Genomic DNA, 72089 nt, shown 5'->3' with positions numbered 1-72089 from the left:
CAGGTTCAGGTTGGGTCAGAATTCTCAGCTAGGCCTTTGAGTTAGGGTAGGGTGTGGGTGGGAAGGCAAGCCCTGAGACAGTTAAACTGCTCCCTAAAGCAAGTGATTATTTACTGAGAAAGGGTTGTCTTGGTCTAGTCAGTCATGAGTTCCACAAGCCTAGCATGGAATAAAGAGGGAGAAGGAAAGAATGAAAGTCATTGCCAAGGCACTGTTGGCCAGGAAGAAAGCCAGAGAGGATTCACTTGTGGCTCTGACGCCCACCTTACCCCTCAGGATCCAGCCAAGCCCATCTTGGCAAGGGCAGCTTGGACAGCAACCACCAAACATGTCTTTGGCCTTCCTTCAACTCTTTTAGCATCTACAATTGTGTTAGAGGTGACCACTTAGTCCCCATTGCTCATGTGCCCACAGAGGGAAAAGAATTTCCATTCTACTATCCAGAAGAAAAGAACACAATCAACTTCCTTCTGCCCCTTCGCTACCTCTTCCTCAGGGAATGAGGAGGACTTATCAAACCCATGAACTTGGTAATGGAACTGAGCACACGTGATTTGCGCGCTCTCTCTCTCTTCTTCTGAGCTGTAAGCCTCCGAAGGCTATGTCTGTCAGCTCCACTCTACGTCATAAGTTACAGGGCCTGTTCCTATTGTCCGAGCCAGTCCCTTGGTGGATAAACTTTTAGAAGAGGGAGAATTGGGGCAAATTCTACGAACTAAAGCCACAAATCTAAAGCCATTTTTGTGTCGTCTGTATCTTATTTCTTAATTCATTTGAACTTTGGCAGGACCTAATACAGTGACAGATGTGAGGAAGAGAGGAACAATAATAATTATACCACCCTCAGCAATGGCTCAACTTGGCCGACTCCATATCTCTTAACCCATGCTGTTCAAACTGACTAATAAGAGACCAGGTGGCATATGGTGGCTTGCCAGCATTTGTGAAAAATGGGGGTATCTGATTACTTCCTCACAGATGAGAAAGGAGATGAGTGTTAACCTTTGAGTGGCCAGAATCTCTTACTCCAGTCAGTCACAGAACATGGCTTCCTGCACATCATCAACTCTAAGGCAGTAGGACAAAACACCAGTCAACCATACCGAGAAGATCTAGAAACCATGGAAGGCTATTTAGGGCCATATTTGTCATCAGTTGGAATATAAACCTAGATTTTAGTGATGCATCAGTTCACAGAGTTTGGGAAAGATGTCCACGGTGCACATGTTGGAAAACCAGGATGCCAGGTCTTTTCTGGCCCTATAAAAAGATTCAATAGGAAGAAGAAGGGCATTAAGTCTAATGCTTCTCCAGTTAAGCCTGGGAAGATTAAAAGAGGAATTCCCAGCTATGAATTAAACTTTGAAAGATCACTGTCATTAGAATTTCATATTTGCTAGTCAGAAACATGAAGAGGATGAAGCGGGAGGCAGATTTGCTGCCTTTTCAGGGAAAGAAGAGCCAACTGCCAAAAATGGAAGAAAGCCATAAATCTGGGCACTGGCCTAATTGGAAAAGTAGAAAACAAAATAACCTATTGCAATTTAGTCTCTGGATGGAAGGCTCTGAAGATATAGTGTGCATTACCAACACTCTGTAAGAGAGTCACATGAGAGTGACCCAGCTTGACCTCCAGTGAAACCCTGGACTTGGTAGAGAGGGACCCAATATGGGGTGGGGCGGGAGGTGGGGGGCACGCGCAGAGAAGATGCTGAGTCAGCAATTCTCTTCACACATCACCCCACCCCGCACCCCCAGCCCACCTTCAGGCATTCTGTGGTTCCACCTATGCAGGCTGGGACATGGTTCCCTAATAACTAGCAAACACCATGGAAAGGGACTTTATGGTTCTTAGTCAAAGAAGCAGCTTCTTTCCTCAGTTATATTTTTTCCTAGGCTGAAGGGCATGGACACAGTTTTCATCTCAAATGAGATTTGAATAAAGTGTGTATAAAACGGCAGCAATCCTGATAGCACCGACTAGGTATTTGACAAGAGGTATTTCTTACTTTTGTTTTATATATTGAATACTCAAAATTACTAATCCCCACAAGAAAGCTCACCTGAACACCCACTTTGTTTAAATTTCATGTGGAAAGACCTTTGACCCTTAACTATTTGAACATTTGGCCATAGCAAAACAAACAAACAAAAAACCCCTATAATTTCTATAAGAGGACCTTTCTTTTTAACCAATGACCTGATTCAACTCTGTAAACCCCATAGTTACCACTAATTCATAGAAATTTGACAAAGAAAGTTTCAGCTTTTCATGTTGGTGGAGAACATGGTGATCTGTAAGGGGAAAAAATAACATTATTCTTTACTTTCAGGGAGCTAGAACTTCTGGGAATATGTGAGATTGTAAAGTTAGGGAAATATGTGCCCTTTTGGTTCCTTCACTGTTAGAATACAATGAGTTCTTTTTCTCTTGGTCTTTAACTTGGGTTAAGAACTATAGGTTCAGGGGCGCCTGGGTGGCTCAGTCATTAAGCGTCTGCCTTCGTTGGGCTCAGGTCATGATCCCAGGGTCCCGGGAATCAAGAGTCCCACACTGGGCTCCCTGCTCATCAGGAAGCCTGCTTCTCCCTCTCCCACACCCCCTGCTTGTGTTCCTTCTCTCACTCTCTCTGTCAAATAAATAAATAGAATCTTTTTTTTTTTAAAAAAAAAAAGGAACTATAGGTTCAAAGAGATGTTTGTTTTGAGGAGGGAGCGTATGCTGGTTTAGAAAGCGCTGTGGTAGTGGCAATGTTTTCAGCTGCAGCAGCAAAATTTCTTTATCTTTGTTGTTCACCGGATTTGCGTTAGAATGATACTTTGAAAATTCATTAGACCGGTGATAACACAATGGCATTTAACCTGATACTCAGAGGGCCCAATGCCTTCATGGCCCTGCTCTGTTCACACAGTTACACACCAATAAAGGGCCTTTTCATTCTATTCTTTGCCTGTTCTCTGAAAGCCACTGTTAAGGATTTTTTTTAGTCTCATGTCTCCTAACAACACATTTTTTTAGCCCATAATAACTGATGTTTCTGGCCAAAATCCTGGTTTAATCCTGATTTAATGGTTTTCGAAGTTCATACGCATAGACTGGTCAGGTTGGATTAGGAGACAGCACAACACGGATTGCTCGCTCCTGCTTGTGCCTGAGTTCCTAGTACAGGGCCTGGCACATAGATACTCACAGTTCTCTACTACAGGCATGAAGGCATAAATCGGTAAAGCCACCAGCACGGCGGGATCACCAAACCTACAGCAGGAGGAGATGACTCAGAACTAAAAGCACAAAATTTACTTTTACTAGCTTCTGTTGGGTTTTTCAAAAAAAAGGCCTTCCTTGACACTTGTACCTCCCCCTAAAAATTCAAAGTATGCCAATCGGTGAATGCTATATGCTTACATGTCTCCTGGTCTGCAGTTACTTGCTCCCACTGGTTCTGTTGGAAGAGGTTTTATGTCTTTGTGGAATCTAATGAGGCATAAATCTTTGTACCTGTAGGTCCACACTGAAGGGTCTTTCATTCCTTTGGGGGCTGAGTTAAAGGCGGACATTCAATATGACCATCATTCTGGATGTTCTGAAACCTGGCCAAGGCTGTCTTAAAGCTAATTATGAGAATCTGTGACGGTTAAATCACTCAGCTATGTCTGTTTCCCATTCACGCCTCATTAGAATGGAAGCAAAAACAATTGAAACGTTTATGGACGTATTCTCCATCATTTCCTCCCCTACCCCTTTCATCAGCTACTCTTTCTCTATCTTCTCAGAGAAGGACTATGATAGGAGGAAACAAAGAAGAGAGTACTTTTTCCAGTATGTGAGTTGTAAAAGTGCACAGAAAAATATGGGAGGGACTATAGTTGAGGAAGAGCAAGGATTCCCCAGGTTGCAAGAGAAAGCAGTGTTGAAAATGATAGCTCCCTGGGAAGTTGTCTTGGTAGGTCTTGGAGAAAGACCCTGCACCAGCTCCTGGGCTTGGCCTGGACTGGGGAGTCGTGGAGAAGGATGAAGCTGGACAAAACCCCAACTACGATTGTGAGGTGCAGAAGATATTAGTCTTTGCTCTCCCAGAGAGAACCTCAGAAAGTAGGGAAATCCCAGCGAAGAAATGGCCTTGGAGAAGCTTGGATGGCCCACTGGGGTGGGCGCAGCAGTATGCATTCCAAGGACCTAAAACGGACCTAGAGGTAGGTTAGTGACCCACCCAACCTGAAGACAGGAGAAAGAGAGCGAACGCAAAGATGAGTGGGTCAAATGGGATGATGGATGTCTCAGCAGATGGTAAGTGCGAACAGAAGACTTGAGGATCAGATAGACCGTCCGCCACCCAAACCCCCAACTCTAACACTTGGATTTCTAGACATCTCTGCAATTTAGATGCAACTACAGGGAAAAGTTTGAGAGTATCTTAGAACTGACAGGTTTTTCTATTATCTTGCTAGAAAGCCATGTTAAAAGAGACATTAAAGAGGGCACGTGATGTAATGAGTACTGGGTATTATATAAGACTGATGAATCACTGAGCTCTACTTCTGAAACCGGTAATACACTATATGTTAATTAATTGAATTTAAATTTTTAAAAAAGTATTTTAAAAAGAGACATTATGTTTAGCTGTAGAAAAACAAAGCTGGGGGCACCTGAGTGACTCAGCTGTTAAGCGTCTGCCTTCAGCTCACATCATGATCCCAGCATCCTGGGATCCAGCCCCACTTAGGGCTCCTTGCTCAGTGGGAAGCCTGCTTTCCCTCTCCCTTGGCCATGTTCCTGTTCTCACTATCTCTCTCTGACAAATAGATTTAAAAAAAAAAAAAAAAGCCTTATAAAAAAAGGCTGTTTCTTATACATTTGTATTTGTAGGCCAAGATTTAGACCCACAATATTTAAGAAAATTCGAATTGGCTAACAATTATTGAACACTCATCAAGTGATGTACCTGGCATCGTTTTAAGTGCTTTATGTGTGTTCATTCATTTAGAAGGGAGCTCCTTTGTTTATGAAATTTGATTTGATTTTTACAATGTCCTTATATAAGATCACTTTAAAAAATACTGTAGTGTTGGGGCACCTGGATGCCATAGTCGGTTAAACATCCAACTCTTGAGCCCAGCTCAAGTCTTGATCTAAGGGTTGTGATTTCAAGCTCCATGCTGGGCATGAAGCCCACTTTAAAAAAATATACCGTAGCGTACTTCCTTTTTAAAAAATTTTATTATTTATTTGCTTATATATTTAAGTAGCCTCCACACCCAAAGTGGGGCTCAAGCTCGAACTTGCAGGAGCCAATCTGGCACCGCACAATAGTGTACTTCTAACAAGAATCATTTCCATTTTACTATTTAGGACTGGATCATCTAAAAAGAGGTTTTTATTCTGGATAAATTCTAACAAATACAAAAGTAGAGAGGATAATATTACAGAACTCCATGTACCCACCTCCCAAGTTTTAGAATTATTAACCATGAATAACCAATCACATTTCCTATCTTGAACCAAATCTTAGAAATCATATCATTTTCTCTCTATATATTCAGTATATGTCTCTAAAACACGAGGCTTCATTTCATGAAATATCCAGTGTTCGAATATCCCCAATTGTGTCAAGACTTTCTTTCAACATCATTAATGTCAAGATCTAAACAAAGTCCGCCCATGACACTTGGTTGATAGGTCTCCTGTCTCTTTTATTCTTTAAGCTTCCCTCTCCTATTTCTAACCTTGTATCTTGTTTTTTGGAAAATCCGTGTCACCTGTCTTGTAGATTTTTCCACATTGTGGGTTTTGCTGATCTTGGCCTCATCATTTAGGATATTCCCACGGCTGTTGATTCCTGCAGTGCTTGCTAATCTTGCTAATTTTTCTGACTACTCCATCCTTGTATCCTACAATGTAGCAGAGCCCTGACTAAAAACAAAACCAATTTACAACGGAGGTTTGATAGTGGGAGGATGTCATCTTTACTTTTAAGGATGCTGAAGCTTTCACCTGTGAAGTCTAAATCTCTCATGTTTTGCTGAATGAGAAATCCCCACTTCCACCCAACTCCGTAGTCTATCTGGACAGTGATTTGCAGATGACTCACCCCTTGTCTCTGAAATCTGCATTTAAACAAAGATAAACATTAACACACGTAAAGCATTAATTTGTCTTGGCTTTTGTGTCATACTCCTGTGTTTCTAATTTCATTTTGTTTACCAGACAATGTCTGGTGCCCTGGGATCTGTGATATGCTAATCTGCTCCCCATTCACTGTGGGATTGAGGTCATCCCTCCGGGAACAGGCTTTCATCTGATTAGACATATTGAATGGCTGATTTATTTCCATTCTGGCCTCTGTAGAGCAGACAGACAGCGGGCTCTCCTTTGGGAGAAGGTGGGCCTGGTTCTAGACAGCATTTGATATACTTGCAGCTGAAAACTCCGGAAAACAAAGCGGGGGGCAGGGGGTGGGAGGAGGGAGGGTGTGTTGTCTTCAGGCAAGGTAGTTGGCAATTTGCTGATGGGAGAAGCCATCTTCAGGTTGACATACTATAGTTGACATGTGTGAACGCTGAAAAGGTACTTTTATTATTTTAGCTTTGACCTTGTGGGTGATAATAGCGTTGACTTTCAGTCACTCAGCTGGCCTCAGAGCTCTGCTATCGCTAATGCTCTTTAAAGGCTAACGGCCCTGTTAGGTAAGGCATACAGGTTCTAGGCGGCTAACCACCTCCTTAACTTGACTTTGTTATAAATAATTCCCGCTTACATATAGCTTCCAGTCTATTTTATCTCTGGGGTGAGTACAGTTATTTTTAATGCATCTGAGTTCTAGTTTACAACAAATGAATTTGCAAGCAGAAAAAAAGCTTAGAGAAATGAAAACCCAGAACCATATTACTGGAGAAAGCACCTCTTGTGTTTGAATGTTCTCTTTTGAAGAAAGATATTGGTGCACTCAGGAGTAGAAACTGGTGAACACTGCTGGACCCACTAGGCCGGGAGGGATATCAGAAGCTTGTGAGTCCTCCTAAAACCATGGTAAAAATGCCTTTAAAGATTGGAGGGAATGAAAAGGAGGCTGCTTGCGAGGTAGGGAATAATGCTTAACTTTACAGGCTTGGCAGTTTACAAAAGGCTCTGTCTTGCATTTTCTCATTTGAACTTCATGACAACCTCGAGGAGTGGGATACTATGACCATTTTTCAGAAAATAAGAGAGGTAAAGGGAGAGTAAATGGATCACAGAGTCAATAAGTAGCAGCATATGAAAGGAGGTCTTTGGAGCCCCTCTGCACACCCCCACACTACACGGCCTCTGCACTTCATGGGCTCAGCCCTGCCATATTGCTTATGGCTGCTCTCCCCAAATCCAGACACCCCCATCAGTCCCTCTCCTGAAGCATCACAGTAGCTTCTTCTTCTTCTTTTTTTTTTTAATATTTTATTTTTATTTTATTTTTTATTTTTTTTATAAACATATATTTTTATCCCCAGGGGTACAGGTCCGTGAATCGCTAGGTTTACACACTTCACAGCACTCACCATAGTGCAGTAGCTTCTTAACTGGTCTTTCTTCCTTTCCCATCCCTCTGAGCCAACCGAAGCTCAAACTCTCAACCACTTTTTTCCTCCAGACTCTCTGGTAGTCAGAATAATGCCCCTTACCCTGGAAATGCCTATATTCTAATTCCTGGAATCCATGAAATTGTTACCTTACATGGCAAAAGGGACTTTGTGGGGTTGATTAAATTAAGGAACTTGAGGTGGGGAATGGCCTTTTGGCTGATCATCCTGGATTATCTGAGTGGGTGAAACGTAGTCACAATGGTCCTTATAAGGAAAAGAAGGTCACGTGGTGAGGGTGGGGTGGGAGACAGGGAGAAGTCATGGAGGGATATGAAGATGCCAGGCTGCTGGCTTTGGAGGTGGAGGAAGGAGCCACAGCCAAGAAATGCTGGCAGTCTCTAGAAGCTAGAAGAGGCAAGGAAATAGTCTCAATAAGTTTATGGAGGACGTATGGCCCTGTTGGCACCCTGCTTCTAGCTCCCTGCACCCATGTTGGATTTCTGCCTTCCATAATTATAAGATAATAAGTGTTTATTGTTGAAAGTCACTAAGATTCTAGTAATTTGTTACAGCAGCGATAGGAAACTAATACATACTCTACATACTAATACATAAGAACACGCCAAGCTTGTTCTGACTTTAGGGCCTTTGCATTTGTTTCCTCTGCCTGGAGTACTCTGTCCTAAGATTTTACAAGGACCATTCCACCTGAAGTATCCTGCCTGCCTGTCACTTTCTGTCACATACTTTATTTTATTTTTGTCATATTATTAATACCATCTGAAGCTACCTTCTTGACTAATTTGTTTTCTTTTTGTTTCAGCCAACAGCAAGTATAAGGTCCCTGAGAGAAGTGTCTTATCTGGCACACTTTTGTTGCTATGTCCTCGATATTGGGGACAGTGTCACACAGTGTTCCTCTGTCTCACTGTAGGCAGACAGTAAGCAATTTCAGAGGAAGGTTAGGAAAAGAAGTAGCAGAACAGGTACACAGACTCGGGTCAGTTAATTTCTAAATATTTATAAGATGGATCTCTTTCTAAGCCACCTCCTCTCACTCTAGAAGGTTTTTTCTGGAAACTTACTGGATTTGGAAATGAGTGAGAAGTGAAAATATCTCACCATGCCTTTCTCTTCATGGTTATCATTTTGTTAGTTTCCAAGTGAGGAAAAGAATGGATCCATTTTAGAGGTCCTTGTTGACTATGACACTCTAAGACCTTTACAATACCTGGGACATTTTTACTGTATACAGAGTAAATTCAATGTATATATTCTATTTTTGTAATTAGAAAACTCAAATGTCCATTTAGCTCCTTTCCAAGGGGCCAAATCTAAAGAATAATGAAATTTGAGTGATTCCTTACAAACAGAGATTTCTCTCCTCCCCCTACTTGTATGTGTATTAACAAAAACCATAATGCCATGCATTTGCATGGGGTAACATGGATCTTCTAGAACATGTCGTTTGGCATTTGACAGGGAACTATGGGTATCAGTGTTTCATAGATGTCAATGAATTGTCCTAGGGTATCTCAAAGAGCTAGGAAATGTTAATAAGTGGAAGGGTTGCTGAGCTCTGAGGGCCTAGGCAGAAGTCTGCAAAGGCATTCCCCAATCTCAGCATTACAGTGGTTGATGTAAGTGAGAGGTAGGGAGATGCAGAAGAGAAGGGGAAATGACCCCAGGCATACCAGGCATATAGCACTCCCCATGGACAGCTTCCCAGGGGCAGGAGTACTGTCTCTTTCTGAGTCTCTCCATCCAGAATCCCATGAATGGATCTCACTGGGTTCTATGCCTGTCCCTTACCCAACTGCCATGGCCAGAGGGCACAGTACTCTGTACTTGAGAGTACTGTGGAAGGCGGGAGCAAGGCTTTCTGAAGGGAAACAGGATGTTGTTACCAGAAAAAGAAATAGATGCTGGGCAGGCAAAAGCAACATATGTCCTCTACCTTCCCCAAATGCTGAAGGTGGAGTTTCAGGCACCAGGACTTGGATAAGGGAGATATTTCTGAAGTGCTTTTTTTGGGTCCTCAGATAACACCATGTTACCACCAACCTACTTAAAAAGCATTAAAGAGCCATCTGGCCTGGGCTTGACTATTCTATCCATATTGCTTGCAGTTCTAGCTTAAATCCCTTGGCTTGTAAATCAGGTAGCAGCATTGAAATATTCTGAATTCTGAAAATGTTGAGATTATAAATAGTTTATCCTATTTTATAAATGCAAACAGCAATTCCGAGAACTCTAGCATCTCCAAACCTCCAGCAGGGTTTCTGGGTGTCCCTGTCTTACTGTGTTTGTATTATATAGTTTTAAAAAGAGGACATTTTATTATCAAAAATTATTCTTACACTAAACAAACCCTATAGCAAAACTTTCTGGACAAGTAAAAACTCCAAATGCTTATTTTGGTTTCTTTCTGGTTTTTTACAGTAATCTCTACATCAAAGATGGGGCCCCAACCCACGACCCCAACCAGCCAAGCACCCCTGCTTATTTTTGTTTTTTTCTTTTCTTTTCTTTTAAAGATGTTATTTGTATATTTGACAGAGATCACAAGTAGGCAGAGAGGAAGGCAGAGAGAAAGAGAAGGAAGCAGGCTCCCTGCTGAGCAGAAAGCCAAACTCGGGACTTGATCCCAGGACCCTGAGATCATGACCTGAGCTGAAGGCAGAGGCTTTAACCCACTGAGCCACCCAGGAGCCCTTATTTTTGTTTCTTAAGCCTATGTTCACTTGAATATTTCAGAACCGTACTCATGTTTGTTTGTTTGTTTTTACTTTCTCTACTAGTTTTGTGGAAAGTGTGTTAAATTTAAAGTGAGTTAAATTTAAAGCGTTTTTTCTTAAGCAAATGAAAAGTGAAGGGTATTAATTGTATTGCTCTGGTAGTGTCTCGTGTGTTGCTGATTTGCAACATATAGATTAGATTCCTCTTACCTTTTTCTAAATTTTACCTTACAGAGCCCTTGCTTAATATTATTTTATAATATTTTATTTCTCATTACTTATATTTTATACTTCATAGATGATTAGACGAGGTATTGAAATTTATTTTACGGACTCTGGTGACAGAATAAATTTGTAATTTAAATATATTACAATCATGTCTTCTATGATTTGTCTGCCACCCACTTTTCCCAGTTTCTATTCCACCTAAGAACTATATTACAGGTATCTATTATTTTCATTTATCCTGCATCTCTTTTTCTTTGGTAAGAGCACCAGCCAATTTCACTGCTCCTCCTTTGTTCCACATGGTTCTGGGAGGACTGCTAATTGTGGTAACATTGACTCTGGTGGAGGATTTTAGTAGTGGTCCAGGCTGGTGTGGTTGACCATGGTCCTTAGGACATAGTGATTGGTCCAAGGCGGGCACATCACCTAAGCTGAAACAAACAAAAACTCTTCCCAGAATTTTCTGAAATAGATACCATTCTCACCTCTTTTTGGTGGCAAGCAATAATGAAGTGCCCAAGAGCTACCATTATCCATGTTCCCTACCTCGTGGAGAAATCTCGTCTACAGTAGAATAGAATGTGGTCAACTGTGCCGAGGGAGGAAGACGTGAGAGAAGGAGACAGAGAATGCAGGCAAATATTTTTTCAGGACAATATAATGGAGGCAATAAAAGGCCAGGAGAGGTGAGAATATAGTTATTTTTAAAAAGATTTTATTTATTTATTTGAGAGAGTGAGAGAGCAGGGGAGGAACAGAGGGAGAGGGACAAGCAGACTGTGCATTGAGCATGGAGCCTGAAGCAGGGCTCGATCCCATGACCCTGAGATCGTGACCTGAGCCAAAACCAAGAGTGGATTGACTCAGCCACCCAGGCAGCCAGAGAATATACATAAAGAAGTGCTTATAATGCAAGACCATGGACTCTAAGCTAGGTCAGGAGGGAATGAGAATCTGAGGAATAGAGACAAACAGATTGAGAGGACAGTAGGGTCAAATGAACAAAGTGCCTAGAGGAGTAGAAGGATGGTTTGAGCTGAGGTATAAGAAGGCAAGTGCAGGAAATACAGAAGTAATACACTTGAAACTGAGATAACTGAGGGGTATATTTGTAAGTGACAGGGTCTAAGGATAACTGGGTTGGTGGCTGAAGTGGAGCGACAGAGGAAATGACCACTGCAAATAAAGAGGCTGAGGAATGGAGAGGCCATGAGATTGGATGGACCATTCAGGTAGGAAAATGGAAGAGAGAAAGGGAGCATACCTGGTGTGGAAAGGTCGAAGAACTGTGGGAGTGTCCTGGAAGATGGGAGAGGGCCACCGCAAGAGGGTCTAAAGGGACGTGCAGTCTGATGGCATCAGCTTCAAGGCAGCTCACGGGGGAGATCAAGGAAGAAACCATAGTTTGGAAGTGGCAGGGAGAAGAAAGAAGAGGACCTGTACCACCTTCTGGCCCGGTTCGTACGTGGTGTGCGAGAGGAAATGGCTGCCACTCATGAGGGCTGCAGGGAATTCAGCATCCTTGGGGAAAAGCCAGGTTTCCTTCTGAGCCAGAAGGTGAAGGGCCTGGTCAGAGAAGACAGTGGGTATAGGGAACTTTTCTGATGACAGAGCCACGTAGGGATTATGATTTGAGCGGTGAATTTGACTTGGGAAACTTGGGCTTCTTCAGTTCACCAAGATAAACATCTAGAGAAGACGGGGTACCCTGGTGGCAGCTTAAAGTGAGGGGATAATTAATTCTAATTATCCTCAGAACTTGACTCAGGCAACTCTTCGATGAGGAGAAAACAAGAATTAAATTTATTGGAATCCAGTTGATCCAATAATAATAATAATTCCAATTGGAATTTAGTTGTCCATCCTTCTTCCTTAACAGCTGGAATTGGGCCCCTTCTTATCCCCACTGATTCTGTCCTGACTTAGGTCCTCATTACTTCTTCCCTGCATTATTATGGTTGCCTCCTAATGGGTTTCTCTTGCTGACCTTGCCTCTCTCTAATGCATTCTCTACCATTTCTGCCAGAGTGTTCTTTCTAAATCACTCATTTAATCAGGCACTTTCTCTGTTGTGACCCCACTGAGGGCTGCTCTAAATGCTTCAAGATAAGATCCGAACGTCTTGAGGGGAATGGCCCTCAATGAGCTGACCCTTGTTCTGTCCTGCAGCCTCATGGAGCCCAACTCTCCCACAGGCTCAAGCTGTTCTCTTTGTCTGCAATGTTCAGCCCCCCTTTTTCAGTTGATTACCTTTATATTCATTCTTTTAAAATAGAATTCAAATCTTTGAAAGAGTATACAAGAAAATGGCCAGCCTGGTTATGCTGAGGAGGGAAACTGGGCATCCTGGTGGGGTGGGGGTAGGAAGTACAAGGGGAACCTTTCATAACATGCCCCTTTGCACATTTTGGATTTTATGCCATATGAATGCATTGCCTCATCTTTAAAAGTAATGAAATGTAAGAAAAAACTTAAAGCATCAAATGGACCAAAAAAAGATATATGTAACTGTTTCCTCCTCTCTCAAATCTTCCCCAACTGGACACTTCCCTCCATTGAGTTATCACTGTGCTTTCCATGTTCCTCTAGCATTATCATTCTATATTGTAATAATTGCAAACAGGTAAGCAGACTTCATACTATCATAGCCTAAAAACTCCTGGAGGAAAGAGACTCAGTCTTAAACATTTTTGACTCTCTGGCACCTTACCTCTAAGCTTTGGTACATAACAGGTGCTTGGTAAAAGTTTGTCAAATTAATGAATGAATAGAATTTCTGTGCAAAAGGGAAACAAAAGATGTGGAAATAATCCTGGTTATTTTTACAAATGATGAAATCAGGCCTAGAGATGTTATTTATTAAGGATTGGTAGCAGAATAAAACTAAGAATCGAAATTCTCTGGAGTCTAATTTTAGCCCTAGAATAAATTATAAGACTTTCACTCTAGATAGCCAATATGGTGTGAATGGTTTCTACATATTTGACCCGAGGCCCTGGATTTTTAGGGAATTTCTGATTTTCAGTAGACTGCTGGTTTAACCTCCAAAGGACACTTTTATGTATCAGGTCATGGGTCCTAATTTGGCTTCAGAATCATATAACCTAGGTATCTCATAAATTTGACTTTAGAAATCATGAAACCTGAGGTGCCTGGGTGACTCTGTTGTTTGGGTGTCTGACCCTTGGACTTGGCTCAGGTCGGGATCTTAAGGTTGTGGGTTGGAGCGCTGGGTTGGGCTCTGGGCTTGGCAAGGGGTCTTGTTTGTTCCTCTACCTCTGCTCCAGCCCCACTCATGCTCTCTTTCACTCAAGTAAATAAATAAAATCTTAAAAAAAAAAAAAAGAAATCATATAATCTAAGTAGCTCATAGAACAAGCTTATATTCACAGAACTCACAGGAAAATCTTGTAGTACAACTCTTTATCTTAAATGTAGTTTTAAAAGCTGTGTTTTATGTTACGTTTTCCTCAAACACACAGTGTGGTAGGCATAGCTATACACAGTGTTGGTAGGGATGAAAGAACAGAATAGGGAAAAGTGCCCACGTCCACTCAAAGTGGTATATTCAGTTCTCATTTGTCCGCATTTACTTGCGGACTCTCCAGGGCATGAAAGCAGTGACTAATTTTATTTTATTTTACACAGAAGTCATGTTTTTATGGTTAAATGGTAGTGTTAGTGATTACCTGGCCTAGATTTTAATTGGCCAAGGAAGATCTTCTGGGACTTCATGATCACTGGTCTTCAAACTTTGTGCTTACACACCTCCCTAAAAGAATTTTGAAAAGAACTTGTATCCCTCCTGTGTTTTTATGTTGCCACTTGTGATTTTCATCATAACTTCGCAATGGGTGTGATTTCTAGTGTATTGCAACTCTTGAGGTTTTAAAATAAAGTTGTTAGGTCTTTTTCTATGTATCCCAAAGAATTTAAATCCCACAGAAGTTGTTACCCAACATTACTCACTTAGATATATATAAACTAGCCTTTCTCTAAAACAGTCAGAAAATTTATATTTTTCCTTCTTCTTGAACTCATTTCTAATTTCCCCACAGAATGGCATTTCGTTATATATTTTCATGCTTGAAACATTTTTATCGATCATTACCTCATTCTGTGTAGAGGGGACATTTTAACTACATATTTGCATAATTTTATTCCATGTGATTCCAGGTTCTAGGTGTTAAAAATGTCTCTGGATGGAGTTATCACTAAGATTATTTGTCGTACACAATTGATCGAATGGTGGCTATATTAAAAATTGATAACTACCTTGAAATATTAAATATAAGAACTTATTGGAATTGTATGTGTGACTGAAATGGAAGGGGCCTTTTCTTTTCCAGGGGATTTGTATATGAATATTATTTATATTCTGAGTGTATTACTGAGATCTGCTCCGATTCTTTTCATGCATTTGACACTTTGTATGGATAGAAATGTTGAGGTGCTTTGTTCACAGAAATAAGTAGATGGGAATGGGAGGAATTTGCTGTAGCGGTGTTACTCAATTCTTTGAATTCTCCATTATGTGCCAGAAGTCATGTGATGATCTATCATTTGAATTATTTTTAAAGCTCTGTCAGGAGACAGTTCACCACTTATCATAGTCATCTCTTTCTCAGGACTAACACAGGCTTCTAATTTTCCGTGTTTTTTACACCTGGGTCAAATCACCAAAGGAAGGAGTGGGATCTGTGAGAACGACTTTCTTTTGCTAAGTAGAAAAATGGCAGTTGTGGAAAGGGGGTGGAAAAGAGACTGCAAACCTCTTCTCAGGCAGATACATTTTAGGAAATTGTAGAAATTGAGGCTGTGGAATTCTCTTCAAAATATACCCATGCTCTGTACCACTTGGAGAACCCCATGTAGGTGGGTGGAGGGTAGTGAGTACATTTCAAAAATTACTCTTCACCAATCAGCAGGCATTTGAACAAAAATGATTGGACAGCACCAGAGATAAAGGCGGTCCTAAGAGGTTGGTAATGACAGGTGGTTAAATAAATGAAAAAGAAAGTGGATAAGTTGAAAGGGCCCTGTGAGCTCCAGTTCTGAAAGGTACCTTCTGTGTGATTTTGCACAAATTATTTAACCTCTCCCTGCTTAAATCCTGACTTAGAAATAAAGGCAATAATGATACCTGCCTTGTAAGGTTGTCGTGAGGATTAAATCAATTCATATGCAAGGCACTTAGAATGCTTGACCAGTAGTAACCACTCAGTACATCATCAGCCTTAATACTAGTTAATGATTAAATATGACACGAAAGTGAGGGTGATAACTCCTGAGAAAGTTAAAATTTACTACTACTTCGCTATTACTGACGCAAACAGGTGTAGTTGGTACATTAGTGAAAAGGGAGGTTTCCACTGCAAATACATGGCAGAGTGAATATTCTCGCCCGCGGTTTGCACTCTTAACCATCAGGCTACGCTGCCTTTCCAAACGCAAGGGCAACAAGAATAAATGAAAAAGAAAGTGGATGAGTTGTAAAGTTGTTCTTCTGCGGTCAAAGAGCAGCCTTACGTTAGGCAAAACGTATAGTATGTTTATTTGCATCATGGATTGAAAAGCGTTCGATATCTTCTCTCCTTCTCTTCTGTAAGCACAGAAAAGTCCCATTATTTTCATCTAGGACACCGCCCTCCCCCCCCTGCACATATACTTATTACTAAATATATCATCCAACTTTTGGTGCTTAGAGGTTTGGGGGTTTTGCCTTGCTACTGTCACTGGGGCCTCAGATAGATCCTGTTCATCTGTTTTATCTTTGTTAGATAAAAATTAGAGGTTTTTTTCTGATATTATTTTATTTCCTTGGTATTTCTAATTGTCCCCTCCCCCTCCCCATTCTAAATTTGAGTTTTATGTTTGATAGCATATACCATAAGTTGAAAAACACAACAAAGAGCTTGAAACCCCTCATTTGAATAACATCGACTTCAGGAACAGCTGCTAAGATAAAATAAATCCAAGAGAGCTCAGCAACCAAAATGCAATTGCTTTTCTTTTTAAAGGGACAGGCAGATTCACATGTGATTCTCTGTCTTAAGCTGTTACTTTAAATCAATACCATATTTTAATTGATATCGGAGTTTTTCAAATCTGAAATTTGATGTGGGCCGTTTACCCAGCAGATAGTGGATTCTATTCCACAATATTTCAGCTTGAGCAATTATTTGATGACATCACTGATAGTGGTTTCTAAAGCAGGAAATAAAATCCATCAGAAACCAAGTCTCCAGATTTCTTCTTCACTGACACTTCAGGAGAAGAAACTTTGTCTAGCAAGATATAAATAATGAAATCAAAAAGAAGTTTAAAAGTAATATAAAATAGAATAAAATAAATAAAAATTTATGAATAAATAAATAAAAAGAATAAAAAGATATGAAGTACTTTGTTGATTGCAACACTCAGCCTTTGGTATTATGATTCTTATTAGAAAAAACTCTTCATTAAAAGTTATATAAAAGTCTGGGTTATTATTTTTATTTTTTAAAGGTTTTATTTATTAGGGAGAGAGAGAACATGAGTAGAAGGAAGGGCAGAGGGAGAGGAAGAAGCAGACTCCCTGCTGATCAGGGACCACCCCACCCCCGCCCTGCAACATGGGGGACATCTTGACCTGAGCCGAAGGCAGACACTTAAGTAAGTGACTGAGCCACCCAGGGTCCCCAAGACTGGGTTTTAATAGATAAGTAAAAGCCTTCTAAGACTATCCAGCATATTAAAATATCATCTTATAGAATGTATAATAATAAAGAGATCATTTATTCTATAAAGATGTCATTTGCCTACAAAAAGATTTATCATAATTTTCTTTGAAACACCTGGTTTCACTAGAACCTTTAGAATATGATTTGATTTCTGAATGAATAATTTACACATGACTTTTTCTGAAGAATATCTATAACCTATAGAGCAACTACTAGGAAGAAAACAGTGGTATGGTCTAAAAATTTCAAATAGCAAATCATTTTGTGAAAAGCTGTATTGAAATATGCTTTAATTTTTCTGTGGTTTCTGGCCTAGTTAAATTAGTAAAAAAAGAAAATATAATTTAGAAAAACAATGATATCTTAGCTACATACATATAACTCAAATTATAGAAACCATTCCACATTTCACCCACTTCTTTAATTATTCTACTCAATCACTCCTTTGCTAATAATCCCTATTCTTCATTTTTCATTTTTTGGCTAACTTGACTATTTCCACTTGTGAGACTTGACTATCATACCCTCTGGTCACTTTATTCAAGTACTATCAGATAGGATGTTTTTGGCTGCAAGTAACAACCTAACAAGCAGTGACCACAAAGCATTTATTGTTTACTAAACTGAATGTCCATGGGAAAGGAAGCCTCAGGATGGTTTGGGAGCTCAGTAAGGTCAACATGGACCCAGGCAGCTGGGCTAGTCTTTCAGCCCAAGAAGTCTGACTCAAGAACCTTGGCTACACTCTACTTCTTCCCTAAAATACTTAGACTGTGACTGTTCTGTCTTCCTGGGAGATTCTGAGTTCCTGTTGTGAGCAGGGACCTTATATCCCCCAATGCTTGGCACATGGTAATCATTCAATAAATATTCATTGAGCCATTGAGGAAAATTTCAAGTGGAGAGAGACTAGGACTATGTGACATAAAAGGGTGCGTTGGGGCAGAATTAAATCAGTTACAACCATTCAATTTAATGCTGGATTTTTGTGCTCTGTGGTTTTTAAATAGGTTTCAGTATAACTAAAAAGGATTTGGGGTCATTTATAGCCCCCCCCCCCCACGTCCTTGGAGGGTCTTTTGTTGACTGATCAGTGCTCTGGGTTTAAATTTGCAAGTTTAGAAGAGTAGAATGAGTCAAGTTGCTCAGAGAAAGGTTTAGAAGTCACTGTAGTTAGCAAGGTTAGTTTTCTGCTTGTGTTTGTGTATGTACTGGGGGGGGGTCAAGGGTGGGGGATGGTGGTGGTAAGCAAAAACAAGGGGGCTGAAGGTGACACCCAACAGCAGATATGTATGATTGGTAACATTTAATTTCTGTATTTTATTATTTTTAAAATTCCAATATAGTTAACATACAGTGGTACATTAGTTTCAGGTGTACAATACAGTGATTCAACAATTCTATACATTACTCAGTGCTCATCACAACAGACACACTCATTAATTCCCTTCACCATTTCACCCATCCCTCCAGCCACCTCCTGGTAACCATCAGTTTGTCTCCTATAGTTGAGTGTCTGTTTTTTGGTTTGTCTCTTTTTTACTTTGTTTTGTTTCTTAAATTCCATACGGGTGTGAAATCATAAGACGTTTGTCTTTCTCTGACTTATTTCAGTTAATATCTTACTCTCTAGATTCATCTTTGTTGTTGCAAATGGCAAGATTTTTTATGGCTAAGTAATAATCCAGTATATCTGTGTCTATCTAATTATATATTTATATCTATATCTATCTATCTATATGTCACATCTTCTTTATTGATTGGCGAGTTTTTAAAAAAGTGAAGTGTTATACACTATGTGATGAGACCCCATAAGTTTTCAGTAAAAATATAAAAATCATATACATAGTAACACTGGATACTAAGGGAGATGAGTTTGTGTCAACGACTTGTGTTAACATACTCTATGTGTTTTATATCAGAATTCAGGACAGTCTCTCTTCATGTTCAAAATGCTCAAAATGATGGCCCAGTGTGTGTGTGTGTGTGTGCCCGTGTGTGTGTGCTACGTGTGTTTGCTGCATTTACAAAAGGAAGTATGCTTCTCTCCTGGAAAGGCAGGGCTTGAGAACTACTCTGGTTGATACCTTACCACCTTTCTATGATAGTCTCTTATGATCGCTTGAGTGATTTATGCATAGTTGAGTTTTGCACCTCATATTTTAAAATTAACAAGTCAATCTGGGGACAAGTGGAGAGTTGGAAACCAAAGTGTGAGAACTTAATAAAATTCATCTGGCCTTTTTGCTCAGAAAGAAACCTTACGAAAAAGAGAAATAGGAGAGCAAAAACCCTCAGCAGACCAGACAACAATCTAAAGCACTAAGAATGGGATGCCTGGAAGGTGATCAGGCCATTGTCTACTGTTCTGCCTGTTCGAGTTCCTGGGTGGCCTGTTGGGGTGGGACAGGTCATGTGGAGGGATAGTTTTGTTTTGAAATCTTCACCTCAGTGGAGATGAAAAGAAAAGGGAACGGCAGTGGTGGGTTTTTCTGCAAACCCAGTAACACTTTGTATGTGGCTCAGGACTGTCATTTCAAACTGGATGACTGCTGGCCCAAATCCAGAGGGACTGGCCAGAAGTGAATCATCTTTGGAAATGCGGCACGATGCAGAGAGTCAGTCAGCTAGTGAGGGGAGCCCTGTCTAGCCAAGTGGAATGCCAACTTTTAGAAGTCAGAAAGCAGAGCTGGTGGTCTGGTCTCTGCCTTTTGCCAGGCTAGCAGAGGGAAGATGGCCCCAAGGCCTTACTCCAGCTCCTTGTCCCTGTGGAGTACTCCCTCACCACCCCAGCCCACAGGGAGGACTCTGAAGTCTCTTGGGTCTTGAAATCCATCCTAAACCTATTATGCAGTTAATTACAAACAGGCTTAAATTGATCTTGTAAATAAAGTGAGGCCATGAATAAGAGAGTTATTAGTACAATATCCAGTAAGACCTTGTTTATCCATCGTGCCACCCCTGGAAAGGTGGTCCTGGCCAGAACACAGAATAAATAAAAGTGTTGCCATTAAGGAGAAGTGACTCAGCCCATCTTCTCATCTGTTACAGCATACAGGCTCTGACAAGAAACATTCTCATCTCCGTCCAGAAATTGTTGCGGTTATTGAAGTCATCCAGATGGTATGAATTGCCACAGAAAGCCTTTATAAATTTGTTCATTACTCTCCAAATTTAAATATACACATCAGGAGAAGCTGTGGGACCTAAACTTTTCCTGTGCTATGTGAAACACTGGTTTCTAAGGCACACATATGAGTAAATAGGGAGTGGGTTATTAATACATGTACTAAAGTCAGAGGTTATTTCAGCAGAATGAAAATATTTTAAAATTACAGGAAGTCACGCCTGTAAAGATTCGTGTGTAACAGAAGCTAATGAAATGTGAAGCAGATGTTCCTTCCCTCCTAATCTCACAATCACTAGTTTGGTCTGCAACCCTTCCGTGCGGGCACGGAGGGGCTGTGGCTGTGGAGACAAGCACACCCAAAGTTCCTGTCTTCATGGGGCTTCCATTCTTGTGGGAGGAGACAGACCACAAATAAGGAAACAAGTCGACAAATAGAATCAAGCCTGGAAAGCTTACCTTATGTATGGAAGTGGGGTCTGAATGATGAAAAAGGATCAGAGTTTAAACCTTTGTGGGAAGAGCCTCCCAGGTGGACTGAATGGTAGGTTCAAAGGGGCCAGAGGACCGAGAAGGGGACCGCTGCATCTCTGGAACTCTGTGTGCCAGAGTGAGATTTCCAAGAGGGGGATGGGGGCCAGATCATGTGTGTAGGATTGGGTAGGGAGTTTAATTTCATGCTAAGTACAATGAGAGGTCATTGAAGGTTTTTATTGGGGGTGGAGGGGAATAAACAATCTGATTGTCATTTTTGAAAGCCTCTGATGTAGAAGGCGCAAGAAGTTTGAAGACAGTTTGGAAGAGATTCGTTCATACACATACATACACACACAAACATATATATATGTATATGTTTTATAAATACTTTAAAAATATATTTATGTATATATACACATATATACACACATACTTTTTCTGCAACGTTACTGGTATACATTTTTAGAACTCTTCCTCTTTGAAATTATGTTCAGAGTCAGTTTATTGTCTTAGAAAATCAAACACATCTTGTTTTTTGACCTTTATCTATCTTCGTTGGAAAAACACACGTTTGGCACTTTAACATGGCTCCAGAATGTGTTCATTAGATTTGGCTCAGGATAACTTTTGGATTGTCCCAAAACTCAGATTGATTCTTAAAGAAAGAATTTGTTTCAACAAATTCAGTACCAACTGATGTGATACCTTTTGAGCAGCATCTATGGACTAGGTCATATATATAGCCCATCAGGGTGATTACTTTGAAATGAAAAACCATTCATTTGAAGTTATGTTTCTTCATTTACCAGATAAGTACTGAGCACCAACCACCAAGTACCAGGTACTGTTTTAGGCACTGGGGATACATCAGTAACAAGCATGTGAGCAGTCTGGAGGAGATAGGCAGAGACAGGATAGGTTAACTCAGCCGCTCAGTGGTGTTTGGGTTCTGGGCTGCTTTTCCTGTATTTTTCTTTCTTTTCCCTCACTATTTTGGGATGAACCACAACAGCTCCAAACATGTCTTGCTCACTAGAGGACGGCCAAAGCAAGAGATGAAGAAAAGACTTTTCAGTTCTCAGGGATAAAACTCTTCCTCCAAAGTCCAATACCCTCCCACTTCATATTATATACTCCCCAGAATTAAGTCATATGCTCAGCTTCTAAACTGGTGGTCAGGGGGCACCTGGGTGACTCAGTGGGTTAAGCCTCTGCCTTGAGCTCTGCCTTCTGCTGTCATGATCTCAGGGTTCTGGGATTGAGCCCCACATCAGGCTCTCTGCTCAGCACGGAGCCTGTTTCCCCCTCTCACTCTCTGCCTCCCTCTCTGCCTACTTGTGATTTCTGTGTGTGTGTGTGTCTAACAAAATCTTTTTTTAAAAAAAAGAATAAACAAACTGGTGGTCAGAAAACAGGGACAGAGCATCAAGACAGGTTTAGACCAGTGGTTCTCAAAGTATAATCTTAGGAACCCTGAGGCAGGGGACATTGCCAACTCCCTTTCAGGGAGAACGCAGTCAAATCAATTTTAATTATAAGGCTAAAATGTTATTTGTCCTTTTTACTGCCATTCCTTTATGAGTGTAGAGGCCTGAAATAGTACAACAGACTGAATTCAGTGGATATAAAAATCAAACTACCTTCCATTAGACCAGACATTAAAGAAATCTACAAATTTTTAAAATCATGATGCTCTTCGTTGTATTGGAGGAAACTAGTTATTTTCCATAAAAATGTGCCATTTATATCAAGATGTAATTTTTATTTTTTTAAGTAAACATCTTAAATTAAAAAAATTTCTAATAGTATAAATATCAATTGATGTAACCCATATAAACAAAAGCTCCTTGAGGCCCTCAATCATTTTTAGGAAAGGAAAGGGTTTCCTGAAACCAAAAAATTGAAAACTGCTATTCGGAAAGATCAGATACATCCTTGGGGGTGGGGGCGGGTTGGAACTTTCCAGAGCTCACTTCAGCCTTACCCAAACGTTCTTAGAATCCAGCTCTGTTAGTGGTTAGATCACAAAAGTGTGTGCCAGGCTCTACTTACTGAATTGATTGACCTCAACTCTTTTAGCTACGTAAGAGTGAGCACTCCCTTTTTCATTGTGGCGGGGCGGGGGCGGGGGTGGGATTGGGGGGAAGATGGTCAAAATGAAGCCTTGTTATGTCAAGAGAAAACTGTGACGTGACATTAAGCTGTTTCCTAGGGTGGGAAGAGGTGTGGAATTTTGCAGGCGGACAGTGGACATTTCAAAACCCCTTTTGGGAGGAGTAACTCCCTTCCGCCCCCATCAGTATCCTAGGTTAGTGGGTTAGGTAATCACTGGTAGATTGGTTTCCTCTATCCCCATTAGCCCTGGGCTCATAGCGTTCTTAGGAAGATGGACCCTAACAGGCTCTTTGGGCGTCCTTCACCTATGCTTACCAGCATCCAGCCAGTCTCCTGATGGCTTAGGCCAAAAGCAAAGACGATTTCGTTGTGCTCGGGAAGTTGTCACCACAGCGCGCTCATTTTCTTGTCTCAGTCTTTCATCCAGGATTGGGGGTCAGTGCGTGGCCACTGGGGGCGGGGGAGGTGGGAGCACTACTCCGGCCCTTGTTCCTCAGTGTTCGTATTTCTCGTTTTTGTCTCATACTATTTAGGTTTCAAAGTGCTCTCAGAAGCCTCCTTAAAATACCAAACCTGTTTCTCCTCTCTTGAGTAAATTCACTGGCTTCATGAAAAACAAAATGCATCAAAGCACATCTTTGTATTTATAACTCAACTCGTATTCCTGCGATTTCACCATCTGATCCCCTTTTTTTCTCTGGCCCCCTTTCCTCCCTGGAGAATTTTAGGCTGACATGGAATAGGGGAGGAGCGGATCTGACCCTGGCTACCGGTGCCGCACAGGCATTCATTCTCTCTGCACATAGTTTGCCGAGTGGGTGTGGGACATTTCTGCATCAACTTGTAGTTCACGAGGGCCATCTGTTAGTACTCTCGCTCTCTTCTGCCCAGGTCCGTTTCTTTGCCCTAATTTTACATCTAATTTAACCTGGGCTGGGTTGTTTGCAACCACAATCCCCGACGCCTGACGCTCCCTTCCCCTGGGCCTGACCTAATTCTGGGTGCCGGCTGTTGTTTGGTTTATTTCTCCACTTTTGCCAGCGCACGTGGGTCTTCTGGGAGCCTCACTTTTGCTTCTCGGGTGGGTGCTGGGGTTCACTGAGGCTCGGAACACGCGCCTTAAAGCAACCACGACTCGCTTCCCCCACGGAGCCCAGGGGCCCCAGCTCTGCCGGCGTAAGGAGGGGGCGGGGAGCAGGACCCGGCCGGGTGAATCACAGGGCGTAACAGGTGCCGCAGCCGCAGCTGCGCCCGCATCCCGCTCCGGCTCTGGGGATAAGGTTTTCTTTTTCTCTAGGTTTTTTTGGAAGGGGGGTGGGTAGGAGGCTCCGGGGGCCAATGCAGGCCGCGGTTGTTCATCGCCTAGCAACTGGCGGAGCCAATGGGAGGCGGCGGGGCCTGCGGCGCTGGCGGCGCGGGGGCGGGGTGGGAACCTTGCGAACCTGCCGAAACAGGGGGTGGCCGTGAGGGGCGGAGCGAAGCCGGGCCGGGGGCGGGGAAGGCGGGAGCCTGAGGCAGAGGCGGGGCCGCAGGCGCTGGGCGCTGCGTGCCGCCGCGCCTGTGCGGGCCCTCGGGGCTGCGCGAGCCGGTCTAGGTCGGCGAGCGGTGCGTCCCCGCCGCTCTCGGGGGCCCTGACGGTGAGCGATCCCCCCGCGACGGGGATTGTGACGCGCCCGCCCGAAGAGGGGCGGGGGCGCCGGCAGAGTCTGGGTCGGGCGCCGGCGGGGAGCCGGAGGGCGGGCGCGGAGGTGAGCGCCGGCACCTGGCTCGGCGCCCCGCTTCTCGGCGAGAGGCTCGGCGCGGCCGTTGGGGCCGTTGGAGGAGGCGGGCGAGCCTTGACCCCGGCAGTGCCTGGAGGAGGAGGTGGGAGGTAGGTGCCAGCCCGGGTCCGCTCCCGCAGGCGGTTGCCACACTGAGCCCGCGGGAGGGCTCTGGCCCGGGGAGCCCAAAACCTTCTCTGGGATGGAGAGAGGGTGGCGCCTGGTGTGGGATGACGAGCGACGCGGGGACGTGGGGGAGGAGGGGGTGGCCAGTTTGGGGCTGCGGTGTGTCGCTCGCGGAGGCTGCGGAGTTTGCCGGCTTCGGGATTTGTTGGGGCGAGCCGCAAGAGGCAGTCCTTAGAATGAGTTACTGAGTGGCCCGTGGCCGCTGCAGGGGAAGAGATCTAGTTAAAAGTCAAGGGGAAGAGCTTACATCATCTGAACGGCAGGCAAGTGTGAAAATATTTTGGTATAGAATTTTATAGTCAAGAACGGTAAACCGAATGGTGAGCTCCCTGCCCGCTTTTGAGCCAATGCTGGTCGCCGTTTTGCAAGTCACTTGGGCCCAGGAAATGCAATCAGCTAAATAATCTGTGTTTAGCACATGTAATTGGGGGGGGGGGGGGATCTTTAGATTGTTACCTCATTCCAAGGTCCAGAGTTGTGATTGCCAGAATGTCATCTTGCAACGCCAATGCGTTCTTGTTGAATCGTTGAGAATTGAGATCTCGCTCTGGGGGTGGGGAGCGCCATGGGGAGAGGATTAGAAGAGGCAGTCCTCCAAGAGTGGATCAGAAGTGTAAGTGGAAGCGACCTGCAGTTTGAGATTGTTGGGCTTCCCTGACAACACAGATTAGAGTCTGTCTCTGGAGTTGGTTGTGAATGATGGATGCCTTGGAACATTGCGTGGCTTGGGAGAAAATTCTGGTAGTCTTGATCCAGAACTGAAAGGTAGGTGTGACTTGACACATTTCCGAGACTGAATAAAATTTGAAGGGGAGGAGCGATCTGGAGAGAAACAAAAATGCCGTTAGAGTTAAACTTTAAGTCAAGCTGTCTTGAAATTTAGAAGAAGTTAGAGGTAGATTTAGGAACTTGGATTCAGTCAGCAAAAGTTAATCCATCAGAACTCCTCTCCCAGAGCTATCATAACACAGAGGCCTGGGGAGCTTAGGTTATTCATTCACACTAAACAAGTAAAAGCTAATGACAAATCTGACCCTCTGTTGTGCTTGCTGTCAGTGAAAGTTCCTCAAACAAAATGGTTCTTTGAAAAGAGGATTAGCAGCGGGTGGTTAAAAATGACGGTTCTTTGGGGGACTTGTGGGGCCTCTTCAGCTAAGTCATTTTATCCCTTCCTTCCCTTCTCTTTCCCCATCTGTGCCTTGAAGATAAAAAAGCCCCAGGATTAAGTAACATGGGTGCAGCAGCTTGAAGATAACTGCAGAGACTGTTATTGTAAGATGAAATGTGAAGATCTCCTCATAACACATCGTGCCTTGTGACAAGACTTGTTAAAGCACATTCCCTTCCAGACATGCTGAGACGCTATATGAGAAACTACAGTGTTCCCTGTTCAGATGATTTGTCAAAAGCCTGAAGGCCACCACAAAGATGATATTCTTGGGTTCTCAAAAAACCTGACCTAGCTGCTCTTTGGCAAAGCTGGATATGACATGGGTTTCATTAAAGTAGACATTTGAGTCTTCTGGGTAGTATGCACCTACAGATTAAAAGGTTGAAAGATACTGACCCAGAGTTCTCTGATTTTAATTGATTTCCCGTCCTTAAATTGGAGACATTCCAAAGTGTTTTAAGTGATTGGGGGGGGGGGTGTATCTTTTACAGTAGTTGTGAATATGTCTTACTGGTTTGACTCTTTGCTCAGGACACCAAGGATTTTGATTCTCTGAGGGCCTTTTTGTGTCTTTTTTCATGTGATGGTGATTATGATTAGCTGGTAATGAATTCACAAGTTAATGAGATGAACTGGAATAGAGTAGTGCACTATTCATTATTGCTAATGGAAAACAACCTGAAATCTTTACTTTTGATAGTGGGTCAACAGTATACATGGTACCAGCAGAAATACTGAATCCTGCTTTAATAAACGCTTTCAGAGCTGCTTCTTGCCAGGCCTGAAGAGAGAGAGAAAAGATGAGTGTTGCCTTGAGGAGTTTGTTTTTAGGAAATTAACAGTGCAGTAAGGGAGAGAGAGCAAAAATAGAAAATGAAAATTGCAAATATGATAAGGCTTTAGGAAGGGAAATTTCAGCTGTGTCTTGACAGAAGAGGAGTTCACCTGGTGAGTGCATGGTGTCAGGTCCTGCCGAATACACAGTTGAGGAAGTACTGGTGGATTGGTCCTTGGAGGCAGGTGTGGGGTGTGAGTGATGAGGTTAGAGAACAGGGCTGTGACCTTTGACCAGTAGGTGCTAGGGAACCTTTAAATGATAAATGATCCAGGGAAGGTACATTTGATTTTTAGAAGGGTATTTCCATCAAAATCGGTGATTTGAATGATCTGAAAATGTTCTGAACACAGTCTAAGTAGCATCTAGGAGACATCGGTCCTACTCAGCAATTAAATACTTGAAAGATTGAAGCCCACAGAAACTTGAGGAAGGCAGAAATGATTATTCATACAACCAAGTTTTATTGAGTATGTTTTACTTTTAAGATTGGGGGAATAAGGATACAAAAATAAAAAAGATACACAGCTCTATTTTCAAGCAACTTGCAATGTGATAAGAGCTAATCAAATTATAATGCAGTACAGAATCTTAGTGTCCTAAGGGCCATGGGGAAAAGAAAGATTCCAGCAGTGTAGGATTCTGAGATGAGAGAAGCCACAAACTCTCTTTCAAATTAAAAATAAGTTCTTAAGTAGAAATGAAACTACAACCAGTTAGCCAGTAATATTTACAGTTCTCATCTGTTAACTCTTGCTTCCCACAGTGCCCTCCCTCCCTCTAACTCTGCTGAGTCAGACTTTGGTTTTGACTATCATACTATTAGCTACACAGTCTTAGGTTACTCTTAGAGTTTATTTTCTCTGTGCTTTAGTCTCATTTGTAAATTAGGAATAATAATATCTACTTCTTAGGGTTGTGATTAAATAAGAAAATATGTTAATATCCAGAATGGTGCCTGGAAAAATAAATTTATCGGGTATTTAATATTATTTATATTTGATATAAAAATGCTAAAATTGAATAGGAATTAACTCAAGGAGTTTTTTTTTTTTAGTTGCTAGTGAATACGTGAGCATCTAATAAAACCTTTCTACATTTAAAGAAGTCTGTTTTCACATTCTGTGAAATGAAGCTTCGTGAGCAAATGATTTATTGTCTCCTTATTTGCTGATCACTTTTCTAAAATCCGATTTTCATTTCTACTGCTTAGCTTTGTCATAAAGTCACTAATTGCCAAATCCACCGTATTTTTCTATTCAGATCTTGCTCTTTCATGGCATTTGCTGCTGTTCATCACCCCATCCTCTTTTTTTTTTTTTTTTTTAAAGATTTTATTTATTTATCAGAGAGAGAGAGCGAGCACAGGCAGACAGAGGCAGAGGGAGAAGCAAGCTCCCTGCCGAGCAAGGAGCCCGATGCAGGACTCGATCCCAGGATGCCGGGATCATGACCTGAGCTGAAGGCAGCTGCTTAACCAACTGAGCCACCCAGGTGTCCCCACCCCATCCTCTTTAAAAAAAATTTTTTCCCTTGGCTTTCCTAAAACCCACCCCTGTTTTTATCTCCTATATCTAGGTCCCTTTGGCTCACCTGCTACATGTTGATGTTCTTTGGGGTTCTTTCTGCTGCCTCTTTTTTTTTTTTTTTTTTTTTTTTTGCCACTTTTTTCTGTATGGATTCAACTACCCACATATATGTTGATGACTCCCTAATTCTGCCCTGACGTCTTTTGATTTCCAAGCCCTAGAGTCTTATCTCCATTTAAATATCTTATGAGGGCTTCTTAAGCCCAGTAAGTTCTACACTGAGCTCATTATCATCACATACTTAAACCCAATTTTATTAAACTTACTCCTCTGTTCTCTTTATCTAAGTGACTTTGTTCTCTGTCTACTACCAAAGACTGACTTTTACATGAGAGAATAAATGCCTCCCTTTTGTATACGTGCTGCTGAAGCGAGCACAAACCTCCCTTTTGTATACTTGTCATCATGTTTGTCAGTCCAACTTCTGAAGTATTTACCTGACCTTCACAATTCTCATTATCATGGCTAAGACTATCAGCCAGGCCCTGACCATTAATTGCCTAGTTAGGTATAATACTTTTGTGTCAGGGCTGCTGAAAATGGAACCTTAATGTTTTGGAAACATCAAGTTGGGAGAATATTGCTGGAAGTGTATTACTCTAAAGAAATCATAGCACTATAGATGAATTTAAAATCAGGTATAGAATTTAACAAGTGGCCAGTAGCTACCTACAATCCAAGATGGGCACCAGGCATTGCATCTGCTCTTTATCTGAGAGTTAGTCTATGTTATGAGGATCCCAGTCTTGAGTTTGTTGGTCCTTTGCCAATAGATTATTTGCTTGTCTGTACTTTCCTATCTACAGGTTGTCATCTTCAACATTAATCTTTTATTCTGTATTCAAGTTCTAGAAATATCCTTGCACGTAAGATCTAAAATATAAACTCAAGAAGACATCCTAGAAATCTTCAATAAATGCAACTCATCATCAGCTGTGTTATTTTGTAATGAAGAGTTGGGCCCAGAGAATTTATATCATTTACTTGGGATACTTGGTGAGAGTCAAGAGGAGGACAGGATCTGTGAGGCTTCGGAATCATAAATAGCTAGTTTTTATTATTAGCTTCCATATTATTAAAAGCTAGGTTTTTATTTCCGCCCCCAGGTTTATAAGTAGACAAGTTACTTAATCTCTCTGAGTCTGATTCTTCCATCAGTAAAATGGTGTTCTATGACCTCCTTTCTGGGGCCATTGTAAGGATGGCATAGCTGATGACCCACATCAACTGAAAGTTGAGTGCCCCCCCCAGTTTCTTGTAATTAACTAGTACGGGAGTTTCAAGTCTTCCCTCCTTGTCCATGGATCCCATGTAGATCTGAATGGCTCCATAGGTGCTCTGAAACTATAGCCGAAACTGCTTGTTCTTATACTTTTAAGATGGGAGAGTCACTGGCTTTGGATTCTGTGACCCCAAACAGGTTAGCCCCTGCCTTGGCAGTTGTCAGGCTGAGGACCCAGAGCTCATAGTGTGTCATAGCCAGGACTAGGTAAAATTTAGAAGCGTTTGACATATTTGAGGAACAGTGTATATATATATATATATATATATATATATGTTTTTTAATTTATTTTTTATTTTTTAAAATATTATGAGACAGAGTGCACACACACGTGCATTCGTGCATGCACACGTGAATGGGGGTTTAGTGGTAGAGGAAGAGGGAGAAGCAAGATTCCCTGCCAAGCAGGGAGCCCAATGTGGGGCTCAGTCCTGGGACTCTGAGATCATGACCTGAGCCAAAGGCAGCTTAACTGACTGAGCCACCCAGGTGGTCCTTTATTTTTTATTTTATTTTTTTAATGTAGGCTCCATTTGGAGCCCAGTGCAGGGCTTGAACTCATGACCCTGAGATCAGACCTGAGTTGAGATCAAGAATCAGATGCTTAACCAACTGAGGCACCCAGGCACTCCTATATTTAAAAAAAAAAAAAAAAAAAAAAAGAAAGAAAGAAAAAGGAAGGAAGGACTTTCAGGTACAAAGAATTAGTTATATGGATTGGCTTAGGACATATTTTTGTAACTGATCTGTTTACTTAGTTTTAATACTCAGTACTAGCTACCATAAGTAGGACCTTGACAATAATCTCTATATGACCATTAGGGCCCATCCAACCCTTTGCTCTACTTGTCTCACCTGAGGCAACTGTTTACTGAATCTTTTTTTTTTTTTTTTTTTTTAAAGATTTATTTATTTGAGAGAGAGAGAGAGAGGCAGAGTGTGAGTTGGGGAAGGAGCAGAAGGAGAGGGACAAGCCGACTTTGCTGAGCCCAGAGCTGGATGCAAGGCATGTTTGTATGTTGCTGAGATCAAAACCTGAGCCAAAATCAAGAGTCAGTCACTCAACTTCCTGAGCCACCCAGGCACCCCCTGTATACTGAATCTTGGTATCTTTTAAAACATAGCTTTACTGCATCTCTGAGTTTTCCAGACACATTCACGATTAACACCTATGTCACATGCCCTGTCTTCTGCGGTGTTTTTTCACTTACTATAATGCTGAAATTCATCCACTTAGTATTTGCTGACAGTCTTCTAGATTGTATGTCACTGCAGCTTCTGATTGTGGCATGAGATTCCATTTTGCATATGTGCCACAGTTTACTCATCCTCCTGTGGAGGGGTGTTCACGTTGCTTCCAGGGTCATGCTCTTGTGCTCCTTGGCTCCTGTGAGGATGCCACTGTTGATGTTCCTGCCTCTTGGCACATAGATGCAAGAGTCTCTCTGAGATTGTAGCTGGACGTGGACTTGCTGGGTTGTAGAGTGTGTGAATAGGATATATCAATCTCACCTGTCGAATTTGTTTTTCAGAGGTTCTCCCTCCCACTGAGGTTTAGTAAGCCTTAGCCAGACACTCTCTAGGACTATTATGTTCAACCTCCACCGAGTACTCTGGAACACTTTTGCATTATTCCTGAAATCCATTCCGCAGCACACTTAAGTCAGAATCCTTTCGGCATTCCATATTCTAAACTGCTTAACTAGAATTCTAACTTCTTCTGAAGCACATTCTGCAGAGTAGAACCATGATCTCATGTTTGATGCATCAGAATCCCATGGAGGTTCTGTTAGAACACTGATTTGTAGGTTCCACTCCCAGAGGTTCTGAATCTTTAGACCTAGAGTGGGACTTGAGAATTTGCAATTTTTTCTTGAAGATGTTGTTTGAGAGAGACATTTTATTTGAGATGATGACCCGAGTTGAAGTCAGAAGCTTGACGGACTGAGTCACCCAGGTGCTTGGAGAATTTGTATTTTTAACAATTTCTAGGTGCTATATTGATGCCACTAGTCCTGGGACCACAATTTGAGAACTGTAACCTATGACTGAATTTGAGCTGAGTCATTGAAAAAGCTACTACAGATACATGATTACAGAATTACAAATTCATGAATTATGGTAGGTTTTGTTGTTGTCATTATTGTTATTCCCATTGTTTTTAATACATTTAGGAATAAAATATCAATGAATGGTAACTTTTTTTACTTGATTTTTTAAAAAGATTTTATTTATTTATTGACAGAAACCACAAGTAGGCAGAGAGGCAGGTAAAAAGAGAGGGTGAAGCAGGCTCCCTGCTGAGCAGAGAGCCCAATATGGGGCTCGATCCGAGGACCCTGAGATCATGACCTGAGCGGAAGGCAGAGGCTTAACCCACTGAGCCACCCAGGCACCCTTTTTACTTGATCTTATTGCCTACTTTCAACCTTACAAAGTAAAACAGATGTTAAAACACTGCTTCTTTTTTGTTCTTAATCCTCTTGTAAGAATATGATGCTTTCTTACCTATACATTGGAAGAATTTGAAAGTGGTGGACCATCTGTAAACTATCATGCTCTTGATTGATATACAGGGCCACCTTGCTGCTTCCCTGGCACCAATCAAGACTGAACTGAACACCAGTCCAAGGTGCAGCGTGGCTTAAGTGTGGATTGTTGTCTATCACAGTATTAAAGGAGTATACTTCACACTAATACGTCATTGAACTTAGTTGACATTTGTTCAGCGAATGTTTTACTGGATCCTACCATGGGTCATTTATGATAGTTCATGGCAAAGCAGAGTACAAACAGTATGATACCAGGCCTGTTGACCAGGAGCTCTGTTTAGGTGGTGGAAGAGAAGTTTCAGTACAGGGAGATCTACCTGGAAGCACAAATTGAAGGGAATGGCAGTTCGGGGAAAGCCTGGCAATTTGACGTCTCTACTCACTAGATTTTTTCAAAAATAATTTTTTTGAATTGCTATAACATCTAATGTTTTGTCTGCTCTTACGTAGTTCACATCCCTGTCACTCATTTGGAATAAGGATGATCTGATTGTAATTTTATCTCAAGGTGACTTGGTAGAAAAGTGAGTACCCGTGTGTGTTCAGTTTGAAAAGCAGCTCACGTACTATATATTCCCTCATCATCTACAATAAAGACAGTAGGGTGTAATAGTTAAATGTGTTGGAATCTTGGCTTTGTCACATTCTAGCTGTGTGACCTCAGGCAAGAAAGTTCTCTGGTTCTCAGTTTTGTCCTCTGTAATGGGGTGGATAACTATTTGTGCTATTGTGAGAGTAAATGAGTTAATACACCTAAAATGCTTTAAATTGTTTCTTGTAAATGGTTTATGCTTAATAAATTGTTATTAGGATTTGGTAGCATCTTGTTTGTTGAACAAATGGTTGTGAAGACCAGGTGTGCACATTGTTATAACAATGTAAAGAAGACATTTTGATATGAATAGCTCTACTCAATTCCATATGAAGTCCCATGAAAATGTAAAAAACATAGATAATAGGCAGAAATTCTCTAACAATCATCTAGTTCAACCTCCTTATTTTACAGATGTGGAAACTGAAAACGAGAGAAATGGTGAGCAGCTCAGGGTTGCTCAGGAAATGCTAGAAGTGGCCCTGAGAACCCTAGGCCCTGCCACCTGGACTCATGTTCTTTCTCCATCCTGTGCGTCTTCCCTGATGTGACAGTGCCATGAAAGACAAAAAACGACAACTAACAAATCATTTGGGGAGCCACGACCAAAACAGATGAAAAGATTAGCAGTAGACGTCAGTGTACAAAGAAATATCAGATGGTGTGGCATAACTCTAAGTACACACCTCTGTGACTTCATCAGCTGCTCTCTTGAAGGAGAGAAATACACCTATCAGTTGCTTGAGTCATGGAAGGTTGGCAGAATAAGAACATTATTTTTTGAAAAGAATCTCAATAGTTATAAATCAAAGTCAGTCTCTCCCCTCTTTTCTCCTACCTAGTTTAGATTAAAATAAACCAGAGGAACAGTTCCCCTTTGCCAGGTCTGCCAGTACTCTTTGTCTTTCCACTTCACAGCCTTTGGGGTTCGGGGTGGGGAGATGGGGCAAGTCTTCCCTGATGGGCTAGATCCCCACAGATTACGCTCCGACAAAGCAGGGCCTCAGTGTGAAGACTTGTATGCATGAATATGTAGGAATGGTGCTGGAAGTGTTAATTCATTGGTGGAAAGAATTTCTCATTTGTCTACGTTATTTCCACTAAAGGGTAAGGGTGCTACCATCTGGGATTGAGGTGGGAGTATTTCCACACACAGTATCTCATTAATTCTGCATGAATCCACTGCCTCTAAGAATTTTACAAACCAATCCATGCCCCTAAAACACTCCAGCTCTATCAAAAGGTACTATTGAAGAAGTGATTAGTTAGGTCCACTCCTCCCTATACCCAGCCATCTCATGCCACAGGATTGTCATATGAATAACAGTTTGTAACTTTTCTAGACCTTTCTCCTAAATTTAGGTAGTATTTAGATAGTATAATTTTAAAGGAAAATGGTGATCATACAATTCTTATTATCCATAACTTGTTTTTTTTTCTTTATACATGCAGATCTGCCTTAATAATCCCAAAGTAGCCCATCTTTTAGCTCTACTATCCATATTGGCTTTTGACTATTTGTGGGTGACATTTAGATTGTCTCTAGTTCCTTGCCATTATGATTTGCTTGCTTATTTGTATGATGGGATATGTAGTAATAGACTCCCAAAAGTATAATTGATTAGTGCAAAGGTTTATAGATTGCAAATTTTTGTAGACTACTAGATTGCCATCTAAAGCTACCAATTACTGACCGTTGCTAAACATTACTGACCACTGTTCTGTTGCCCTTTAATAATTGGGTATCTTAGTAGCTGTAGGACATTCGTATATTTTCTAACCAATTTTTGCCCAGCAGAACTGCAGATTGATTGGTTAATCTGGAAATAAATATTTCATACTTTTTGTTACTTATGCCATTCTGTTAATTTTGGTGGTTGAGAGTGATGCTATTCACACCCATTTCATCTGCTTATCACTGTAATTGCTTTTTAAAAACATGGGCTTTCCCCCCCCTCATTTTAAGATAAGCACATTCACTTACAGAAAATGTGGGAGACACAAAAAAGTAAGGATTACCCATGGTTATCTGTGTGTGGGGGTTAGTATATAAAGAGATAGAGTTCTTTTTTTCTATCAAAATGGTTTTCTATCAAAAACCAATCTGTTTGATTGGTTTTGTTTTCTGTTTTTTTCCTGTTCTTATATAAAGTTCTATGTGTATAGAGCAGAATTTATACCTATATGTATATACTCCTATAATTTGGGGTTTTTTTTAATGACCAAATAAGGTCATGTTAGATAATCATTCTGTGACTTTTTTTAATTAACAAATACCAGGAAATGTTCCCAAGTTACTAAACTATCTAATAATAGCTAACATTTATTGAGCACTTGCCATGTACCCAAGACCCTGTGTTAAGCCCTGTGGATGCATAAACCTATTTAATAAGGTTATCAATTAAATTTTAAAACTCAGTGTGTTACTTAGCCATATGATAATCCTTTGAGACTAAAGACTGTTTTTACTCTCCTTTTGCAAATGAGGAAAATGAAGGCCAGAAATTGTTCAGGGCCACTTCATTTGTGGGTGGTGGAACTGAGGTTTGAAACCAGGTGGTCTGACTTTTAACCATGTACTTTTAACCATGATAGCATACTGGTTCTCATACTGCAGCAACGGTGGATTCCAGTGTGTATGTTGGAAGCTTAAAGTAGAGCTCCCAAAGCTACGAAGAGGGTGGCTTTCTAATGGCAGATTCTGGCCTGGAGATTCAGCAGGATTGTATGCCCCAACCCAAAGAGATGCACACGCAGTTTTTCCCATAATTTGTATCTTCATGCCATCTCGTGTAGTCCTGGCCCAGCTGGAGGTACCAGTTAGGGAGTGGTGGCCTTAAGGATCCAGGGGAGGAGTACTGCTTCCCGGGCCTCTCATCCCCAGAAGCAGCAACAGCAGCAGCATGTGCTGGTGAAGAGGATGGGCCCTCGAGTCTGGGGAGGAGGCAGCTAGCCTCTCTGTGCCTTGATTTTCTTAACTGGAAAAAGGAGATAATGTAGGATTGTTGTGAGGATTGGCTTTATAATACACGTAGAACATTGAGAACAGCGTCTGGCACGTGTTTGTTCCATCAGTTCCCTCTCCCCAGGTCTGCGGTGCTTAGTTTTCACCTGTGACCTCGTTATATCCCCACAGCCACCCTCCAGAGAAGATGGTGTCATCCCATTTTCCAGGTGAGGACACCTGGTCATGCTGTGAGCCCAGCTCTGTGCACGCTGTACTCCTGGGTGTCAGTCCCTGGAGCCACAGACCCAGCCAAGAGGGGCAGGTGGTGAAGGGAACACCGAGGTTTGAGTTTCAGCCATTCAGATATTTATTCAATTTTAAGTTAGGAGGAATTTGTTTCTGTGGGAAAGTACACTATTAAATTCTGCCACTCCAATGAATTCGTTTGGATTTTAAATTTGTAAAAGATGTGTTTTCTCAGAAGTTGAATTAGTGTGTTTCTACACTGATGTGCACACCTGAATGGTTTTGTGTAAGGCAACAGCAGTATATTTAATGGAATTAAAATCTGTATTCTCCTTTGAACAGACATATAGATGGTGGTATTAATTTTTAAATCCTATATTTGCTTTTTGAGAGTAATAACATCTATTTAAAATATGGTGATAACAATTTTTAATTTTTATGACATTTGTAAGATAGGAACACTATTTAAAGGTTTTGTTTTAATGATTTTATTTTTAGCCTAACAATTTGGTAACTCTGACTTTGTGAGATTTTGCCCAAACGTTTAATAGGTCACAAGACCTATACAATATTTAGAAACCTAGATGGCATACTGTTACTGCTTTCCTGTATAATGAAAATCTTTTATTTCCTGACACTTGATTGAAGTTTTAGACTTCTGATTAGGTAGGCAGTTGCGCCTTCTCAAGTTTGAATATCAAATGAACTTGAAAAGAATACTTAAAATATTGTACTGTGTGAAGGAAATCTTATAATCAAGACACTGCTTATGTTTCTGTTGAGCTCTCTCTCAGCTGGTAGATGTGTTAGAGACTTAGAAGATGAAGAGAGTAATACTTTCCTTTTAAGGACTCACATCTTCTGCCTCTTTTCCATTGCTGTTTTCCTTTATCTGCCGGTGCTTGCTGGAGTGAACATTTTGATTTACCTGAGTTACTGAGTCTTGCTCGGTTAAGATAAGTGAAGGGAATACAGGAGTGTGAAATGTGCAGTACGTGAGAGTCTAGGAACGATGAAACAAATTAGTAGAGAATCAAGAGAACCTGTGTGGAAGGAATAATGGTGGTTGTTCTGGGCTTGGAAAAAGTGTTAGATTTGGGTTAGGAGAAAGGAAAGCGCAGGCTGGAAGTGGGTGGGCCATATGTGGGACGCAGTTCATTTTATAAACATTTACTGAGCACCTGCTTTGTTTCAAGCACTGTTTGTTTCAACAAAGATCCCTACCCTGTAGGAAAGCCCATAACTTCCTGTAGAATTTCATAAACCATTGAGGGAGGCAACAGCAGTATATTTAATGGAATTAAAATCTGTATTCTCCTTTGAACAGACATATAGATGGTGGTATTAATTTTTAAATCATATATTTGCTTTAATATTTAATATATTTGATTAATTGTACTACTGAGTGATATTGTCATAAAGCTGATTGTTACACTTGTAGTATATGATGTCACTTTAGTTATGTTTCAGCTAAAGACAGATGAATTATGGAAGGGACTCAGAAATGTATATATATTTTAAAAATCTTATCTTGGTTATCTATTGTTGCATAATAAATTACTCTAAAACTTTGCAGCTTGAAACACCAATATTTATTTTCCAGTTTCTGTCAATCAGTAATCTGGGTGTGGCTTGTCTGGGTGCCTGTAGCTGAGGAGCTCTCACTAGGTGGTGGTTGAGGTGTTGGTCAAGGTTGCAGCCATTAAGGTCTAACTCCAGGAGAAAGAATACTTCTAAACTCACTCTGTGACTCTGGGCAGGCTCCAGGTCCTCACAGGCTGTTGTCTGGAGACATCCGTTAACCTTGCCCCACCAACCTGTCACGGGGCTGCTCTTTCAGGACAGAAAGAGGGATCCGAGAGACAATGGATGAGAAGTGATCCCAAAAGGAAGCCATGCCTTTTAATCACCTAAATTTGGAAAAGAAATCCTGTGACCTCTTGCTGTATTCTATTTGTTAGAAGCTAGCCACTAAATCCAGCCCACAGCCAGGGAGCAGAGGCACCCTAACGTGTGTACACCAGTTAACAGGAATAGTTGGGAGCCATCTCAGAGGCTGCCTACACTTTTACAAGTGATTATTGTATATTGAGACCTTGAGACCCTCCTCCCCTCCATCCCCCGCCCCCCCCCTCTTCTGGATAAAAGGAAGAGGAAAAACTAGCCAAGGAACTTTTCTGATGGGGGGGACAAAAAAGGTGTGATTAACCTGAACCACAAATATTTTTACTGAACATCTATAAACTTTTGAGTTTTGATGTTGTTTTAAAACGGGAAGATGAGTTATTTCACCCTCATTAAACTTTCTATAGAACTGATCTCCTTTCTGAGAATTGTTTTTAAACTTTTTCAAAGCATAGTGTTTCTAAGTGAGAAAAAAGCTGTTGTTTGTGGTGTAGCAGAGAAGTTTTATAAGTATGCCTCAATTTAAGTAGTAGGGAAGTCCCTTTAAGGATTGTATGCTCTGAGTGGAATAATTTCAGGTGAACTGTAGGACTCATTCTTTTAAAAGATTTTATTTATTTATTTGACAGACCGAGATCACAAGTAGGCAGAGAGGCAGACCGAGAGAGGAAGGGAAGCAGGCTCCTTGCCAAGCAGAGAGCCTGATGCGGGACTCATTCTTTTAAAGAAGTTTGATAGAAATCTTTTGTATTCTTTTAAATAGAGGTTTGCATGCAGTGTAGATATGTTACGTGGTGACAGAGTGATAAAAGCATTTTTGAAGAACAGATCGATGTCCAGGCTTCACAACCGATTAGAAATGGTGCCCTTAGGCAGTCCTGTTAGTGTCCCTGAGCCCAAGTTTTCTGTCTATAATATAGGAAAATATATATGAAAGAAAGTGTTTTGACATGAAGAATGGTAGATTTATGAAACTTATTAAAATCTTCATTTCAGAAAGGGTATAATTATATTAAGTTCAAATGTCTCACTACTTCCCAATTTTCTGTCAGGATTCTAACCTAGAAAATGCTGTTAGATAATTCTTAAGGTCTGCGTAATCATTTTATCCAGGAAAGACCACAGTGCCCTTGCTTATTTACACCCGAAATATGGCAACACGTTAGGGAAACCGAAGTAGTTCCTCAGAAAATAGTAAGATGGCATTTTAACTGGAGTTATTGCAGGGTTTCTGCAATTAGTAAGATTTTCTGTTATGTAGCCTGACTGACTGGAATGTACATTGAGAAATTCTTGGGATCAAGGAAGTTTATTAGGTGCCTCTGTACATGTTATCCTCTAGGAAGGAATAAATGCATGTCTGTCTGACTTAAAGATTAGGAGGACGAATTCTTATGGATTACTTTATAGATTTTTTTTCTTACTTTAAATTATTTCAGGGTTATTCCTCAACAATCTTAGATGAATAAAATGACTTTTACAGGGTGGCCAAATTGTTTAATCTTCTGGTTTTGCTCATAAAATTCACTCCTGAAGGTGACCTGTCTTAGAATCTGGGTGGCTTCCCTAACCAATGATGTAAAGAGAGAAATGGGGGTTACTTGAACCAAAATGTGATTTACTGTCAGCTTCTTCCCTTTCTTCTTCTATAATGAAACCTGTAATAAAAATGCTAGTTATACCCAGGTTCGTTCTTGTCATCAGTGTGCATCGTCCACTTTCGAATGCTTCGCTCTGACTTGATTAGTCTACAGTGTGGAACTTCACTGTGTGCTCCAGCACTCAGCTTTAACGGAGTCCTTCTTGGCTGCTTTTGTAGCTTTCAGGTTGTAATGCACCTGTGACAGTATTAGGCTTATGCAAAGCAGAGTTGCTTCTGTTACCTTTTGCTTTTGAAATTCGTATTGATTATAATATCTTTATAAAATAGTTGTAACCTTCAACAGTGAAATTTGACTGCTTGAGCTAGAATAGAGTAACTTGCTTAAATTAGTCTCTCGGTTTTGGCTTGGATGTTATAGTCTGGTTAGGTAACTTTTATCACAAGCCCCCTCCTAATGTGTTATTTGGTGCATCATTGAACAGAAGAGAATTTGTAGAAACTGTAAGATTGTGTGAAATCATATACTTTTGGTGACTTCTTTGTTTTGTAGTGCTTCAAAGTGGAGTTTTGGTTTTCATTATGAACATTTGACTAGACCTGAATATTTCAGAGTTGGTTGTTGTTTTTGTTTGTTTGTTTTTTGTTATTCTAATTAACAGGGCAGGGAACAATTCACTGCCTAAACCTGTAGATGCGGGAGAGCTGAATTCAGAGAGAAGAATAACTGACTGAAATTACAACTTTAAAGGATGGATGTATAGTAGACATTTTGGTGGTTGATCTTTCTGTATGAGGAGAAAAGGCACGTAAGGCAGTGTTGTGTCTTATTTTTAAAAAACAACAGGAACAAGGTGGTCTTGGAAAAGTGTCTGTGTGTATTTTCTTCTGATCCCATCCCTGCCCTCAGCCTAACGAATACAAAGAATTAACCCCATGGCCCAACGTGTTTTTATGAGTATATCTGTCTCCACATTTTCTAAGGTGCTCAGCTTTTATTAAGAGCCTTTTTTGTTGCAGGTTTTGGAATTCTGTCATTTATACCAAACAGATATCTGTATCCAGATGATGGTGGTGATGGTAGTGACTAAGATAACCAACTGACACTCATTTCGTGTGTCCCATATGCCAGGCCGTGTGCTGAATACTTCTTTATGTGCATGATCTCACTTAATCCTCTGGGGAAACTGTGAAGTGAAAGTCATTATTATGTCACCAGTGAGGAAACTAGGGCTTGGAAAGGTGGAGTAACTTAGCCAAAGTAGAGCTGGGTTAGAGTGGGGGGGTTTATTGTCCCGTAGATCCCGTTTTGTTTATGCCTGCTATCTCTGGAAGTGAAAAGTAAAATCATTGTCATTTTTTGGTACAGACTCAATCTTTATCCTGTTCCTCCTGTGGCTGATGGCACCCATATAAGGACAGGGGGAAGAGTTCAGGGTACTCTCAGTAAGGCACAAGAGTAAAAAAATATCAAGAGTCCATGCCAGACCGGGTAACCCCCTGTATGTGTGTGACACTAACATGTAATACACCACACAGCAGCATTTGCACTAGTGTATGTGGCAGGCCACTCTGTGGCCTAGGAGGCATCTTTGATTTCTCTTTTGCCCATATTTCATTCCGTCTTCCAAGTTCTGAAGGTTCTATCTCCAGAACCCATTCCTGATTTATCCATATGTGTCTGCTTCTGATCGAGCTGTAGTGAAAACTGGCCTTCTTTTTTTTTTTTTTTTTTTTTTTTAATTTTATTTATTTGACAGAGAGAGATCACAAGCAGGCAGAGAGGCAGGCAGAGAGAGAGAAGGAAGCAGGCTCCCCACTGAGCAGAGAGCCCGACGCGGGGCTCGATCCCAGGACCCTGAGATCATGACCCGAGCCAAAGGCAGAGGCTTTAACCCACTGAGCCACCCAGGCGCCCCTGAAAACTGGCCTTCTTGCCTGAACTATTGCAGTGGCCCAATATCTTCCAGCCTCCCACTGTCGCCCACCTGTAATAAATATACGCAAGAGGGTAGAGGGTAGAGTAGCTGAAGGGGATCTTTTTCACACCCTAAAGAAGATCCTGTTGGCTTTCCTGCCTAAAGTCCTTCACTAGCTTTTCATCGCAACTTAGAGAAAATTCAGCTTCCTGCCGTCTATCCTTGCGTACTGTGCTCCAAAGGCACTGGCCTTCTTTATGGTTTTCATACTTACCAAGTTCGTTTCCATTTTGGGTCTTTGTACCTGCTGTTTCCTCTACCTGGGCTGCTCTGGTCATCGATCATCTTGTGGCTGACTGTATATTATCAAATATCCGCATCCCGGTGCAGCCGTCCTTGGTGAATCTGAATATCCCACTCCAGTACTCCCTCATGTTACTGTATTTTGTTTTTTTTATAGTTCCCATCACTCTCTGTTATGTTAATTTATTGCTTTGTTATCTATTTCCACCCCCCACTAGAATGTGAACTTGAGGGCATGGCCTCCCCTGTGCCTAAAAGAGTGTGCCTATCATGTAGCAGCACATTTAAAAATCTATCGAATGAATGAAAATTTTCATCTCACTTCAGCATTCCATTATGAATATTTCTACATAATCTCTTTTAAAAAGATTTATTTATTTATTTATTTGAGAGAGGGAGCAAGCGACAGAACGCATGAGTGGGGGCAGGAGAGGGTGAAGAGCAGACGGAGGGCGAGAAGCCGATTCCCCCACCTCAGAGCAGGGAGCCTGATGATGCGATGCGGGTCCTGACCTCTGGGCTCTGAGCTGAAGGCAGATGCTTATCTGACTGAGCCACCCAGGCACTCCTATTTCTCCACAATCTTAAATATTCAGAATAGGGGTTGTGAACTCTGATTCACAGTCCAGATCTGGTCTAAAGACTTATTTTACTTGGCTTATTAAAAAATGTTGTCGTTAGGGGCTCCTGAATGGCTTAGTCAGTTAAGTGGCTCCCTTAGGCTCAGGTCACGATTCTAGGGCCCTGGGATCCAGTCCCACGCCAGGCTCCCTGTTCTGTGGAGAGCCTGCTTCTCCCTCTCCCTGCTGCCCGCCCCCAACTTGCGCGTACTCTCTCTCTCTCTCTGTGTCAAATAAATAGATAAAGTCTTTAAAAAAAAAAAAAAACAGCCATTAGAAATATAATTTACATCCAGTCAAGTGCCCAGATCTTAAGTGTACAATATGGTGGCTTGTGCAGCCTTCTCTGAGCTCAAGATGCAAAAGGCTTTCTCACATCCTGCTTCCAGCTGCATCCCTTTCCCATAGGGTACCTTGCATAATCTTTTTAAGTAGCTCCTCACATTTATGAATTGTGAGATTTCACATAAAAATCCAGAATTCCAACATCCCTTGAATGATGGAAAGATAGCAACACACGATCTGTTTTCTCTTTTGGCCATTATACGGCCAAATATTATATGGCCATAATAATGTATTATAGCTGAGAAGCAGGTGTCCAAAGTGGTGGCACCAGTGCTCTCCAGTTTGCCTGTAGCCTTCAGTCCTCCTTCTATCCCTAACTTTGAAATCAGTTCCCAGTTGCCATTTTTAATTTCATTTGAATTTTTTTATGATGGAGAAATATTTATTTCTTCCATTTTCTCTCTAAAAAAGTAGAAAAGTGACGGTAGGCTAAAAATTTGTGTGAAATGGTTACATGGAAGGTTCTTAGACTTGGTCCACTTCATTCATATGAATCGGTTGCCCACCCTAATTCCACATGGTTGTGTTTAAAGGTGATCTGTCGTATAAATGTGTCATTTATTTAACTAGGCTCCTGTGGAGCATGTAAGCTAGTTCCAGTTTTTTGACATTATTAAGAGCAACGTGTAGATGAATCTTTGTACAAATCATTTTTTAAAAAGGTTTTATTTATTTATTTGACAGAGAGATCACAAGTAGGCAGAGAGGCAGCCAGAGAGAGGGGGAAGCAGATTCCCTGCTGAGCAGAGAGCCCGATGCAGCCCAATCCCAGGACCTGAGATCATGACCTGAGCCAAAGGCAGAGGCTTAAGCTACTGAGCCACCCAGGCGCCCCTGTACAAATCTTTTTTTTTTTTCTTTTCTAAGGTTTTATTTAAATTCCGGTTAGTTAACGTAACAGTGTAATATTGGTTTCAGGGTACGCTTCAGGAATTTGCATGTCATCATCCTTGTGCAGGGCCATGCTGATCTCTGTATTGTTCTGATTTTAGTGGATGTGTTGCCAAAGCAAGCACAAATCATTTTTTTCTTAGGATAAGATTTTAAAAGTGGTATTTCTGGGTCAAAATATATTTTGTTTGTAAGATGTGATACACATTGCCAGATTTCTGGTAGTGGTATGAATTGATGTGATCTGTCTGGAGAACAGTGTAGGGAAGTATGCTTTTTTCTATAGTAAATAAAAAATTTTTTTTCTGCTCATGTAGTTAGTAAAAACAAAAAATGAAAATGCTAGCTAAGAAGTTTTTCATCCTCTTATCTGTAAAAATAGCTTGTATTTTATTTTTAAGGATATATTGAAATCTTTTTTAGTACCATGTTTAGTACCATGTTGTACCTTAGATTTACATTGTGAGTCAAATCATGTACTGTGTACTTTGTATATGAAGTAATGTGAATACCTTGGTAGAACTCGATAACCCTTTACTCTTGATTCTTAAACACACACACACACACACACACACACACACACACATACACACACACGGTTATAATGAGCTCTACCATGCTCTATATGGGAGTATATGGAAATAAATAATGCAAAATCCTTTTTACCCATTGATTTTATATTTGCTTTTATATTTTTGGTTAAATGATACTGTTTTACAATTTGTTTTTTAAGGAGATGCCTACATAGAAGGGTGACAGCAGCTGGACTGAATGGTTCACTGTTGAACTGGTTCCTCAGGTAGCCTGGCTCTGGTGACTGCTATGGGAGAGTGGATGACTGTTACAGACCCACATCTGTCTTCAGGTAATAGAGACTAAAAGGAGTGTAAACTAAAGTGGTTTTAATTGTAGTGGTGAATTTTTAAATGAAACTGTAAAATAATTACAAGTATTGAAGATGTGACTAGAGAGAGACATAAATAGTTGTAAAATATCTAACTTTTATCTTCAGAAAATTCATATGGGAAAGCTAAGAATTGTGCCATAATTAGTGGGGTTCAGTGCCTTTGATAGATGATGGTTTGTTATTATTTTGGAGAAGAATGCTTATGTGTTTGAAATAAATTTATTGGCTACTTCAATATGTTGCTGTAATTTGTTCCTTTAATACATGACCTTTGACTCAGGTGATTCTTATCTGTTATTTTTATAAGTCTGAAATACTATAAATTAAAGTCGTATATTGTAGCTTAACATGCCTACTAAGGGCACTCTCGTATCTTCTTGGAAAAAAGTTCAGTTGACTCTTGGATAACATGGGTTTGAAACGTGTGGGTCCATTTATACATGGATTTTTTTTCGATAAATGTAATATAATACTGTAAATGTATTTTCTCTTATGACTTTCTTAGTAACTTTTTTCCCCAGTTCGCTTTATTGTAAGAATATACTAATGTAGTGCATATAACATGCAAAATATGTGTGAATCAGCTGTTACTGGAAAGGCTTCTTGTCATCAGTAGGCTGTTAGCTGTGCAGTTTTGTGGAAGTCATCAGTAGCACACAGCTTTTCTGCTGCATGAGGGTTTGGTGCCCCTTACTCCTGTGTTGTTCAAGGGTCAACTGTATGTAGTTTTCATACAAAGAACAGTTTTGCCTTAATTTGAAAATTGTTAAAAATATTTATATAATTCAAAATCTTTGGTAATGGAGGTAGTTTGCTTTGCACGTTTTTTTAAGTTGTTTAAGTAAATGCCTTTTATTCTTTCAGAAAGCAAAAATATCTGTCAATATACCTCAGAAACAAAGATGTCTCCATCAAGTTTATACTCACAGCAAGTGCTATGTTCTTCAATACCTTTATCAAAAAATGTGCACAGTTTTTTCAGTGCCTTCTGCACAGAAGAGAATATTGAACAAAGTATTTCGTATCTTGATCAGGTAAAAAAAAAAATTTTGTGTGTGAGAAGCAATAGCCTGAATCATGTTATATAACAAAACATATCAAAGTTATGAGAAAACACTTGTCAAGCACACGTATATTGTTATAACTTGGCCTGGGCCTTACAACATATGAGACAGGCAAAGAACTGTGGTGAGCATTCCATGTGAGTACATGGTAAACGTCTTTATCAGGAGCAGGGTGGCCTCCACATTGCCCTAGAGACTTCTCCCCTGGACTCTCTCCATTATTTTACTGATACACTAAGTTCCTTGTCCAGGACACAGGCACTTGTAGAGTAGAGGCTAAAAAGAGCCTCTCTCAGTTCTCTCAGTTTTTTGTCCTTTGGGATATTTACAGTTTTCTTGACTTAGGATAGTTTTCATTATTTCTGAGAAAAGATTTCTATCTTTTGTTTCTATACTAAGTCATTTGGTAACCAACTTTGAAGAAAACATTTTCTCTTACCAGGAATTGACTACTTTCGGTTTTCCTTCATTATATGAAGAATCCAAAGGTAAAGACACAAAGAGAGAATTAAATATAGTTGCTGTTTTAAATTGTATGAATGAGCTACTTGTACTTCAGCGGAAGAATCTTCTAGCTCAGGAAAATGTAGAAACACAGAATCTGAAACTGGGAAGTGATATGGACCATCTGCAGAACTGCTATGCAAAACTTAAGGTAGAACTTGCATGTCGACCTGTATTACAATAAGCCAAATGTCTCATAAGCTAAGCTAAGTGATAGCTGTTTTCTCTTTAACATTTTTGGGGTTTTATACATACATCCTACAATGCCTGAAGGATAGAGGTCATTCCTGAAGGGGGGATCTGTGGTGAGCTGGAGGGGGTAGTTAGTAGCCTCCAAGGTTATAAAAAGGCTGTGAGTTATGGATAATACTTTAATCTTAATCAGAGAGACCTAGGGAAGGTCTTACGAATTAGACTGATTCAGCATTGTAAGCACTTGAAGGCTGTAATTCTGCATTAAAACTTTTTATACATGGGTAACCTTTGCCAAATGTTTTTTAAGTAGCTAGTGAATAATTACACAATGATATTGGTGATCCAGACCTGTTTAACCTTTCCTCTGAGGGGTTGCTTATTAGGACAGCCCAGAGTATAGAATGTTTTCCAGGAAATCTTCTAATTCTTCTCTTTTAATTTGACCTGAGCCAAAATCTGGTATTTTTCTCTGGACAGAAATGTTTGTTCAGTGATAAAAGTTGCTGATCTGTCCTTTAAGAGCTTCTGGATCTAGTATACTATTCATTCAATTCATTGAGCAAAATTTATTGAGTATTTTTGCGCCAGGCACACTGGGTTTCACAGAGGAGTGAACCCGGTCCCTGCTCCCAAGCAGATTGTAGCATAATGGAAGGAGATACGTTGAACCATAATTATTTGCTTCATTAGTTGTTCTTTGTGTGGGAGGTGAGGGGAGACTTCACAGAGAGTTCACATTTGATCTCAAGTTGGAGGAGTAAGTACAAATTTGCTACTGTTTGGAAAAGGTGTTTTAGGCAGAGGGTATACAACCTGTAGAAAGCATAGAGGTAGGAAAGAGCATTTGACTTTCAGGGAATAGTCAGTAGCTCTGTAGGGGCTGAAGTGGATGATGATGATGATGAATGACAGAGGTGACACCGGGCCCCAGGCATCCGAGGATGTGAGAGGCTCTGTGCAGAAATGCGAAGGCACCAAGGAATGTAAGTGAGAAGAAGGTATCATTGGTATCAGGTAGATAGCAGCCTGGCAATATGGTGGAGAAACTATGGGGAAGGGGCAGATTTGTATTTGGGACAGAAGTGGGGAGCCCAGAAGTCTTGGTGGAAAGGACAGCGCAGGCCTTAGCAGCTGCCAGAGCCAGAGAGGTTTTGGACTTGAACTAAGCTAGCACCAGTGGAGAGGTTAAAAGTGAAATATGAAGCAAACGTGGGAGGTAAAATGGGTAAAGTTTTATGAAAAATTGAATTTGGGGAATAAGAGAGTCATGAATTTAGGATACCGGCTCAGTATCTGTCTCAGGTTTATAAAGGATGATAGTATGAGATAAGTGATGTAGTAGGGGGGTGTGTAGATTTGCAGGGCTGATGAGAGTTCAAGTAAACCGTTGATAATCACTCAAAGTGAATCTGATTTGACATATATGGGACATAGCAACTGGCCCAGTGCCTCTAAGTTTAGTCATTCCAAATGGTCTGGCATGATAGGAAGTCATAAACATTTTGAAGAAGAAGGTGCCAAAAATTCTGGTAACTTTGGAGTTATTGGAGGTGTGTTCCTAAATTTCACAAATTCCTAACTCTCCTTGAGGCCCATTGTTCTAGGTATTGTGCAAGTTGTTATTTGTGGTCAGTTATGCCATAACTTGAGTGGCTTTTATATTTTATAAAGATAAGAGGATTTAAAAAATATCCCAGTGGCCTCATGCAGAACTTGGCACATTTCCTCAGGAAATGTGTGGAATGAATTCAAAATGAACATCTTATCTTGTACTGATTCCAGCAATGCTGCCATTCCCTTCTGGAAAAAAAAATCTTCAGAGGTTAGCACTTGCAAGGGAGAACAGATGTTGTGCTGGATTCCTACCCTTTCTGACCTGAAGGGTTCCCATTTTGCTCCACGTCTTCCTAAAGAGCTTCCTAAAGAAGCTCCACATCAATTTGATTCTTTCTCAAAGAATGTACCGTAGACTGTAGAAGTGCTAAAGAGTCCGAAAAGGAGATTTAAAAAGCGTCCAGTGGCAGCATCACTGGAATAAGTGAAGATTGCCTTTCAAGGGATGCACTTTGAAACTCATTTGTATATATATAAAAAATGTTGGTATTTTAAGAAATTACCATATGACATTTAAACTTAAGTAAATTTATAACCTTACAGTATTGTCTTATATTGTTTTAAGTGAACATTTTGTGTGCCATTAAACAGCAGTTCTAGCTAACAAATCCTAGTTTGTGTACGCTGTTTTTACTAATCTTTGAAGAATTCATTTATTCCGAGTCCTATGTCAATTTTAATCACAGTTGCATGTGGATGTTTTAGGAACAACTGGAAACCTCCAGGAGAGAAATGATTGGGCTTCAGGAGAGAGACAGACAGTTACAGTGCAAGAACCGGAATTTGCATCAGCTACTGAAAAATGAAAAAGATGAGGTGGGTTGTCAGTTATTGAAGATGAAGTTTAAGTGATTTTTTTTTTCCTTTTGGATTTGACATGACCATACCCCACTTTAAAACAAGAACATTAATTCATCCTTTGTCAGACTGGTACGGTGCACCTCTGTGTATAGCATTGCAGCATATTTAACTGAGCTCAGGACCTCTCCCTGGCACCCCCAACCCCAAGTGGATTCATGGAGTTTAGTATATTGGTCCATAGCTTGTGACAGCCAGTGTCCTCTGCTGTCCGTCCTAGACTCTGGTGCATTACAACTTTTTCTTAGGCACCAGGGTGCTTTAAATGCAGATCTTTTATTCTCGGCCATACCTATACTTAATATCTGACATGCCTCTTCTATCTCTGTATTAAATACTGCCATTGTTCATCCAGTCAAGCTATTAGTTACTTATCTAAATGGGCACAAGAGTTACTATTTTTTTTAAAAAAAGCAATTCACATTACAAAACTTATTTCTGATTGTTATCAACATCATGATTTTAATTTCATTTCTGCTACAGTGACTACTTAGTATTTGGATCTACAGAGTTAATGCATTTGAAATTACCATTTTTTAATGTATATAAGAAGAAATCGTTATGTTCTTACCGCTCTGCACTTTGACCCTGGCCATGTAATAACTATAAAGACACAATATTTATTTTCAATGTTTTTTTTTTTTTTAACTAAAATTAAGGACTTTTAGGGGAGCTTATTTCTTTCATGATTTTATAGTGATTTAGGCAGATTGTTTTGTCATATTTTGACTGTTTGGTAATGCAGTTAGTGGATAGTGAAGTATCTTAAACTGCAAGGTTGCTTATGCATTTCCTTGGGTTGTTTCACTGAAAATTTTGACTAGATCTGCAGATTACACATAAGTGATTTGAATATAGTTAATCTTTAGTAGGAATTGAGTTAAACATCATCTCCAGCAGAGATTAAAAATGTTTATATAGAATAGAACACACTTCCTATCTAGGACTTCCTGAGAAGCCGCCATAGATAAAAACACGGAGCTGCAGGGCCGGACGCATAATAGGTACTCAGCAAGTGTTAGAGCCGGATCATGTCTGCTGTTTGGACTTACTCTAATTTGAGAACTGTTCACGATCAGATAAAAACAAACCTCCTTATGTGTTGTGATGTGCTAGGGCTAGTTTGTCACAGATTAACAAGGAATCACGTGAGTCAAGTCATTTACACAGTATAAGGAAGTCACTGCAGATAATCAGGTTAATTCTTGTTTCAGACGAAGCTTTAATCACTTTAATACTTCTCTAAGTGTTTCTGGTTTCTAAATGAGCAGAGTCTGTATGTAGCATAAAAAGGATCACTGGGTGTTGTACATAAACAATGACTCTTGGAACACTGCATCAAAAACTAATGATGTATTTTATGGTGACTATCATAACACAATAAAGAAAAGGTAGAAAAATAATTTAGGAAGTTAGCAGCTCTACAAATTTCAGAATTAAGAAGTAAAGACTTCATGTGATTCACCTAATGATACTTTAAAAGTTGATTTCCAGTGGTTATTGGGAAGGAAGAATAATCCTAAAATAAACTGTTTTATGAGGAGGTGAATGCTAGGACTTCTCTTTTTTGAATTTACAAATTGTACCTGTGGTTATCAATCATAAAGGGATTCATTTGATCCAAAATGCTTTTTTCCAGGTACAAAAATTACAAAATATCATTGCAAGTCGAGCTACTCAGTATAATCATGATATGAAGAGAAAAGAACGTGAATATAATAAATTAAAGGAACGTCTGCATCAACTTGTTATGAACAAGAAGGATAAAAAAATAGGTAAGAAACCAACTGGTTAATATAAAGGAAATAAATAAAGCTAATATGCTAAAAAATAAATGAATAGATGGAACATGATAACTCATGAAGTATTATTTTTATGCTTTATGCAGTTGTTTGTAGATGGTGTGTATCCATATAAACTAGAAATCGAGGCAGCACACTAGCAAAAATAATAATTTTGCTTTGCTTCCTTTGTTGCATATAATTACATTTTTTTTTTTTAAATATGACAGTTGTAGTTCCACAGAGGAAAAACTAAGCCAGAGGATCTTCTGATCTTCCATAACAAAGAACTGATCATATGAAAACTCAAGATGAGTGTCTTGAGTGTCAAAACAAGTGTGATTTTAGAATTGAGTTCATAAAATTATTTATCAGACCAAATCATTTACATCAGTTCCTTTAAATAAGTGTTGCTGTGCATTTTTGAAGCAACTAGTCTGAAGGATGGACTGTGAATTTTATGCTTATGGTTGTGCTTAAGGTGAACTTTTTTCTAGTGTTACTCTTTTGAAAATCAATTTGCAACTTCATCCGAGTATGTGCATAATTTCAGGGAAATCACATAGGTGGAAAAGTAGAACTGTGTGCACATGCACGTGTGCACACACGCACACACACACACACGCACGACTACCACTGCGCAGATACAGTTTTGCTGGCCTGGGAAGATAATGACACAGGAAATCCAAGCATTGATTTATCAGACAGTGGTTTCCAGGTGGACTGTAGGTCGTGTTCTAAGCCACAGTGTACGGTAATGCCCTGAACTGTGGTTTCCGAAGCTGAGCTTGGTGAGACTTGCTGACACAACAGCTGATGAGCAGGTGTCTCAGGCTGTCCTGTGGTGGGCCGTGTCTGCTGTCATCAGGCGGCTTGGTGCTGGTGGCATCCCCATGGATCTAGTGGAGCAGAGCTCTTGCACTCAGTCAGCTAGCTTATTTTATAAAAATCACTGAAAAATGAAAGCATAATAAGCAGTTAAGACAGCATTGGAAAATCTTTAGGTAATCAAATTTAAACTTCGTTGGTTAACCTCATGTTCATTCATGAATTAAATAAAGAGCAGGAGGAAATGCCGGAAGTATAAACTGTAACACCCGATTAGAGAGGTTTATTAAAGATGTGACTGGTAACAGAGCCCTTATTTTATGGGAGTCTGACTGTTTCCTAGTCCAAACCTAACTGGAAGTGACAGTTTCGTAATGATTTTATCAAGTCTAAACTTACAGTAACTTACTGTCTTCTTACTTCCTTCTGATGGCAACTACTTCCATCCCCCGCCAGACAGAAGAGAAAGTAATACACAGGGGCCTTGACTCCTTTGATGATGAGAACACAGGGCGTGGCAGACTTTTTATGTGAAGATTCTCCTAGTAAACATGTTCAGGTTTATGGAGTCTATAGTCTTTGGTCACAGCTGTTCACCCCTGCATTTGTAGCTAAAACTGTATTAACACATGGTCTGGCAGTGTGCTAATGAAATGTATCTAGAAAATCAGGCAGCTGGCCTGCAGGCCATAGTTTGCCAACCCCAATGATAAAATGAATAATGATAATAAAATAATACCAATCACTTTGTTAAGTGTTGTAACAACTTCTTTTACTCTTCACAGCAACTCTTGGGTAGATACATTATTCCCTCTGTATTGATGAAGAAACAGGCTTCATAGTTAAATAACTGGTCAAGATCTTAGTGCTTCTCAGGGATGGAGAACTGGAACTTGAAATCCGGGCTGTTTGAGCCCAAGTCCTAATCTATACCAGGTTGACTTGTGTGTTCAGTCTGTATAGAGTGTGTTAGGGTTTTATACACTTAAACGTATGTATGGTAAGAGTTGGTTTTGTTTTGCATGTTCGTGTTTGTAGCTATGGAAGTTTTAAATTATGTGGGGCGAGCTGATGGAAAAAGAGGCTCCTGGAGGACGGGTAAAACTGAGGCCAGGTAAGGTCCAATTTAAATTGATATATTTCATTAGTGTGTTCTTTCTATAACTGCATTTTCATACTGACAGTTTCTTCCTCAGGAATGAAGATGAAATGTATAAAATTCTCTTGAATGATTATGAATATCGTCAGAAACAAATCCTAATGGAAAATGCTGAACTTAAGAAGGTTCTTCAGCAAATGAAAAAGGAAATGATTTCTCTTCTTTCTCCCCAAAAGCAGAAACCTAGAGAAAGAGCAGATGATAGTACAGGAACTGTAAGTGGCTCTTTCCTCTCTAATAGAGTTTCGGATTGCTAAGTCAAACAATTTAGACAGTAGCTAGGTATTCCCATTGGGGACACCCTTGGTATTTTGGACAGAATGCTCATTGCTCTGCTACCCCTAGTCACTGTGACAATGACAACAGAATGTTCCTGTGTGTTTCTAGACGTGGCCTGAGAAATGATGTAAGTGACCTCCCAGGGACTTACTCTGTGCCACACACTGTGATAACCACTTTATGAACATGTCTCATTTCATTTTTCTAATTCAGTGTTTGCATATCATAATTATCCCCATTTTATAGCTGAGAAAACTGACGCACACTCGTCTCATTAGCCAAGTATCACAGGTGACAGAGCTAGGATTTAAATTCAAGTTTGTCTCAGCCCAGAGTTCATGTTTTTAACCACTCTGCTGAGTATCCTCTAAATAGTTTAGGTATTGTGTACTTTAAGCAGGCTTGACTTTCGGAATGAAATGTTTATTAACTTTGGGAACCAACTCATCATTCAGTCCAGAAATTTGCAGAATGAACTTTATGTTCTGGTCCCCGGAAAGAAAAAGCAAAAAGGAATTTCGACTCCTTCCTTTGTCTCATTTGGGACTGTTACAACAAACTGCCACAGACTGGGTGGTTAAAAACAACAGAAAATTATTTTTTACTGTTCTGGAGCTGGGAAGTTCAAACTTGGGATACTAGTAGGGACAGTGTCTGGGGGAGAGTATGTCCTCCTGGTTGCACATTGCCGGCTCCTTGTACCCTCATCCTCCTATGCTGGGAAGAGGAGGAGCTCACTGGAGTCCCTTTTTAGGGGCACTCATCCCACGCACGAGGACACGACTTTTCATGACCTCCTCACTTCCTAAAGGCCCCACCTCTGAACACCTGCACATTGGGCCTTAGAATTTCACCATGAATTTGAGGAACATGAACATTCCGTCCATTGCATCATTCAAGAAGCTCTTTTGGGGAGATGGGGCATAGGCCACAGTAATGGTTACACATCTTAGGAGCTGTAATAGGGTGATACAAACGTGCTGAGCAGAGGAAGTGTGGCAATCAAGGAAGGCCTCACAGACAAGAGTGACCTTTGAATTGGCTCCTCAAGTTTTGGGGGTAGAAGTGTGTGACACAAGGGGAGTAATATATGCGGAGGTCTAAAAACAAATCATGTAATGGGGAACATTTCTTTTAACTCAATCGCTTTACATGTTTAAATTCTAGAGTCAGGCAAGTGACTAAAATCTGAAAATAAAGTAGATGGGGACTGCTAATTATCAGCAAGTCATCAGAACGTATTTTATAAACCTGTATGAGGGGATTATTTACCTTGTGGTATCACGATTAAGCACATCCCGCCTTCTACCTCTTTTTTCCTTAAAAAAAAAAAAAATTACCTGAATGGCTTTGAAACTCCCAATCCAGGACCTGCTTGACCTCCGTCCGCCTTTTCTGTCCAAGTCTGTCACTTTTTGTTGTGTACGTGCACAAAGCCCTCTCCAGAGTGAGCAGTTCCCATTACTCCCGCAGCGTCTGCAGTTTTTGGCCCCATTCTTTACTAACATTACCAGCATGTATTCAGCGCAAGCAAGGAGCCCTTTCTCAGATGTTTCAATTCCCCTCTCCTTGCCACTGCAGCCAGTGGGGAGTCTCCTATATAATTCTTAAAAATTCAGGTGTTGACCTTTGGAGACGCAATAATCTCTTAAGTAGATTTCTTGTTTTTAAAAGATCTGCTTTTCTAGAATTTTTTTCTCTTGCAATTTAATTCTATTCCTTCTTTTAAGGATTTTGGAGCTGTTATAGCAAGAGGAATAAGATTAACCTTAGAATGCCCAGGTAGCCTTGAGGTTTCATGAATTTATTATTGTGCTTAAGTATAGCTGCAACACATAGCCAAAATTCAAGTTAATTTTTTATTTTCAGTGTGTGGTTTCAGTTTCATTCAGTCTGGGCAGTGTGAAGCAATTATTGTTCATTTTTTTAAATAATGGAATTATAGTATTCTGGCGTGCTTTAACACACAGAAGGTGTGGCTCCTTGGAAGAATTCCTGGCAAGTAGCTCCAACCTGCTTCCCCTGGGAGACCTTGACCTCTGGCAGCCTTTGATACAGTTCTCCCCTTCTGAGTCACTCCTTCATTCCTGCTGTACCTGCCTGTGGGAACAGTCTGATCAGCATTTCTTTCATCTTTGATCTGTTTTCTTTTTTCCCCAGCAAGATATTTTATTGTTCATATCAAGGAAGTATATCTCTGTCCACTTTCCTGGCTGTTAACAACAAATTTAGGACTTTGCAGATTATTATGCAGATATGTGTGTGTGTTTATAATAATACATATTATTATTTATGTAGCTGCAGATTATTTTGACATAATATATGTTAGTATTGTTTGCCTATGTTCTTTATCCTGCTTTGATTCTGTATGATTCTTTGTCAGTGGTTTGCTGTATTTTCCTATGATTTAGTGTCTTGGTAGAGTAAAAAGAAAAAGAATCCCTAGTTTTATTTTTTAAAATTATATGAAAAAAATAGGATTCACAGTTGCTTTTATTTTGTAGATAACCTCACTGGTTTATTTTTTTAAACAGACTAGGATGGGAGATAAGTTGATCTAACTTCAGATCTCAATTCTACCTCTTGGCTATATGATAATGGGCAGTATCTCTACTTCTCTAAGCATCATTTTTCCCACATTGTAACATGATTTGGGAATTAAGTAGCATGTGAGAGCTCTAACATAACACTGGACAAGTAGAGAATAACTCTTCCTCACACAGCTCCATGACTCTTATCACTAACTATATTTGGATTCAAAGTCATATTTGATGAGGCCTGAATTGGAGAATTTCTGTCTTTAATATTAGGTCATATATGCATAAGAGGCAGCACAGAAATGATTTTGATAGGTATCTCTGATAATCAGTTTGATTACTACTGTCTTAGTATCTGGAGCCATTTTAAGATACTAGTCTTTCCTTCTCAATCTCTCTTGCTTGTAGGTTATCTCTGATGCTGAAGAAGATGCTGGGGAACTGAGTAGGGAGAGCATGTGGGACCTTTCCTGTGAGACTGTAAGAGAGCAGCTTACCAACAGCATCAGAAAACAGTGGAGAATTTTGAAAAGTCATGTAGAAAAACTTGATAACCAAGGTAACTTACTGTCTTGGTGCCTGCAAAGTGAGTTGTGACACTCAGTTCTTAATTTCAGTCACTTGGAAAGTCACGTCAGGGGCTCAGACCCTGAAGTACTGGAGCTCAGTTTGGTGGTTTGATAATCCACCAAAGCTTCTATCTACTTCTGGAGGTGAGCTTTGAACCTCACTGAGAAATACTTTCCCCTCAGTGAATCTTTCTCTGAACCATGGATTCTGAGTGCAACGTACAATTGAATAAGGTGAACTGAGTCTCTTCCCGATCTTGGAAATTAAGAATTTATTCGTGATATGGTATAAATATGAGCCCTTTGCTTATTATTCCTAGATATTTGCATACTCCTGGTTCCTACTAATTTATTTTTAAGTTACTTTCAGAATAATAGATGTTTAATATAAAATATCAATTAAGAAATATATGAAGTAGAATTCAGGTTTCTTTTTCTTGTTCATGACACTTTACAGTTTGGTGCTTATCTTTCTGGATTTTTCTGTAGGCATTTACAAAATATATATTTTTTGAAGATTTTATTTCTTAGTTTGATAGAGAACACAAGCAGGGGGAGCAGCAGGCAGAGGGAGAAACAGACTCCCCACTGAGTAGGGAGCCCAATGTTGGACTTGATCCCAGGACCCTGGGATCATGACCTGAGCCAAAGGCAGACACTTAACTGGCTGAGCTACCCAGGCACCCACAAAATATTTATTTAAAAATATATAAAAACCTGGGGTGTCTGGTTGGCTCAGCATCTGACTCTTGGTTTCAGCTTAGGTCATGATCTCAAGATTGTGGGATTGAGCCCCATGTGGGGCTCTGCACTCAGTGGGGAATGCTTGAGATTCTATCGCTCCCTTCTCCCTTTGCCCCTTCTGCTGCTCATGCACATGTACTTGCACTCTTTCTCTGTAAAATAAATGAATAAGATCTTTAAAAATATATATATATATATATGTATATATATATATACACACACATACACATATATAAACAGAAATTGAACATTACATATTTTTTTCTACACTGCTTTTTTCATTTAACACTGTATTTTAAATGGTTTTTTGTTTGTTTGTTTGTTTGACAGAGAGAAATCACAAGTAGATGGAGAGGCAGGCAGAGAGAGAGAGAGAGGGAAGCAGGCTCCCTGCTGAGCAGAGACCCCGATGCGGGACTCGATCCCAGGACCCCGAGATCATGACCTGAGCCGAAGGCAGCGGCTTAACCCACTGAGCCACCCAGGCGCCCTAACACTGTATTTTAGACACCATTCCCTGTCACTGCAGATAGTATAGATTTACACTAATGAATGTATTCTTAATATTTATATTTGTTAAAGTTTGCATGCTTTTAAATCAAGAAAAAGTTTCTGCTCAGTAAATGAAGTCTGTTGAAAGAAAAGTTATTCTAAATGTCAGAAGTCATAAAATCACTGTCAGTTGTCTTCAGTAGTAAAGGGTAATCAGCAACATTTTGTGCCAAAATTAATTTACATGAGATTTTATTGATGTCAGTCTCCATCTCTTAGTAAATGGCAAGTGTGTTTAGACTTTGTTGAATAGGAATTTACAAGCTTTGTAGCACTGCATTGATCTTTGAAGAAGAGTCCAAAGTAGTTTATGGATTTGTTAATTATTTTTCTCTTTTGTGAATATCGATTGTCCATTATTTTAAGATTTTACTTATTTATTTGAGAGAGTGAGCAAGCGAGAGAGAGAGAGAGAGAGTGTGCGCGAGCAGGGTGAGGGACAGAAGGACAAGCAAACTGCCTGCTGACCAGGGAGCCCAACGCAGGGCTTGATCCCTGGACTCTGGATCATGACCTGAGCTGAAGCCAGATGCTTTTAGGTTATTAGGACATAGTCTTGGGTAAGTAGGGATTACAGATTAAATGTTCATAGTAGAACTATTAGTAAAGATATCATTTTAGTCCCAAAATGGTACGAATTTATAGTTGTCATGAATACCTTATAATAAGTTGCTTTGCTTTTCAAATTTTTTTATACTGCTAAAATACTATAAATTTAGTTGTATTATTATAGCTTATGAAATTTTTAAAGGGCAAAGGGAATAAGTACCTTTTAGGAAAACCTATGAGAGTCTAGAAAGACAAGTTCTGAGAGCCTTGATTTTTAACTATAATTCTAAAAGCACCATAAACTGAGTGGTGTAAAAACCTACATCAAATGACTGGTTTTATGTTAGTTTCAAAGGTACACCTAGAAGGTTTTAACGATGAAGACGTCATCTCACGACAAGACCACGAACAAGAAACTGAAAAACTCGAGTTAGAAATTCAGCAGTGTAAAGAAATGATTAAAACTCAGCAGCAGCTTTTACAGGTTGGTGTGAGTTGCCTTATCAAGCTGTTTTCCTGTGAAGAGTGGTCAGGATTTTAACTGAGCCTTGCTAGATTGTTCCTCCTGTATCTCAGAAGATCTGGAGCGTTGGTCGTTTTTCTGCTCTCAGCTCAGTTCTTGGCTTGCTGACAGGTACAATGTACGCTGTTCCTCAGGCGGGACTTCGCCAGCTGGAAAATGAGAATCCTTGCTTGTCTTTCTGGTTTTTCATCATTTCTGTCCTTCCCTGAAAGTTTGACCCTGCTTCCCTTGCTCTAATTTTAACGGGGAGCATTGCAGGGACCCCCTGGAACTTACTATGTTTCCAAATTTAATAGCAGCAGCTCGCTACTGCATGTGACGATGACACCACTTCCCTGCTACGAGACTGTTACTTGCTGGAAGAGAAGGAGCGTCTCAAGGAAGAGTGGTCCCTGTTTAAAGAGCAAAAAAAGAATTTCGAGAAGGAAAGACGAAGCTTTACAGAAGCGGCTATTCGCCTCGGCCTAGAGGTATTTTCAACAAGTAGCTTTCCTTGCAGAGCTTTGGGGAGTTCTAGGGAGGTGCAGCAGACTGCATCCAAGTTCTGCCTTTGGTTGTTTCTTTGCTATCCGGTGTTTGTTTTTTCCAAGTATTTTACCAGTGATCTTATAACTGGAAGGGATTGTAAGCACGTGAACTACTTTAGAAGGATATTGTTCTGCCTTTACCGATTTGGGAATTGAAACTTTTCTTTTTAGAAAACCATAAGCATCCATTATCCCCTTTGGGTGGGCTTTCTACTAATGAGTATTTAGCTTCCTACAGGAGATCTCTCTTGGACACTTGTGATCTGGCCACTGTCAGTAGCTACAGCATCAAAAGACAGTGCGACTGAGAGCCTGTTTGTTGTTTAGGAAGCGGGAGAGGGGAGTATGAATGGAAACTCTCCCCCCCCCCCACCCCAGTGATATGTACATACCCCTTCTACAGCTCGCTTTTTAATTGAAAATTTGTTAACCCTCATATTTCCCTTTCAAAAATTGTAGAAGTAATGTGTTGAACATGGTTTCAAAAATAAAAACCTGTATAAAAAGCCACAAAGTGAAAAAATATCACCCATTCTTACTGCCAGTTTCATTCCTCAGAGGTAACAACTAACTTGTAATTCTTCTGGGAATTACTGTTTTAACTTTAATATACTTCAGCCTTTTCCCCTTGATAAAAGTCTGTTGATTCCCCTGCTATGAAAAATAAAGAATTTCTATCCTTATCATACCTCTCATCTACACTGTTCCTCACTGTGTATGTGTGTATATATATATATATATATATGACTTCTTCATCATATTATTAACATTTTTAACCTCACTTTTTAAAAATGGTTTCTTATGGTTGACTTTTTCTTTAACTATTATATTTAATGCTTCCATTTCATGTTTGCTCCTCTTGAGACAGTGTCCGTTTATCCCAATGAAAGCTGAAATTCTTTTTTTTTTTTTTTTAAAGATTTTATTTATTTATTTGATAGACAGAGATCCCAAGTAGGCAGAGAGGCAGGCAGAGAGAGAGGGAAAGCAGTCTCCCTGCTGAGCAGAGAGCCCACTGTGGGGCTCGATCCCAGGACCCAGGGATCATGCATGACCTGAGCTGAAGGCAGAGGCTTTAACCCACTGAACGACCCAGGTGCCCCGAAAGCTGAAATTCTTGGAGTCACCCTTGTTCCACTTCTCTTGTCCCTCTTCTTCCCAGTTTTTGTCTGTGCTTTTCTTTTTCATTGTCAAGTGTTAGCCTGTGAAGTAATCCAGGTGTAAGTACTTTGGGTAAGACTGAGACTTAACACTTGAAAGAACACTGACAGCATCATGATTCTGTAAATGTTCATTCTCTGACCTAGTAATACATTTGGCCACATAGAAAATATTCTGTGTTATTAAGACTGCCGCCTGGAAGAGAATCTTTTATATATACCTGTATAGTGAATCCCTTGACTTCTTTGTACCTTTATGATTTCCTGACTCACATTCAGCTTATGTTATTTCTCATGTTATCTTCTTTCTTGGGTTCCTTTTTCAATTTGCTATATTACCTTCTTGAGTAATTTTTTTGGTAAGTATTGTGTGAGTGAAAAGTATACTGAATTCTAGAATATCCAAAAATAAATTCATATGATTGGTTTGTCTGGATACAGAATTTAGTTTCCAACTTTTTCTCTCAAAACTTTTGAGTTACTCCCTTTCTTCGGCTGTTTGGTTTTACTAGTGAGAAGCCTGGTTATTATATATATTTATATATATAGCCTACTTAGTCAATATCCTGCTTTGTTTTTGCCTTCTCTCCTTCTTTTCTCCATCTTTTTATCTTAAAGTTCCAAAATTTTACTAGGATATATCTAGGCGTAGCTCCTTTTCAGCCTCAAGACACTGTATTTCTTCCATTTAGGGATATTTTCTTTAGTTCTGTATTTTTTCCTTCTCTAACTTTTCTTGCATTCTGGAATGATTTTACTAGGCAAATGGTTGGCCTCTGACTATATCTATAGATTAACTTTATGTTCTGAATTCAGAGATATTTTCTCACTTTTAACTCTTTCCTTCATCCACTGAGTTTTTATTTTAGATTTTTTTTTTCTTGTGTCCTCATTTTTTGCTTTTCCTTATATAGCACTATATTATTTTACAGATGTGTTCATAAATCTGATCATTTGTGTCAGAATTTTTTTAAAAGGGCCTCTTGAACTATCTTATCTCTGGTCCAATCTCTTTATTTTGGCTATTTTTCTGTCATGCTCTTAGTTTTCTTCAAATGTCTGGCGATGCATGATTTTGTATTGAATTTAGGAATGAAAGACTATGTTATGTTTAAAGTAACTAGCATGGAAGTCCTCCACAGCTGTGAAAATCTGTCTCCTCAATAGCTAACTTTCTCAGAAAATTTGCACCAGCATTTTCTCCTAACTTCAGGGAACCTATTTCTGGGTCTCTGTCTCCCAGCCTGTTTCAAGAGATACTCTGGTTACTTGGTGTCCTGTTCCCAGCTCTCTGTAGGAGAAACTATCTGCCTCTGGGCATTGGGGCCACTGGGGCCAGGGAAGGATGAGAAGGAAGCGTGAGCGACCTGAGGGCTGAGGGTGAGTTTAGGATTATCAACTGTTGGAAAGGGGAAGGTCTGACATGTGCCCTCTTGTGGTTTAGTGGTGATGGCTGCCGGCGCTGGTAGATGGTAGAGGCTGAGAACAATGCCTGGTAAAGTTACAACTCCTTTTTCTCAAGGGATTCATTTGCAGTGGATATTTTTCTGTTGTTTGTAATTCTATATTTATAATGTTCTGTATGTTCAGGAGTTTAGCTAATATGCTATGATTTTTGTTTTTGGATTGTCCATTTGAGTTTACTCAAAACAGATGTGAAAATAGTGATGAGTTGTTTATTGATTTTTTCTTTCTTAAATATAATTTACTTAAATAAAATTTTTCTTAGTTTTCTAGGTTAATTCATTTGACTTACAAAATCTGTATGATAGCCAGAAAGCAAACACCAACAACTACAGAAGTCATGGGAAATGCCAACAATGTGAATGTTGAAATATTGATCAATATTTCTTTGGTTTGCTTGTTATGATAGAGAAAGGCATTTGAAGAAGAAAGAGCCAGTTGGTTAAAGCAACAGTTTTTAAATATGACTACATTTGACCACCAGAACTCAGAAAATATGAAACTTTTCAGTGCCTTCTCAGGAAGTGAGTACTTCGTTAACTCTTTAATCAGAAAATGCATGTAAATAGATACTGTCCATTATTAATAGGCAACTTTGCAGATCACCAAATATTTTTAAAACTAGATCCTTATATGTTTATGGAATATGCAGAAGAGATGGCGAGATTAGATCAACCAGAGTCAAGGGCTAGAGGGGCCACCCACCTTAACTTGTTCTACCCCAGACCTCACCCCCTGCAGAAGATCATCATAATTAATACCCTTCACCTTGTTGATACCTCACCATACACACTTACTATGTTCTTTTCTCTCTTCACAGGTTCTGATCGGGACAGTCTAACAGTGCACTCAAGGCCACGGCAGAAGAAGCCTCACGGCGTGTCTAACGGATCTCTGGTTTGCGCATCCAAACTTACTAAGTCTCTTCCTGCTTCTCCTTCTACTTCAGACTTTTGCCAGACACGTTCCTGTGCGTCTGAGCATAGGTACTGGTCTGTAGGTGATCTTTGCATGTTTCTGTCCCACTGCTGGAGTTGCATTGTTGAGGGCAAGTTGGCATGTCTGTGGTGTTAGCAATGGTAGTGGCTTTGGAGAGCATTTAGTAGGTTGATCATTTGTTGTGCAAGTATTTATTGGGCAGCCATCGTGTAAGGACACCTGTTAGGTGCTGGGAAGACAGTAGTGAGCAAGGTAGACCTGGTTCCATTCTGCTGGGAGTGAAATCATATGATGTTATTCATTTCACTTCACATCCAAAGAACAATTTAAAAACAGTCTTATTTACAGGAATCACTTAGTATTTTGAATTCTTTAATTTTATTAAATAGAAGGATATTTTCATCATCTTTGTAGAATATTATATTTTAAAATTTCTTTTGCTATTCCCATTTTATTGGTGTTGAAGGGCAAAGAACTGAGAAAAATGTCCTCATAGTGACTGGTAAAAATCTGTGCTCAAAAATGACAGGGTCACAAAAAGTTGTTCCCCAACCCCAGGAAACCCATATATTTCTTTTCTTTTTTCTTTTTTTTTTTAACCCATGTATCTCTATTAACTGGTACGTTTTGGTATTTTTCTCTGTGTCAAGTTGTTAAATCACCTTATAAGGTGGAAAATCAGCATTTTGCCTCAGAGCCTATTCCAAGGTTAATTAGCTAAGCACATAGAACATTCCTAGTGAGAGAGGAATTGAAAAGAGCAAAAGGATACTTTGGAAAGAGTGGTGGTGATCTCTCCTCTTAACCAAGTGGGAGATGGTAGCATGAGGGGTGGTGTGTTTGGCAGGTTCCCTAGAGAGCAGGTTTCGGAGCTCTGGTATGCTTGACCTGTGGTTGTGAGAGGCTAGTCTGGACGTAAGTGTTGAAGAAGCCCATTAGCCCGTGGACCAAGAATTGTTGAATAAATGAATTTAAAAATGAAAATATGAAGCTTAAAAAGAATAAGACCCTGTATGTATTGTTAATTTGTAAAAAGAGTAGGACCCTAAATATTGAGGGGCCAAAAAGAGCGTGGGAAGAGTCCTCCAGGCAAGTGTTCCACCTGAGGCGGAACACTGGTGTGTCTGTGGAGGACGAGTGGTGTTAGTGAGCAAGACCAAGAGGGGAGAGGGGTGGTAAAGGGTGGGCAGATGTCACACCCTGTAAGGCCCTGGGTGAGTAGATGAGGAAACCAGCTTTATTATGTAGAAGTTCAGCTATCTACAGGTGAAGAGAGAATAAAGTCATGATGCCCTATGTACCCATCACCCAGCTTCAACAATTATCAACTCATGACCATGTTGTTCATCCTTAACCCCATTCTGCTATCCCCACACACATGCACATATTTGACTTCTCATTTGTGAAGTATTTTAGTCTGTATTTGTAGGATTGGATTATTGTTCTGAGGGCAACAGAAAAAGCATTGGAGATGGTTAAACAGGAAAGTGAAAAAAAAATCTGTTTGAAAAGGTGACTGTTTTCTTACATGGGAAAAAGACTATAGGATCCCATGCTAGATGCCAGGAAACACAGTTAGGAGGCTCCTGGGGAGTTGCAGTGAGATGGTCACAGTTTAGGCAAGGGTTGTAACATGAAGGCAGACCTGATGGGATCAGTTAAGAGCCAACAGATTGACTAATGGGTGAGTTTGAAAGTTTGGGATTTACAATAAAAAAATACTGTAAGTTCAGTATTGTCTTATACAGAATGTTATTAAACTCCCAAATTTGACCAATCAGAACCACCTGTATAAATAACACAAATTCTAGTTACCGTTTTCAGCTGTGTTCTCTATCCGAGAGAGAACATAGCAGTTGCCTCGATTATTTTTATGTCTCTATAATTCTTACTTTTTAATCTAATTATTTTTAGTTAATAAATATTTGCATTAATAATCCTTTAGGACATTATTTTGTGCTAATAAAGGTAAGTCCAGCATTTAGTACCTACATGAGATTTCAGTGATGATACATTTAGAGCACTTAAAACAGTACTTGGTCCATTATCAGCCATATTGGTCCATATTCAGTAGCAGGCTATGAAAATGAAAATACATGTAAACATATATGGATTATAAAAGTGCTTTTCTCCTTCATGAATTCCGAGGGTTAAACAACATCAGTGACATAGAAACAATTTTTTTTTAAGATTTTTATTTATTTATTTGACACAGAGAGAGACAGCGAGAGAGGGGACCACAAGCAGGGGGTGGGGAGTAGGAGAGAGAGAATAGGCTTCCTGTTGAGTAGGAAGCCCAGTGGGTGTGGGGTTTTGATCCCAGGACCCTGGGATCATGACCTGGGCTCAAGGCAGATGCTTAACCACTGAGCCACCCAGGTGCCACCAAGAACCACAATTTTAAGCATAAAGAAATTCCATTGAGCTATTCATGTTCATGGTCATTGGCTTCTGAAGATAAAACACAGAATTGAGTTACTAGTTATCAGGAGAGAAGCTGTGGAGCTTGACATAGTTCTCAAAATTTTAAGTTATTTGGTAAATTTGGACTCCTTGCTCCTGAAGCACCTTGGATCTGGGTTGTAATAAGATTATAACAAAATGATAAGAGTATTTATAGCTAATTTCTACATCAACAACCTCATTGCTTCTACACTGTAGAATGGAAAATTTTACACAAAGTAATTTAGGTCCAGAATTACAGAGAAAATTTAGTTGATCATTGAGCTTATTTTGTCTGAGATGGCAAGGTTTCCCAGGGCTGAATTATAAGCAAGTTCTTTTTTTAAGTATTGGCAAATAAGCGTAAATAAAATTTTTAATTGTTTTGGGTTTCGATTTTTAGAATTAAAACAACTTTTTTTTTTTTTTTAGGATTGGCACATTGAGTTTGAGTTAGTAAGCCAAAGTGACAAAAAATGCATATTTAGGGGAAAAAATGTATATTTGTGGTAAAAATGTTTCATTTGTTGACTTAACTCCTTAGATCTGAAAGTAGTCATTTAGGCAGATTTTTTCAAAAAGATTTTATTTTTTATTAGAGAGAGAGAATGGGTGAAGGGGGTGATGTGCAGGGACAGAGGGAAAAGTAGATTCCCCACTGAGCAGGGAGCCTCACCTGGGGCTCCATCCCAAGACCTGGGATCATGACCTGAGCCGAAGGCAGATGCTTTAACCCACTGAGCCATCCAGGCACGCCAGATTTTTTGTTTTGAGGTTGGTCGCAGAATACCTCTCAGATTGTGTCATTGAAGGGTAGCAGCTGTGTCTGTGTTCAGACACTGAGATTGTTACCCCCAGACACAACTGAGCATTGGTGTAAGCGCTTAATGTGTGTTAACTCAGTTCCATCCGCCTCTATGAGGTAGATGCTATTATTATTTCCATCTTACAACTGAGGAAGCTGAAGAAACCGTGACTAGTGAGCTGAACAGGCCAGTGGGGATGAGCCTAAACCCTCTGACTTTAGAGTCTCAACTCCTTACTGCTGTGTCAACACTCGTTAAATAGCTGTGCGGGGCAATGGCTGGGTGGAGGAAAGCTTGCATGAGCAAATGGATGTGTGAGGAATAAAACAAAGAGATTATTAAATAGTGGCAGGAAGACAGGGACATAAGGATATATGAGCTTTCAAATTTCACACGTTGTGTCTATCTTAGGCCTCAGCTGTGTAGAGAATGTCAGAGTAGACCAAAGAAATAAGTAGATGGGTAAACAGATAAAAAGGTAGATAGATAGGCTAAAAGTGACAAATTAGGACGTTTTGAAACACTTCTTTGTTCCTAATCTGTGTGTCCTCAGATTTTACTTAGCATAGGACAAGGGGCGGTTGGACCTTCAGGCAGAGCTTAAGTATAAAAGAAGGAGGAGATGATTATTAAGATCTTTCTGATGGAGGCTTAATATTCCATAGAATACCCAACTTTTGTAGCAACATGGATGCACTGGAAGAGATTATGCTGAATGAAATAAGTCAAGCAGAGAGAGTCAATTATCATATGGTTTCACTTATTTGTGGAGCATAACAAATGGAATGGAGGACATGGGGAGATAGAGAGGAGAAGGAAGTTGGAGGAAATTGGAAGGAGAGCTGAACCATGAGAGACTATGGACTCTGAAAAACAATCTGAGGGTTTTGAAGGGGCGGGGGGTGGGAGGTCGGGGTACCAGGTGGTGGTATTATAGAGGGCATAGATTGCATGGAGCATTGGGTGTGGTGCAAAAATAATGAACACTGTTATGCTGAAAGTAAATAAAAAATAAATAAATTAAAAAAAAAAAAAGATCTATCTTTCTTTTCCCAACAGCTCCATCAGTGTACTGAACATAACTCCTGAGGAAACTAAACCAAATCAGGTTGGAGGAGAAGGTGCAAGTCCAAAATGGAGCATGGCCTCGGGCCCTGGATCACAGGAAGGTTGCTACAGTGGCTGCTCCTTGACCCACACGAACTCCCATGTAGAAAAAGATGACTTACCTTAGACATGCAGCCTGGACTTGTTCTCACAAACACGTGCACCAGATTGCACATCTCAGCTGAAACAGGGTGTGTCATAAAGTCATAAAGTCCATCGTCTCTGATAATTTAAGATGGTCTGAGGTGTTTGTTTGGACTTTCCTGTTCCTCCCCCAAAGAGCTAAAATGTTGAATCTATTTAAAAGGATATAAAAGCTTTGGATATGTATTTTTAGTAACAGAAGCATCTGGTTCTGTGAATAGAGGAATGTATATGTTTGGATGGGAACAGAAGCACTAGAATGAGTTTCCTCTTATAGGTATTAAAAAATAGCACTTTTAAGAAACTGATTATTGTAAATGTTTTAATTTTGTCTCATATGTAGTTGGCATTGGAAGTTTAGCCTTTACTTGAATGTACACTGTAGATTTTTAACAAAGCAAGTTCTATATTTATTATGTTTAGTGTGATTTGAAATTTCCTCTTTCATATGTTTTAAATAAAGTGAAATTTATGTATGTTTTGTACATAGATATACATGATTATGTTAAGAGGCTTTAAGATTTAAAAATTTTACACATCCATAATTATAGTATTTCATGCCAATAAAATTTTTTTAGTGGTATTCTGTTTACAGATGTGTTAGAGCCATTGCCACATTATGTTCAAGAATTTTTTGAATGCATCTGAGCAATAAATACTCAAAAGCTGTTCCATGAAGCTGACTTCTTTAGATAATTATCACTACCATTACATTTTTGAGATTTCTAGAGCAGCAGACTTTTATATATTTTGGATATTATAATTTTTCGAAGAACTTCTGATGATAGGTAGGAGAAGCAAGACAACAAAAGTACCTTGGATAAACAATTAAAGAATATTGTTTTAAGATATTTGGGGTGAGAGAAGATATTTAAGGTACCTGAATAGAGATATTTTCTTTACTACATGAGGACCAGTCCCGCAACCACAACTTCGGGCTTGGTATATTTGGGGTATGTGCTGCTCATGATAAATCTGACAATGTGAAAAGCACCCGATTTTGTCTAAATATCACCACTCTGGACAAACTTGAGTCCTCTCGCTTTCGGAACTGCTTGCGTGTTTCTGCATGTTGTTAGTGACGATGATAACTGTAGGCCCGGGCTCGTTCCCAGAACTTGGACCACAGAGCTTCGGCACCGAGCCCTGTGTGCGCATAGAAGCCTGCACAGATCAGCCCGGCTTGAGCCTGCAGGGCTCACCTGCCTTCCCGTTCTCTAGTGCATAGTCAGCCACAGACATAATTCACCCTGTAGGGCTGTTCTGTTTAAATTCAGCATGTGAAAAGTGGTCTTATTTTTGTCCTCCACCTACTGTATAGGAGTTTGTGTAGCAGCAACCATTTTTTCAGGGCTGAGAGACTATCACTGAGTATCAGACAAGACATTAGTAAAACTGCCTGTAACACGATAACCACATTTATAGTCTCAAAAAGCTGGCCCTTAAAGGCAAAGCAGTCACTCACGACCTTCAGTGTGATGCATGGTCACTTCTTCACAGTTTTAAGTATTAGAAATGACAAAATTACCAAGATCATACCATATCCCAAAAGAAGAAACAGCTGAGCTTTTTTTTTTTTTTTTAAATGATTGAAGAAAAGCAATCAAATTTTAAAAACAGTCCATGATACATTTGTCAGGAACTTTTTTGTTGGGGGTTTCCCTCATAAACTTCTCCAGAAAAGAACACTTTCGTGTTTGAAGTAAGTCTCACTCTAGGGAATAGTGCATTCCATGACAATGGATTTCTACAGAGGAGCATCTATTTTTTGTTCTGTTTCCATTTTTTAAGTTGGTTGCATTCTCGTAGTGGAAGGAGAAACTCCCACTTACTTTGAAATCTAAGGTGTGGGGGAAAAATACAGTGAAATAAAAGCCCAGTTCATTGTACTTTTGATCAAAAGTCTGCACAGATAGCTAGAAATTGTATGTTTGACCTGGGAGCATCCATTTTGCTATACTGTAAATTCCAACTCCAAAGGGATTCCCAGTCACACTGAACTTCCCAGATTATGGGAATGGTTTCTATGTTGGAAAACTCCCGACTTCACACCTACAACTCCTGGGATTTTGCTTTCCTTCCCTTTCTCTGGGTAGTTGCAGTGTACTTAACAATCCAGCAATGCTGCGGTCTTAGGTTGAGCGATGATTCAGTCATGGTACCACAGGGAACCTTAGCTTTCAAGTCCTCCTAATACTCTTAAATGTTTTCTTGTTCATCAACATGTAAATCCGCAACCTTGCACCTCATTTGTTTTTACATGCCATCCATTTTGAATTCCTTTTTTCATTTTGAATTTCCAAAGGACAAAAGCGGCCACCAAAATTAAGAGAAAAATTGTATTTCCTACTCCTTAAAATTTTTTATCTTGAATTTATGATGATGAGAAACTTAGAAGAATCATCATACCAGAAAATTAAGATTAAAATTTAACTGAATGAGTAGGTGTTGTGTTTTTTTTTTTTTTTTTTTTTTTTTTTTTGGTAGAAGCAATGTAATACATATTTAGATTTGCAGAATAGTCCACAGCAAATTGTTTTCCCTATGGTATAATTAAAACACTTGTTATTTCAAAAGAGTTCCATGTTTCCTACCTTAGCTTACCAGTCTTGGGTTTAGGTTTGTAGTAACATGGCTATTGTGGGAAAACACGTTCCGTGCTGTGTGATGGTGCTAGGAGGACTTAGGTGTGTATGACCAGAAAGTGTAAGCCAGCAAGCCCATTGTGTGATCGCCCTGTTTTAAGATCTTCAGAGTCCGTTCGTAGGTTGGGTTTAAGGTAAGTATGGGTCACCAAGGCTGGTAAATACACTTTTCTCTGTATTTGTCCTTAATTTATATCACTGTTTTCCTAAGCATTTATGAAGTACCTGTTGTATGTCAGGACTTACTGCTATGTTTCTAGATAGTTAAGTGCACACACTACCACTGTGAGCCTCTGAGTTGGATGGGAGACTGACTATTTAAACCTAAACTAGAACAAAGAATGGGACATGCCATTCAGGCATTTGGTCTTGTAATAGAGCCTGGACTGATTTTTCTGCGCATGACAGTGACATGACTGGGCAGTAAAAGTCTTTACATTATTTCCTATGGGATTTACTGTGTAATTTATCATTTTGTTTTGCTGGGTTTTCATTTTGTTTTCTACAATCAGAATACTGTCCTGCAGGGACGCCTGGATGGCTTAGTTGGTTAGGCATCTGCCTTCGGCTCAGGTCATGATCCCAGGGCCCTGGGATCGAGTCCCAAATTGGGCTGCCTGCTTCTCCGTCTCCCTTTGTTGCTCTCCCTGCTTGTGCTCGCTCAGTGTCAAAAAAGTAAATCTTAATAAAAAAAAAAAAAAAAACTGTCTTGCAAAGCAATGTAAGATTTTTCTCTCCACAAGAACATATATTACTATCTAATCGAAAGTACATTTGCAAAGATTTGGGACATGTTAATAAGTTATAAGTTAGTTATAAATAGCTTATTCTAGTTCTTTTCTAAATATATTTTTCAGGAGGGATACAAAAATGAAGTGGACTATTGATAAATTATTTGATAAATTTAAAAACTATTTCACTTGACTGGTCAAGATTTTATATTCTTGACATTTACACATACGTGAATTCAGAGGATTCAGAAAGTACTGTAAATGCCAGTAATAAGTCCCTGGTAAAGGTCCACCTCAGTCTTCTTATATTTAAGATTCAGAAATATTTGTACCTAGTATGATGCTTGACACATGGTAAAAAGGTAATTTGATAACAAGAAATAAATAATTTAGCACTTGGCTTCACTGGCATGAATACACTATCAGATTCTCAAGAGTGTAAGAACCTGGAGGGTGGGAGTCCTATTTCCAACCCCATCTAGCTTAGTTGTTTGTGCAAACTATTTAAGACAGAATGGGCCATGTTACAAAAAAAACAACAACAAAACCCCACAAAATCAGTGTGGCTCAATACAAAAACTCAACTCTTGCTTATGAAATTCTTCATGTGGGTGGGGCAGTCTTCCTCCATCTTCACGTGTGCCATGCGGAGCACGTGGCCTCCAACGTTGTCAAACCAGGAAAACCGCAGCCTACAGGTGGTGCTGGGTGTTTCTACAGACCAGACCTGAAGGAGACCTGCCTTCCACCTACATTGCTTTGTCCAGAACCTAGACATATGGAACCAGCCTGACCTCCCCTGAGATTAAGAAGTATGGACCACGAACCCACGTGCTGGGCGCTGATGGTTTGCCGCTACCTGATGCAGGTGCGTTTGATAGCTCATCCCTTCAGTCATTTAAATAACCGCCGAAACCTATTAACCTGGTGCGAGAGATTTATCACTGAATTCAAAGGAGTCAAATATTCTTAATTTTGGAAAGGAATATATTTTAAGGAATGTATTTAAGGCTTCCTTTACCTTCTCTAAACTTTTCATTATCATGAAAAGTCCTGAAGTGTTCAGATGGTAGTTTTACAGGTACTAAAATGTTCAACATTCATGTCCTCTTTTGATTCCTTGAATAACAGAATATTAACCTTCCTATTTTTAAAAAATTAGTAACAGACTCAGAACCTAAGACACATAGCTAATAACTGGTAAAATGGGAACTTGAAACTCCAATCTTTTGATCCCTAAATTTCCAGCTTATTCCAGGCCACTAAAGTGCCTTTTGGGATCCCTTTTTAAGTGAAATTGTTTGGTTCTTAATCCATAATTCGCCACTATAATTTTCTGCACTAAAGGTATTGATCATTCAGTCTGGGTGCTAGGCTCAGTCTTGTTTTAGGGAATAGTTATCATGATAATCCCATTCAGAATTAGACATGTATCTTTTCAAGACTGGAGCATTAAGGATCTAATTGAAATAGTTCATAGGACATAATAACCTAAGGGCCACTGGAAAATTCCCAAGATATACCTAGACAACCTGCCCTTTCTGCCCTGTCTTTGTTCACTCTGCACTGTGTTCGTGTGCCATTTCCCTCTGTGACCACAGTCACAATGACCAGAAACACTGTGCACAAGTAGTAAAGAGAATTTTTAAATGTCACTGTGTGGTGAAATGGGCATTGGGGTGCAGTTTTGTTTTGTTTTGTTTTTTAGGATTTTATTAATCTGACAGAGCACAAGTCAGGGAAGCAGCAGGCAGAGG

At 40.1% G+C, this 72089-nt stretch overlaps 1 protein-coding gene and 1 non-coding gene across 8 annotated transcripts; one reads left to right on the top strand and one right to left on the bottom strand.

The window, feature by feature from the left end:
• The first annotated feature begins 24020 nt into the window (after positions 1-24020).
• Positions 24021-67625, top strand: SSX2IP (SSX family member 2 interacting protein). Of its 7 annotated transcripts, none has more exons than XM_059375275.1 (14): positions 24021-24042; positions 44438-44569; positions 45476-45645; positions 46118-46330; positions 48694-48804; positions 50486-50621; positions 52494-52569; positions 52640-52829; positions 55839-55989; positions 58192-58328; positions 58664-58837; positions 61928-62042; positions 62339-62504; positions 66765-67625. In XM_059375275.1, the coding sequence occupies exons 2-14, from the start codon at positions 44527-44529 to the stop codon at positions 66937-66939; spliced, it is 1857 nt and encodes a 618-aa protein (XP_059231258.1). In that variant the 5' UTR covers positions 24021-24042; positions 44438-44526; the 3' UTR covers positions 66940-67625. The 7 variants fall into 7 exon arrangements, with proteins under 7 accessions (XP_059231258.1, XP_059231257.1, XP_059231262.1 ...); XM_059375274.1 differs by lacking the exon at positions 24021-24042 and adding an exon at positions 24512-24598; XM_059375279.1 differs by lacking the exon at positions 24021-24042 and adding an exon at positions 24742-24831 and having other exon boundaries at positions 52652-52829; positions 58667-58837.
• On the bottom strand, positions 43724-43829 carry LOC132002351 (U6 spliceosomal RNA). The gene has a single exon (XR_009399839.1). It is a non-coding gene; the product is annotated as a U6 spliceosomal RNA (small nuclear RNA).
• Positions 67626-72089: the final 4464 nt, after the last annotated feature.

The sequence above is a fragment of the Mustela nigripes genome, chromosome 14 (assembly GCF_022355385.1).
Source record: "Mustela nigripes isolate SB6536 chromosome 14, MUSNIG.SB6536, whole genome shotgun sequence".
NCBI classification, from domain to species: domain Eukaryota; kingdom Metazoa; phylum Chordata; class Mammalia; order Carnivora; family Mustelidae; genus Mustela; species Mustela nigripes.
The sequence above is the reverse complement of the archived record's forward strand: the minus strand, read 5'-3'. Positions and strand labels throughout refer to the sequence as shown.

What these genes read in the sequence shown, in the direction of transcription:
- SSX2IP (XM_059375275.1), top strand. Translation starts at nt 44,527, where the DNA reads ATGGGAGAGTGGATGACTGTTACAGACCCACATCTGTCTTCAG. An exon ending in TGAAAAATGAAAAAGATGAG is followed by an intron (nt 48,805 to 50,485) that starts GTGGGTTGTCAG and finishes GCTTTTTTCCAG; the next exon opens with GTACAAAAATTACAAAATAT. An exon ending in CAGATGATAGTACAGGAACT is followed by an intron (nt 52,830 to 55,838) that starts GTAAGTGGCTCT and finishes TCTTGCTTGTAG; the next exon opens with GTTATCTCTGATGCTGAAGA.